Source organism: Phacochoerus africanus, chromosome 7 (genome assembly GCF_016906955.1).
Source record: "Phacochoerus africanus isolate WHEZ1 chromosome 7, ROS_Pafr_v1, whole genome shotgun sequence".
Classification (NCBI taxonomy): domain Eukaryota; kingdom Metazoa; phylum Chordata; class Mammalia; order Artiodactyla; family Suidae; genus Phacochoerus; species Phacochoerus africanus.
The window spans coordinates 601,620-670,445 of record NC_062550.1 but is presented as its reverse complement, the minus strand read 5'-3'; the positions used below and the strand labels follow the sequence as shown (position 1 = coordinate 670,445).

The 68,826-nt window shown below is 58.0% G+C and overlaps 3 protein-coding genes across 3 annotated transcripts in view; all 3 read right to left on the bottom strand.

Annotated features, from left to right (window-relative positions):
- Window positions 1–10,959, bottom strand: part of IL17REL (interleukin 17 receptor E like) — a 17,023-nt gene extending 6,064 nt beyond the window's left edge. The window contains exons 1-7 of the mRNA XM_047785936.1: window positions 10,374–10,959; window positions 7,603–7,630; window positions 1,259–1,408; window positions 977–1,086; window positions 659–773; window positions 362–406; window positions 1–102 (exon numbers count right to left, since the gene is read on the bottom strand). The exon at window positions 1–102 is cut by the window's left edge and continues 38 nt beyond it. Of these exons, the coding sequence (XP_047641892.1) occupies window positions 1–102; window positions 362–406; window positions 659–773; window positions 977–1,086; window positions 1,259–1,408; window positions 7,603–7,630; window positions 10,374–10,730 (907 nt within the window). The 5' untranslated portion in view covers window positions 10,731–10,959. The remainder of the gene's footprint in view (window positions 103–361; window positions 407–658; window positions 774–976; window positions 1,087–1,258; window positions 1,409–7,602; window positions 7,631–10,373) is intronic.
- Window positions 10,960–24,719: 13,760 nt separating this feature from the next.
- Window positions 24,720–63,027, bottom strand: TTLL8 (tubulin tyrosine ligase like 8). Its single transcript, XM_047785937.1, has 13 exons — window positions 62,681–63,027; window positions 54,718–54,809; window positions 51,088–51,208; window positions 50,310–50,383; window positions 48,759–48,887; window positions 47,611–47,725; window positions 46,098–46,223; window positions 43,742–43,928; window positions 32,071–32,219; window positions 30,183–30,426; window positions 28,722–29,157; window positions 27,796–28,279; window positions 24,720–24,964 (listed from the first exon to the last, which is right to left on the bottom strand). The coding sequence occupies exons 1-13, from the start codon at window positions 62,754–62,756 to the stop codon at window positions 24,723–24,725; spliced, it is 2,475 nt and encodes an 824-aa protein (XP_047641893.1). The 5' UTR covers window positions 62,757–63,027; the 3' UTR covers window positions 24,720–24,722.
- Window positions 63,028–65,705: 2,678 nt separating this feature from the next.
- MLC1 (modulator of VRAC current 1) overlaps window positions 65,706–68,826 on the bottom strand; it is a 17,734-nt gene continuing 14,613 nt past the window's right edge. The window contains exons 9-10 of the mRNA XM_047788418.1: window positions 67,232–67,384; window positions 65,706–65,944 (exon numbers count right to left, since the gene is read on the bottom strand). Coding sequence (XP_047644374.1) covers window positions 65,870–65,944; window positions 67,232–67,384 — 228 coding nt within the window. The 3' untranslated portion in view covers window positions 65,706–65,869. The remainder of the gene's footprint in view (window positions 65,945–67,231; window positions 67,385–68,826) is intronic.

Genomic DNA, 68,826 nt, shown 5'->3' with positions numbered 1-68,826 from the left:
TGAGGCAGAGCCGCACGTAGTAGTCGCGGCCCCCAGGAGCCTCTGGCACCTGCACCAGAACGACCTTGTGGCTGCGGGCCACCCAATAGGAGAGCTTCCCGGCTGTAGGAGGGCAGCAGGTGGGGTCGCCCTGGGGCCAGAGGTCACCGGGCACAGGGCTCCATCTTCACAGAGGAGAGGGAGGGAGTCTGACGGCCCGCCCAGGTGGTGACCCCTGCCAGACCCAGGCCTCTCGGGAGTCGCCCACCTGAGGACGCATCATTTCCCAAGGAGGGCGGGCAGACGACCCTAGTGGGAGGCCTGCGGGTGCCCGCCACAGCCCGAGTCTTCCCGGGCGATGGGGCGGAGGAGGGGGTCTCACCAAAGCAGTCTGGCACGGCCCTCCCCACGTCCTCGTCGCTGCAGTCTGCAAATGCAGGGCCATGGTTGGCTCGGCCCTCTGCCCCCAGAGGCCATGCCCCAAGCAGGGCTTCTGCCTGGAGGGTTTCTAGAAGTCCCTCCTCTCCAGGGAGACTATGACCCCAAATTAAGCCACATGCCCTTGCTGGGAGCTGTCCGGAGGGGGGCCCTGCTCCCTGCCCTCGGTCCGTCCCATCCCGAGTCATGCCCTGGGGGGCTGGGTGGCAGCTGTGTCCATGCCTGCCCCCAGGGCTCCCACCTTCCACCCGGTACTGCTGGTCCAGCTGGATCCCGCAGAAGTGGGGGACGGTCCTCAGGGTGACGTAGAGGCTCTGGGCCACGCCCACCTCAAAGCAGTCGAAGTGCACCTGGAGCTGGGCAGGGACAGGTGTGAGCCGCGGGACCTGGGGGCCCCCTCCTGCGTCCTTCCACCCCCCACCCCCCGGGCCAGCTCCACCTCGCACAGCCAGAACTCAGGGCCCAGGGTGGCCAGGAGCAAGCGCGGGGACAGCTGCTGCTGCTGCCCGGCAAAGGCTGGCAGCCGGACGGGCAGGTCCGGGGCAGACCCCGGCCTCACCTGCTGCCCCCCCTGCGGCCAGCGGGAGGCCCTGCGGATGCGCACGCTCTGGCACTGCGTCTCCTGGGTGTCCAGGCTCACGGAGCAGGCCTCCAGGCCCCGCAGGCTCTCTGGGTGGAGGGAGGGGCCGGCAGACTGTCAGACGCCCTTCCCTCTTCTCTCGGAAGGGAGTCCGCAGGCCCCCTGCCCTGCCCCGCCCCGGCTGTCATGGGATTAAAGGAGCCCTGAGCCCCTGCCCCATTCCTGGGTGTCACCATCCCCCCTTGCGAGGCTGCCTCTCACCGTGCGGCGTGAGGGAGGCTTGTACCCGCAAGAGCAGGGCGCAGCCGTCAGGGGGGCTGCACTTCATGGCGGTGGAGAGCGCCAGGGCCTCCAGCACCGACCTGGACATGGACGTGGGTGGCTGCTGGCAGAAGCTGTTGAAGATATTTCCTGGGGAGGGAGAGGGAGGGTGAGCACCTTGGTTCCACGGGGGGGGCGGGGGGGAGGCTCTGTGGGTGTTGGCTGTGCGTGGGGGCGGCTCTGGGGCTGCACAGTCTGGGGGTTCCCTGCCCCAGTGGGGTCAGGGAACCTGGCCCCTGGGGAGTGGTGGGCCCACCCTGAGCCCTGCTCGGACCTGTGTGTTGGGCACCAGGAGGGGGGCCCAGGTCAAGGCAGTGGCCTCACCTGGTGTGGCCCGTACTGCTGTCACCAGGCCAGCAGGGGGCCGAGGAACCCACCCTTGGCAAGCCGGCAAGCCCCACTGATTTCAGAGACGAGCAAGAGGAAAGGCCTGCGGGGGCCGGGACATGACCACGAGGTCACTGCAGCCTGGGGCTCTGTCTGTCCACAGGCAGGCGGGACTGGCCTGAGGGTCAGAGCATGGGTGACAGCGGTCAGGCCAGGTGTTGTGCAGGGAGCTGGCCAGAGCCGCTGCAGTGATAATGCTGGATCCTTAACCTGCTGAGCCACCAGGGAACTCCCTGCTCAGTTTTCAAGATGGCTTGGTTCACAGAGACGAGCAATTCTTTCTTAAAATATATGAACGCATGGGTCTCACCACGGGCTGCAGTTCACGGCAATGCTTCTTGTCTCTTGAGGCTCGAATGCCACCCTCTGTGTGGCGCATGCTCCTCTGCTGGCTCCCACCAGCTTCGGAGCTGCCCCTCTGCCCCTCGGTGCTTCCTCACCTCTTAAGACAAGACGGCCCAGGCTCTTCTTGGCCATTTTCTGTCCCAGACTAGAGGTTGGTCACTTCTTTCAGAAGCCCTGCCTGGTTTCCTTTTTTTTTTTTTTGGTCTTTTTGCTATTTCTTTGGGCCGCTCCCGCGGCATATGGAGGTTCCCAGGCTAGGGGTCGAATTGGAGCTGTAGCCACCGGCCTTCGCCACAGCGACGTGGGATCCGAGCCGCGTCTGCGACCTACACCACAGCTCACGGCAACGCCGGATTGTTAACCCCACTGAGCAAGGGCAGGGACCGAACCTGCAACCTCATGGTTCCTAGTCGGGTTCGTTAACCACTGCGCCACGACGGGAACTCCCGAGAAGCCCTGCCTGGTTTCCTTTGTGAAGAGCGGTGTTTGAGGGCCGCCGGGAGGCTGGCGGCGGCGGCGTGGTCACCGGTTTTCCGATTCACGCTAAGGTCACCGCGTCTGAGTGAGGGCTTCCGACCGCATCCCACCTACTTCCTTCATGCCGAGGTCCCGACTCTCGGGGTCCCAGGAGAGAGTCCAGTGAAAGTTGGTCCCGTCACCTGCTCTGTCGGCTCCTCGCACAGGTCTGGGCCGCGGCGCTCACGGGAACCGGCGGGAGCCTGTCCGGGCCCGGGCCCCCCAGTGTCCCCTTCTGTGGGTGCCCCCCACCTGCATCCTCGGGGCGCAGCCGTGACACGCCGCGCCGTCTCCCTTTCCATGGGGAGCCCCGGCTTGGCCAGCGGCCCTGGATGCAATTCAACGCCGGATCCTGGACCCACTGCCCTGGGCCGGGAGCCAGCTGGCACCTCCAGGGAGACAAGCTGGACCGTTAACCCGCTGCCCACAGCGGGAACTCCCCTCACCCTGCCTCTCACACGGACCCCGTTAGGAGTCTGGCCGCCTGGGGCTCGTTCCCAGGAGAGTCCTTGGGACGCTATCTCGAGAGTCCCCGCCCGCTCGCCATTCATACCTGAGGGTCAGTTCTCTTTTATCGAGATGTGTTTGCCACGTAAGGTGGTGTGAACGTGAGGGGCAGACACCCTGTGGGAGCACTGAGAGGCTGTGGTGACCCTCCCACAGGGACGCGCCTCTGTCAGGTCACCCCATTCTCCTTCCTTTTTTGTGGTTGGATTAATGAAGTTCTGGCCTCAGAACAAGCTTGAGGTTATCACACAACGAGGTGTCTTTACTTACTATATTCTGCATTAAGGATTTTTGCAAAATCTTTTTAGGGCCTCACCTGCGGCATATGGAGGTTCCCAGGCTAGGGGGCTCGTCGGAGCTCCAGCTGCCAGCCTACACCACAGCCACAGCAACGCCAGATCCGGGCCGTATCTGTGGCCCGCACCACAGCTCACGGCAACGCCAGATCCTTAACCCACTGAGTGAGGCCAGGGATTGAACCTGCATCCTCGTGGGCACTAGTCAGATTCGTTTCCGCCGAGCCACAATGGGAAGTCCGGGAGGCCTAGTTCTGACTGGGATCCTATCTCCAGAAAGATCCCTCTTCTGTCACCTTTGTGTAGTGTTTAAAAATAGGGTGGGTCTCGGAGTTCCTTGCCGTGCAGTGGGTTAGGATCCAGTGTTGTTCCTGCTGTGGTCCGGGTTCCATCCTGGGCCCAGGAACTTCACAGCCCGCGGGTGCGGCCAGAGGAAAAAGGCGTACTTGCTCTTTCCGCTTCCCAGCCCTCCCGTCTCCCGTCGGCACCTGCTCTCTTCTAGCCTCTGCCGCCCTTGCCCTGCTCAGCCTTTGCGGCCTCTCTGTGCGGAGCCGTCTCCCAAGGGGTGCGGTGCAGGGGTCCAGGCCCCGCGTCCACCTGTGCAGAGCAGGCAGCCCCTCGGGGGACTGCGTGCGCCCCGGAGGCTCTTGCCGTCTGTGGGGTTCGGAGCACTCAGTCTGTCGGACACCCTCCTGCTTCCGCGGCCCGGACGCCGCGGCCCCGCCCTTGGGGCTTTGGTGTCGTCTGTCTCGGGTCGTCGGAGCGCGCACCGCCTCTGTTTACCGCCTCGAGGGCTCATCGCGAGCCAGCCGGGCAAGCCACGCCCACGGCCACCATCTCCCGGGACAGTTTAGGAAAGAGGAGCAAGAGGGGACACGCTCCAGAAGAAATCGGTAACTGGTGGGGGTGACGGAGACGTGGGCCTGGCTCAGAAACACGGGTGGGTCAGGAACCAGCCCCCCGGCAGGAAACCCGCCGTGTCGGGGGCCGGGGCGGCGCCTGGGCAGAGGGGTGGCCACAGCTGGACGTGCAGGTGTCGAAAGCTGACAACTGGATTCCTACCTCGCACCACACGGAGACATAAATTCTGGACGAACGAAAGCCCTAAATCTGAAACAGGAAACTCTGGTACAGACGTGGGGGAAACACAGGGGCAAGTCTGCATGCTTGACACACGGAGCAGGACCCCGGGTTCCTCCCCCAGGCCCCCCGCCTGCCTCTCGTCTGCAGAAAAAGGTTTGTCGGGAATGAGTCTCATCCAGAGACGAGAAAACGTAGAAAGAAAGGAAAGCAGTCAACCAGGACCCAATAGTCTCGGTTCAGTCACCGAGCAAAGTCGAGGCCCCTTGGCGCCTCCTCTCGGGCTGCAGCTCCTGCTCTGAGCCCGTCCTGGGGGCGGCGCTGCAGACGCTGAAAGCCCCCCCCCCCCCCGACGGAAGATGCTGACCACGTGGTGACCAGACGGTGGCCAGGATATCCGCTGCCGCAACTCGGAGACCTGGCCATGGAAACGGGCCCAAACGGACCCTGGGGATGAAGACGCACCGCCCTTCAATCAGGATGCCGCTGGTCAGACCGCCTGTGACCTGTTTCAGGGTGACTGACAGCTGGCTGTGCTGTTTTGCAGGCAGCCCCTCGCCCCTATGCACCCCTGAAGCTTCGCCTGACTGTCAGGGGGGCGTCGGCCTTTGGACAGGAGTCCACCCTCCCCTCCAGGTGCCAGAATAAAGCCACCTTTCCCGTCCACCAACCTCGGCTCTCAACTATCAACTTTGAGCTGTGAGCAGCTAGACCCCACTTTCAGTAAGAACCTCAGGATTGGGGAGAATTTTTCTTATTTTTTTCTTCCTTCCTTTCTTCCTGTCTTTTCTTCTTATGACCACACCTGCAGCACATGGAAGTTCCCGGGCCAGGGACTGAATCTGGGTTACAAATGCTGGGTCCTTTAACCCAGTGTGCTGGGCTGGGGATGGAACCCCAGGCTCCACAGCAACCCGAGCCACTGCAGTCGGAGTCTTAGCTGCCCCACGGTGGGAGCTCTGGGGATTGGGAAGAATTTCTCAAAAGATCCCCTCAAACCCATAGAATCCACGAAAGAGGAGGCTTATACGTATAATTATGCCGAAGTCAAAAGTGCTGGGTGGCACCGCAAGGCTGAGGAGAGAGCCTGGGGAGGTCTCTGTGACGCAGGCGACAGCCCCCACACGACAGCCCCCACAGGGACAACAGAGGCGGCGGCCGACGAAACGGGAGGGCGCACCCTTGTCTCAGTAACGTCGGAGACACACAGCGGGAGCTGGGGACGCCGTGGCCTCACAAAATGTCCCCCCCCCCCGGTTCTTTATGACATCAAACCAACAGATGTCGTGAAGCCAGAGCCCCCGCCCCCCCAGAGGCCCTGCTGGTGGAACGATAAGCCCTGGAATTCTTGATGCTGACGGAAGGTGGCTGGGCGGCCTGTACTGTCACTGACGGGGGTGGGCACGGAGACGGGGAGGCCCCTCCCGGCCCCCCCACTGCCCCGGGACGCACCTGCCAGGTCCTCCCCCTCCTGGGCACCGCCGGCTCGCACGCAGCTCCTTGGGGTGGACACCGCGGGCCTGGGTCACAGAGAGGGGGAGGGAACACAAGGGACCGAGGGTCTGGAGGGAGCTGCCAAGCAGTGACCACGACGGGAAGAATGTCACAGACAGAGCGCAGGAAAAAGTCAAAGAAAGAGGGGAGCAGGAAAGAAACGGAAGAAGGGGGAGAGGAATCGACCGTGGTGTCCCCGTCGGGACAAGGACACTGCCTCAGTGAAGCCAGGGGTCAGTGGAGGAGGCGGGCCCACCGGAGGGCAGTCAAGGAACCACGCAACCCCCTTCAGGACAAGTGAGCGCAGGAAAAACTCAAACCACGGGCTGGAAACGGGTGAGACGATCGCACAAAAGCGGCGGCGAGACCGCAAGGGACGGAGCCGGCCGTGGGGGGGGGCGGCGCCAGGGCTCAGGGTGGAGCGAAAGCCTCTCCCGGACATTAGGGACGAGCCACATGGGAGAGCAAAGCACCCTAGGGCCTGGAAGAGGGACGGACAGGTGTCGCGGGGGTGGCGTGGACGCCTGACGGCCTGGGGACAGGAGGAGGGCTCCCGGCCTCCGGGGGAAATGCCAGGTTGGCCTCCGACCTCAGCGGATGTGGCCAGAAGGTGGAGCCGTGAGCGGCCCTGGAGAAGTCTGGAGGGAGGCCACGTCCAGCAACCAGACTGCCTCTGGGGTGACCGATGACACTCAATGCCCGATGACCACTGACCTCTGGTTACACAAACCGGGGACACGGCCTGGGGGTGGGGGGAGTCTCATTCCTTAACCTTGGAGGGGCTCTCGAGGAAACGACCCCTCTTGAGGTGAAGAAACTTTAAAGTCGTGCCATTTCTTTGGTTTCTTTTTTCCTATGAAATTCAAGTCAAATACGGGAGTTCTCGTTGTGGCTCAGTGGAAACGAATTGGACTTGCACCTAAGGAGGATGCAGGTTCGATCCCTGGCCCTGCTCAGTGGATGGGGGATCCGGCATGGCTGTGGCTGTGGTGCAGGCCGGCAGCTGCAGCTCCAATTTGACTCCTAGCCTGGGAACCTCCCTGTGCCATGAGTGTGGCCCTGAAAAAAAAAAAAACAAAAAAAAAGCAAGCCAAAATTTTAAATGGAACGAGGTAATTTCACTTTTATAAAATATTTGTTTTATCTAACAGTATATTTGCCTACAAACACATCTAGAACAATGTTTTCCTAATGTAAATACTATTTATCTGTATATGAGGCTCTGGAGCAAGATTTAATTTAACTTTTCTCCTTAGATATCCCTTTTAATAAACATAAACAGTGCTTGCAAAGACCATGAAGTTATTTTAAAATGGGATGTCATGTTACACTGGGCAAAAATGGGAAATTCTGATAAGAGAAAACGGGGGTTTCCACAGATTGCTGGTGGGGTGTAAACTGGCGTTGCCACTTGGAAAAGGAATAGATTTCAATAAAACAAGAAGGCATGACTTCTACACCCAGCAGGCCCACAGCTGGGCATGAGCCAGGGCCTTGCCCTTGTGCACCGGGCGGTGGGCAGGGGCGTCCAGGGCCTGGGCCGTGTGCGGTGGGCGGGGGAGGGAGACCCCGGCTGCAGGACAGACCTGGCTCCCGGGAGGACAAGAGGACCGAGGGCCAGAAGGACAGTGGGTCCCCCTCAGCCTGAGATGTACTCACGGTTCACGCGGCTCTTGCAGGTGAAGCCCTGGGGACAGAACAATGAGAAGGAGTGAGGGGTTGGCTCGGCCACCTCCAGTCCACCCCCAAACCTGCCCTGGGTGACCTGGACCCCAGGGGCTTCAGGCCCCACTGCCCCGGACCGCACGCCGACTTCCAGGGCTGGCCCCGGCAGCTCCCGCAGCGCTGCCCCCCCAACACTGACTGTCCTTCCCTGAGCCGGCGCTGTCGGGGTGCTGGGTTCGGGATGACAAGGGGGAGACACGACACAGTAGGTCATGTGCACGTCAGATGCGGAAAGGCACCTGGGAAGATAACAGGGCTTGGGGGCTGCAGCTGTGCTTAGGGTGGTCCAGCGGCTGCCTCGAGTGAGGGTTGGGAGCTCTGGGACGGGGGGCAGCCTGGGACCCCCTTTCCCGCTGGACTCTCAGCTTCCCAGGGAGAGGGGAGGGGACTAGGGACCCGGTTCAGACAGGGCCTGGGGGGTTGGTCCCCAGTAGGTGGGCTGTGCCCAGGGTCCCACAGTGCCGAGCAGCAGAGCCTCAAACACCTGCATGAGGGGGGGCCCGGGCCTGAGGGCTGCAAGGGGGCTCTGCTGGACAAAGGGCTGCACCCACCTGGTGTCCTGCCCAGAATATGACTGAGCAGGTGGGCAGAGGGCAGGGCAGCCCAGTTCCGCAGGCCAAGGGCACACCCAGGGACAGACCAAGCGAGGCTGAGTGGTGGTGGGTGAGATCCACGGCCCCGAGTGGACTAACAGGGGATACCTGCCTCCGTCCCACAGCGTCTGACGCTGGGAACCAGTGCCGGGCGGCTTCCCACCTACCAGGGCCTGCTCCCATCTCCCACCCCCAAGCTGGAGGGGCTCCCCGGAAGCAGAGCCTTTGGAGGGCACTCCTGCAACCTGGCCCTGGGGCACTGCCCACCCACTGGGGACCTCCTGCTCTGCCTGGGTCTGAAGACCGCACCTGGCTGGGCTGGGTTTTGCAGGCTCATGCGGCCTGGTGAAAACTCCCCCTCAGGGCCCAGCAGGCACAAATGTCAGCGAACCTGTGGCTGCCGCCCAGGGAACCTGGTGTCTCTGGGGCTGGGAGTGGGGGCAGCAGGACGGGGCTGGCGTGACGCCCTGGGGGGGTGTCGGGGCGGAGACAGAGCGGTGCCCCACCCGCCCCAGGGGAAGGGGGTTTCCGTCGGGCTTTTTGGGGCTTCCCGGGTTGGCAGGGTGGCGGGGACCTGCCCGTGGGGCAGGGCGGGTCCTGCGCACTTTCACCATGCCCGTGCCCGGGAGGGTGCCCCTAACCGCCCCACCGTGCCCCAGGCAGCGGCCCTGCCCCCAGACCCCACTGAAGACCTGCCCAGGCCCAGAACAAGGGGGTGCGGGGGAGCAGCAGCCGCCACCCGCCATCCAGGGCTTCCTGACCCCCGTCCTGTTGAGACCCACCCCGCCACCCCAGCAGCGACGCCCTTCCCTCATCGAGGCCTGGCAGGCTCTCGGGCTGCCCCCCTTCCCTAATCCCACCGCCCAGCTGGCGCCAAAGCGGCTGGAACTCCATGCCCCCCCCCACCAGGCCCCTGGCCCCGCCCTTCCAGGATCTCTCTCCTCCTCGCAGCCCTGGCCCGAGGATCTCGCCCTGGCCTCCACTCACCTCCCGGCTGCCCCCAACCTCAGTTCTCCGCATCTGACCCTTTCTTCCAAATTCGAGTTTCCTGCCCGAAAACTTGCCCCCCAGGCCCCCATCCCAGGAAGCACTTCCACCTCTTAAAGGTCCATCTTAGATTTCTGTTTCCTTGAGGTCCGGGACCCTCAGTCCGTCCAAGTCCATCTCCACAGGGGACCCCAAAGCAGCCCCATCCCGCGATCCATCTCCCCCGAAGCAGGCCCAGGCCCCATCCCCAGCTGGCTCCTCTGCAGCCACCGGTCCCCTCCAACAGCCAGAAGGATCACCGCCCCCCCCCCCCCCCGTGCCTCCCTGCACCTCTGATCTGAGCCCAGCCCCAGACTCTGAGCTCCTGCCTGGCCCCGGCCTCCTGGACCCACGCTGTCCATCAATGAGCCCCCCTGGCCCTCTGCTGGACCCACTCCCAGACCTCAGGGAGCTGCCTTTCCTCCTGACAGTGTTCCCAAGTGTCCCCCAGGGGGCCCAGCCACTGCCCCTGAAACGTGCCCGTGAGCCCTCGCTCCAAAAGTGCCCTCTTCCTGGCCTCACCACCGGGTGTCTTGTGTTTCCACAACTAGGACAGGAGCTCCGCGGTCAGGGGCTGCCTCACTCCTGCTGTCCCCACACAGGGAAGAGCACACAGCAGGTGTCATCAGGGCCACAGCCCGGCCCCCCACGCAGGGCGCCCCGGGGACACAGTCTTCTCAGGGCAGGTGCTGCCTGCGGGGAGTTTCCCATGAGCTGAGCCAGTGAATGTCTCGGGATGACCTGGCTGCAACTCCTTCCCGCCCAGGAAGAGCGGCTCCCGCAGCGTTCCCTCAGCACAGCATCCGCAGAGGCCCAGACGCTGCTGCCTGCAGCCCAGCGCCCTCGATGGGGACACCAGGCTCCGTGAATGCGGGTCCTCGGATGCCCAAGCAAGCACTTCCCAGAGCAGAGCTGCAGGGTCCAGCCCCACACCTCACAGGGATTCCCCAGGACCCCAGACCCCCCTCAGCCTCCTACCGCCCACTGCCCCAGGGCCTGGCACCGCTCCCCTGTCCCCAAGCCCGTGCCCACCTGCGGAGGAACCAGAGTCCACAAGAGGAGAGCCTAAGAGGGGGTCAAGCTCACCTGAGAACAGGAGAGGCCACATTCTGAGACCCTGGGGACCGCCAGGCTCTGGTAAGCGCCCCAGGTCAGGGAGAGTAAGGCCACTGCTTGCCCAGTCAGCATCTGGCCGAGGGACGTGACTGCTGTGTGGGAGCTTGCAGGATGCCCCGTGGCGGCAGCCCCTTGCCCTCCCAGCCTGCAGCTCCAGCCCAAAGACCAACAGGAGCGAGCAGGCGTGAGTTTGCTCCCTGGGGCAGACACTCCCCTCCACAGGGCTGGCCTCCTCACAGCCCCACAGCTTCCGCCCCAGCAGGCGTTTGCTACCGCCTGGACTCCAGCCAGAAGCCTGCGGAGTCCCTGGGCTGCCAAAGGGGACATCCCGGAACTCGGAGTTCTCGTGGCTCAGGTAACCGGGCTCTGCTGGGACTGGCGGCTGGCGCGGCGCTGGCTGGGGGCCTGTGGGCTCAGGGAGCCTCCCTGCATGCTGGCGTCTCCCTGGAATCCCTCACCCCAGAGGGCAGCACCCCGTGGCCTGTAACTCTGGGGCTCGGCTTCTGCTGGGGGTTCCCCCTGCTCCTTCTCCCATTTTCCCAGCAGAGAAGTTTCCCGGCAGCAGCTCCCAGCATCCTGCCCACCTCCAGCCCCAGCCGCATGCACAGAGCAGCAGGAGGAGAGAGCCAAGGCGTGGCTCCGGGGCCCCTGGGTCTCTGCCCCCTGTGTCCAGCCCCATCCTGCACCTGCTAGAGGACAGGACTGGGAGTGCACTGTCCCGTGGGGGGCATGCAAAGGGTGAACGGCTGGAGAGTCCAGGGAACCCCCAGTGTGCTGGGGATCTGCTTGGAACCCCTACAGGCACCCCAAGTGTCAAGGGGAGCTGACCCAGAGTGGCACCCTCCTGGGGCTGGCACCCTAGGCAGGCGGGTCCCGGGGGTGATCCCACTGCAGACACAGCGGCATCGGCTGCCTGCTGTCTCTTGGGCCCTCGTCGGAGCCTGAGTGTTCCGGGAAGTGGCACAGGCCCGAGACACGACTAACTTGGGAAACGCGTGAGGGGGCTTTGGTCTCAGAGGATGGGACCCAGCGTGGACATCACCCAAGACCAGGGGCCCCACCCTTTGCCACCCTGGCCCAGGTGCCAGAGTCCACTGTCCAGCCTCACCCTCGCTCCCAGCAGGCCTAGAGCACTGAGGCTGGGCTTCCGTGCTCACCTGGGCTGAGCTGGCGGGGCAGGCAAAAGGGGAGGAGCCCCGCCTAGCGGGTGTTCACCAGTGGCCTCCGTGCTGGTGGTGGGGCCGGCAACAGGCTGGCATGTCTGGGTGCCAGGAAGTCCAGGCACTAATCCTCCTGCTGCCCCTGGTTTGCCCTGCCCCTCAGCCCTGGGGTCAGCCAGATGGCATCAGGTGACTCCAAGGGCACTGCCCCTCCCCAGAGCAAAAGGCCGCACATGGCCTGGTGGGTACCCCAGTGGGCCCCCCTCCATGGCCGCCCCAGAACAGGCCCACCCGCCAGGCGGCACGGCGGGTGCCCTGAACCTACCATTCCAGGGCCAAGGGGCTACAGGAGATGAGAAATGGGCGGCAAACCACGTGACTTCGAGGGGGGAAAAGCACAGTGGGGCTCCTGTTGCACCTCTGAGGGCTGGGGCCATGGACCCTTCCAATGTCCACAAAGACCGGGCCTCTGCGATCTCTCGCAGACCCCTCCCCTCTAGGCTCAAGTGGTTGGGACACCCCAGCCTGGGCCCAAAGAGGCCACAGAGGGCTGAAAAGTCTACCTGCTGTGGAATCTGGGGTGGCGGCCCAGTGCGGACCCCCCCTGCACCCCCTCCTCAGCACCAGGTCGGAAGGAGATGCTTGGGTGCAAAGAATGTGGATCAGCAGAGCCAGACTTTTGTTGAATAAGTGAGTGAACAAGTCACTGGGGAGCAGGGCGGGATGCCCGCCACCCCACCGCAAGGAGGGGCCCCAGAGGAGGGGCAGCTGGGGAGGGAGGCGCTCCTACAGCAGGAGGCTCTCACGGCCCTTCTCTACCAGGGCAGGGGTGCAAGGCGAGGGGCATGGGATGCGGGCAAGGGGCGCAGGCACCGGGAGGAGGTGGGGGCGGGGCTCCATAAGAAATACCATGGTGAAGATGGCACAATCTCGCTAAAATAGCTCTCGAGACAAGGCCCCTCATCTATGTGTAGGTTTCCAAAGAAACAAGCCACGCTCTGGAGGCCGCGGGGGCCTGGGGACATCACTCGGCGTCCTGGTCCTCGGCGTCACGGGGTCCACAGGCTGCCGCCCCGCCCGCTGCCCATGGGCATGAAGAAGGCGCCCTGCAGGACGGCAGCGCAGAAGGAGCGGCAGCGCTTGCAGGGACCGGCGGGCAGGAGCGAGCCGCGGCACACTAGGCACGGCGCTGGGCGAGGCCTTGGCAGCCCTTGGGGGGAAAGAGAGAGAGAGAGAAACCCTGAGACGGCGCCCACCTGCCCAGAAACCGTGGCCATGGCCCCAGACCCCCAGACCGCGCCCAGCCATGCAGGCCCTCCCACCTCTGCAGACCCCGCCCACCCACCAGACCCTCCCACTCACGCAGACCACGCCCACCTACCCCAGACCACGTCCCCCTTCCCAGAAACCACATCCACTGCCCCAGACCGCACCCACCCTCCAGACCCTCCCACTTACGCAGACCACGCCCACCACCTGAGACCAGGTTCCCTGCCCAGAAACCACGTCCACGGCCCCAGACCCCCAGAGGGCGCCCATCTGCTCCAGACCTCCACCATTGGTCCCTAAAATCCTGTCCACCACCCCAGACCAGGCCCACTGGTCCCCAAAACCATGCCTACTGCCCCAAGACCCTGGCTCTGGCCGTGTTCACGGGCCCCTGAGATTGTGCTCCCTGGGTCGCCCACCTCAGAGCGGCCCTCACCGCTGTGAGGCCAGCGCCCAGCTGGAAGTTCAGCCCTGGCCAGGACCCAAGCCCGCCTGCTCCCACCCAGACCCCACCCGACTTTCCCAGCTCTCAGAAAAGCCCAGACCTCCATTCAAGGTCAAGGGGTGAGGTCCCGGGTTCTCCCGCCTTTGGGGTGAAAGCTGTGGGGATCGGGGAGGTCCCCTGGCCCTGCTCATCTTCCTCCACCCCCAAGGGAGGAGGAGGGGGAGGTGGGGTAGGGGAGTGGGGTGGTCTCAGTCAGGGAGAGCCAGCAAGCAAGCCAGAGCAGTGGCCCTGCCCCTCCTCCTGCCCGGGGAGGCGGGCACAGAGCTTGCTATGGGAAATGATGAGGCAATTCAAGGTCCCCGGGCCCCTCCCGCCAGAGCCAGCTGGGTGTCCAGCCTTAGGAGCAAGGCCCCTGGACTGCCCCTGAGGCCCTGCTCAGGAGACAGGGCAGAGGACACCTGCAGACCTACAGAGCGTGGAGACTCCAGCGCCATGTGACAAAGAGGGGACTGCAGGGTCCCTGGCTCTCACCTCCATCCTGCCTCCTCCCCTAGGCCCTCCTGCTGGTGTCTGAATAGAGGCCGCTGTCTCCAGCTCTTCTTCTAGCCCTTAATTCACCTGCCCTCCACAAGCTGGGCAGTGCCCAGAAGGACCCAGCTCCTCTGGCCCTGAGCTCAGACCCTGGGAGCTCCCGCTGTTCCTCCAACACCCAAGGAGGTGAGGCCAGCAGCAGGTGGGATCTGCCCCTCCAAAAGGCAGGGGCCCTGGCCAGGATCCCAGGGCCTCTGTCCTCATCCTCAGGGCCTCTTGCTCTGAGGTGACCCCCTGCCCAGGTCTGTGACCTTCCTCAGGGAGCAGTGTGGGTCTGTGCCAAGCCCCTTCCTCCTCTGCTGTGCTGGGGCCTATGAGTCAGCCAGCCCTCAGAAGGCCAGCTGCACGCATGCTGCAGCCTGTGTGGGTGGGTGGGTGGGGGCTCCGCAGGCTTTCCTGGCCTCAGGTGCACACAGGGCAGTGCCCAGCCAGCAATGGCCCAGCCCAGGAGTGCCAGGGGCTGAGATGCCACGCCCGCCAGAGCCACCCACTGCCAATGGCTCAGGCTGAGTCACTCTGCCTCGAGGTGGAGTGGGCGGGAGTGGCGCCACCCAGCACCTATGCAAAGTGCCCACAGCTCCCTGGAGCCCCAGCAGAGGCTGAGCCACAGCCCAGGAATGGGAGCTTCCTGAGGGCATAGGAGGTAGGGGGCCCAGGTGCCGTGTGGGAGCAGGTCTCTGGGGGTAAGCAGACTAAGGCGGCCAAGGGGCGGCTCTGCAAGCAATGCCCTGCCCACCAACGTACCCCGGGGCCAGTGGGCCAGCGCGGGGCTGGAAGGGTCACTGCCGAGGCCAGGTCCCGTGGCAGAGGGGCCACCTGACCAAGGAAGGAGAGGCTGAGCCGTCCCCTGAGGGGCTGGGGCTTCAGGTGCGTGGCGAGGGGGAGGCGTGCAGGCAGCAGGGTGTCCACTCAGGAACCCGTGCTCTGGGATCCGGACCAGCCTTCTGGGGGAAAACACCAAACCTGAGCATGAAACATGAAGAACATCTTAAAAGCAACAAAAAAGCTGGCAAAATAGCGAGGAATGATCAGGTCGAGACCAAGGGGACCTGTCCTGAGGTGCTGCCGACCAGGACCACCTGGGGCTCGGCTTCCAAGGCTTTGGGGTGTGGGGGACAGAAGGGCACCCCCAAGAGCGTGAGAAACATCCCCCAATAAAGCAGCAACCCCAGGGACTGAAGGCGTGATCCTAGCGCGGGGCAACGCGGTGGAGACCCAGGGAAGCCCCAAGCCCGCCGGGCTCATCTGCCTGACAAACTCTCACCCCCCCCCGGGGGGGGGCAGGGAGGGCACAAAGCATCCAGCTGTGAGTTCACAGTGCGGGGTGGGGGTGTGGCCAGAGAGGAGGAGGGCGGCAAAGGGCACTCTGAGGCCCCTCGCCCGCGCCTGCGATCTGGAAGAAACACGAAGAATCCCCACAAGTACTCTTTTTTTTTTTTTTTTGTCTTTTTAGTACTGCACCCGTGGCATAAGGAGGTTCCCAGGCTAGGGGTCTAATCGGAGCTGTAGCTGCTGCCATCCTACACCACAGCCACAGCAACGCGGGATCTGAGCTGCATCTGCCGCCTACACCACAGCTCACGGCCATGCCGGATCCTTAACTCACTGAGTGAGGCCAGGGATCGAACCCGCAACCTCATGGATGCTAGTCGGGTTCATCACTACTGAGCCACGATGGGAACTCCCTCCCCACCCCGTCTCTAATAACCCACATGGGAGCACTGGCCAAACAGCAGCACAAATGTGACCGAAGACTTGAGCTATTAGAATGCTCAGACACAGAATACAAACTATGTAACTGCAGAGAATTCAGAAATTTTAGGCAAAGGAAAGAAGCTATAAAGAATAACAAACTAATTTAAAAAGCAGAGTTTCTAAAAAATGAAGCTACGGTAACTAAAATGTCCATGGATGGGGCTGACCACATGCCAGACATTGATAAAGACAGAGCCACCGGGAGACGGATGCGACTCTGCAGACGGCCACTCGGGAAACCAACCCGGGCGGGCAATGAACCGGAGACCAGAGCTGGGCAGGGAGACCCTGTGAGCGACGAGGCTTCTGGGTTCCAAGGGCCAAGGCGGGCGGGCAGGGGGAAGAGGCAACGTGTAGAGAGAGAAAGGCTGACCGTCTCTCATAACCGACTGATGACACGAGGTCCAGAGACTCCCAGGTTAATAAACAAGTAACAGTAAATCATACACTCAGACCTGTCTTGGGAAAATAGCCGTACGTGAAGCAGGCTGTTGAGACAGCTCCCTTCTGGACTGGGCTGACTCTCCCTGAGAGCACTGGTGAAAACCAAAGTGGGAGAATAAGGCAGAGAGAAAAGGCTGGCGGCCCGCACGCCTGCTGCAGACAGCCCGTCTCTTTCAAGATAAGCCTGCGGAAGAGAGAATGAAAAAAGAGATTCCATAAAAGCCATGAGAAACAAATGGGACCTAATCAACTTATAAGTTTTTGCACAGGCAAGGAAACCATAAGCAAAGTTAAAAGATGACTTACAGAATGGGAGAAATATTTGCAAGTGACCTGACCAACGAGTTTAATTTTCAAAATATACGAACGGCTCACACAGCTCAGTATCAAAAAACCCCAACCAACACAATCAAAAAACGGGCAGAAGACCTAAGCAGACAGTTCTCCAAAGACATACAAACGGCCAACAGGCACATGAAAGGCTGCTCAACAGTGCTGATCTTTAGAGAGAGGCAATCAAAGCTACGGTGAGGTACCGCCTCACACCGGTCAAAATGGCCATCATTGTAAAGTCTACGGAGTTCCCGTCGTGGCTCAGTGGCTAATGAATCTGACTAAGAACCATGAGGTTGCGGGTTCAATCCCTGGCCTTGCCCAGTGGGTTAGGGAGCCGGCGTTGCTGTGAGCTGTAGTGTAGGTCGCAGATGCGGCTCGGATCCCGTGTGCCTGTGGCTCTGGTGTAGGCCAGTGGCTACAGCTCCGATTTGACCCCTAGCCTGGGAACCTCCATATGCCTCAGGAGCGGCCCTAGAAATGGCAAAAAGACCAAATAAATAAAATAAAAGTCTACAAATAATAAATGCTGTAGAGAGTGTGAGGAAAAGGGAACCCCTGTACACTGTTGGTGGGAATGCAAGTTGGTGCAGCTACTATGGAGAACAGTATGGAGGTTCCTCCGAAAACTAAAAATAGAGCTACCACACGATCCAGCAATCCCACTTCTGGGCATGTGTCCAGAGAAAACTCTAATTCAAAAAGGTACATCCACCCCTGTGTTCCTATCAGGAAATTTACAACAGCCAAGACGTGGAAACAACTTAATGTTCACTAACAGAGGAATGGATAAAGAAGATGTGGGACATATATACGATGGAATACTACTCAGCCATGAAAAAGAATGAAGTCATGCCATTTGTGACCACACGATGGACTTAGAGATGACCATACTAAGCTAAGTCAGTCAGATAAAGACAAATATCACATGATATCACCTATATATGGAATCTAAAAGATGACACAAATCCACGTATCTATGAAACAAAGCCAGACTCACAGACATAGAGAACAGACCCGTGGGTGCCAATGGGGAGAGGTGGAGGGATGGATGAGTAGGAGCGGGGGCTTAGCAGAGGCAAACTGGTAGATGCAGGCCTGGGAAACTACGAGGTCCTGCTGCAGGGCACAGGGAAGTAAATAAAGTCTAGCAATAACGTTACTTCGTCCTGTGATAAACCGTAATGGAAAGAATACGAAAAAGGGTATACCTGCAGGGAGTCCCACTGTGGTGCAGCAGCAACGAATCCCACTCTTATCCATGAGGATGTGGGTTCCATCCCTGGTTTCGCTCAGTGGGTTAAGGGTCCAGAGGTGCCATGAGCTGGGGGTGTAGGTCCCAGAAGTGGCCTGGATCCTGTGCTGCTGAGGCTGTGGTGTAGGCCGGCAGCTGCAGCTCCGATTCAACTCCTAGCCTGGGAACCTCCATATGCCTTGGGATCAGCCCTAAAGAAAAGCATATATATGCACCCCTGAGTCTGCCTGCAGTGCAGCAGAAATTCACACAGCATACTGTAAATCAGCTGTCCTTCAATAAAAGAAGAGAAAGCAGACTACGAACCTGACGCAGGAGAGTGGAGGGTGAGGAGGGGTGAGCGTGCTCATCTAAACACACGCTGGCTCCAGAAGCCACCACGACCCAACATCTAGTGGGTAAAAATCCGCCAAACGGGACTGCACGACACTCGGCAAGAAGGCAGAGGGCGGGGACTGGGAGGTCTGCAACGTGAAGGTCACTGTTCTGGCCAGGTGGCCCAGGTATGATGTCTCTTTTTCTTTTTCTTCTTTTTTTCTTGGTCTTTTTGTCTTTTTAGGTTCCTAGGTTAGGGGTCTAATCGGAGCTGTAGCTGCCGGCCTACACCACAGCCACAGCGATGCAGGATCCAAGCCTCATCTGTGACTTACACCACAGTTCATGGCAATACCGGATCCTTAACCCACTGAGCGAGGCCAGGGACCGAACCCGAGTCCTCGTGGATGCTAGTTGGGGTCTCTAACCACTGAGCCACAGTGGGAACTCCAAAGTATAATCTTTCTTAACTTTAGAGTTTGACAACCTCAGCCTGCAACCAGTAATTTCTAGGCAGCCACTAAAAGGCCGGCCACACGGGGTGGAACCTCCACGATGGAGAAGGAAAAACTGAAATGAGAAAAGAAATTAATGAAAATAAGGCAAGAAGAAAGAAGAAAAGGAACACGAGGTGAAGGAGAATAAGTCGAATGCAATCAGCTGAGACACTGCGGCCCTCAGGCACCAGCCGCCCCCCGCCTGGCAGGCCCTCCCGCATCAGGTCAGGTGGGCGAGTGGGAGCAGCAGGACGGGGCACAAGCCATGCAGTGTGACCTCTTCGTATGGGCCACTGAAGACGTGACTCGAATCGCAGCTCTGCGGGAAAGTGCTGTCACATGCTGAGGTCCCTCCAGCAGCTCTGCGGAGACGCCCACGTGGCCTCCAGCCCACAGCCCTGCGACTGAGAGAGGAAGCGGGTCCTGCCTCGGTCAAGCCTTCGGATGCCACAGCCTCCGCCCACATCTCCATGGAACCACCAGGTAGAGCCCTTCTGGGTCCCTGATCTCAGAAATGGGTGGGATAGTACTTGTTCGTTGTTCTGGAGTGTTTGCTGAGCAGCACCCGTGTACATGTGTATACAAACCATCACATAGAACGTTAATGGTAAGGGTGCCGCTTAAAAGAGTGTTGCTGAGGGAGCTCCCGTCGTGGCGCAGTGGTTAATGAATCCGACTAGGAGCCATGAGGTTGCGGGTTCGATCCCTGGCCTTGCTCAGTGGGTTAAGGATCCAGCTTTGCCGTGAGCTGTGGTGGAGGTCACAGACGCGGCTCGGATCTGGCACTGTGTGGCTGTGGTGTAGGCCGGCAGCTCCGATTCGACCCCTAGCCTGGGAACCTCCAGATGCTGCAGGTGCGGCCCTAGAAAAGGCAAAAAGACGAAAAAAAAAAAAAAACAACAGTGTTGCTGATCTGAATTTCTGCCTTCTGAGTCCAACCCCGTTCTGTCCATGAGTGTGAATCTCCCCAAATAAATCTTTCACTCTTAAAAAAAAAAAATCAAATGTGCTGCAGAGAAATATCTAAGACACAAGATTAGAGAAAAAGTCAAAGAAAAAGATACGCCAGGCAAAGTTATTCAAGATAAAGTTAACAGCAGAGTCTGAAGAAATGAAAGGCAAAACCGGCCGGTCGGTAAGAAGCTGCTACACCACAAAGAGGGCTACCAGACGTGGCTCAGCAACGACGTGATGCATGAGCAGACACGTCGGAAAGAGTATGAGGCGTGGACCACACGATGAGCAAGCTCGGCCCGCCCTGGAAACCCAGCGACTGCGGATGCACACTCTTTTCAGGCACCAGGAGCGCTGGGCACGCAGAGCAACCCACACGTGTCTGGGTGTGGAAGGGACACGGACAGTGGGTTCTACTCAAAACACAATTTTGCTAACAAGAAAATACAACTTCATTATAAAACCTGAGGCTAATGTATTTAACAGGAAACTAATTTCTAATTTTTTTTGTGTATGTCTCTTTTAAGGCTGCACCTGGAGAGCATACAGAGGTTCCCAGGCTAGGGGTCAGATCGGAGCTGCAGCTGCCGGCCTACACCACAACCACAGCCACGAGGGATCCGAGGCACTTCTGTGACCTACACCGCAGCCCACGGCAACACTGGGTCCTTAACCCGCTGAGCAGGGCCAGGGATCGAACCTGCGTCCTCATGGATACTAGTCAGGTTAGTTACCGCTGAGCCGCAATGGAAACGCCAGGAAACTCATTTCTAAATAACTTGGAGATGAAAGAAATAATTGCAATAAAAATCGGAAAATACTTATCTGAATAATATCAAAAATACTATGTTTCAAAACACTTCAGATGCAGTTGAAGTAGGAGATAACAGGAAATGGCCATCCTTAAATGTAGGTATTGGAAGAAATGCTGAAAATTAAGAGCCAACCATCTAGCTCAAGAAGTTAGAAAAAGAACAAATCCAAAGAATACACGTAAGAGCAAAAGCGATCAAACAGAAATTCAGCAAAGCCTCAGGCTGTTTCTCTGAGAAGCTGGCTGAAGTGATGGACCCTGGTGGGAGAGACGGGGGGCGAAGTTAGAAATAAAATGAGACATCACCCCGGCCCCGCAGACATTAAAAGCGTGACGCAGGATGACCCAGCCCGTCTCCCGCTCCTACCCGGGCCGATGCACTTGTCAGCAGGGTCATGCCACCTGTCAACAGGTTCGGGGAAACACCAGCTAAATTCTGTCATTCACAATAAAAAGAAAACTCTCGGCAAACAGCGAGAACGAGAACGGCGTGTGTGTGAGAAAACCCTCCAGCCGATGTGGTTAACGGGCTCCTGCCCACGCGCCGGCTGGAGGCAGGAACGAGGCGGAGGCCAGAAAGGAAGAGAACAGTGGACTGGGTCTGAGGAGATGGGATGCGTGGGAAACCCAAGGCATCCACGAACTGCAGGACGGGGGGGCGAATGTCCCAGCGCCGGGGGCCCAGTCAGCGTGGGAAAGTGAGGGGGTGTCCACACAGCCGCACGAGTGCCTGGCAAATACACTGCACACCACCATTCATATCACTCGTCTGTGAGGCCTCGAAAAAATACATCCAACTCGTAGAAGTGGGAAGGAGAAGAGTGGCTGCCAGGGCCTGGCAGGTGGGCAGGGGTGCAGACACTCGCGAGAGGGCGAGTGAGCTCTAGGACCCGCTGCGGGACGTGGGGACCACCGCTGATACCCACCCACTTTTTCACTGAAATACACTTTCAAAAATTTAAAAAAAAAAAAAACCCACCATTTATTAAAGAATCGAGGAGTTCCTGTTGTGGCTCAGCAGGTTAAGGACCTGACTTCGTCTCTGTGAGGAGGCGGGTTCCAGCTCTGGCCTCGATCCATGGGTTAAGGATCCCGTGTTGCTGTAAGCTTCTGTGTAGGGCACAGACGCGGCTCGGATCCCGTGTTGCTGTGGCTGTGGTGTAGTTCAGCAGCTGCAGCTCCAATTGGACCCCTAGCCTGGGAACCTCCACATGCTACAGGTGCGGCCATAAAAAAGAAAAAAAAAATCAATCAAGATTTATTGATAAAAATAATTTATAAACGTATCAAAATACATCACATGCATAGGGATAAATTTGGTGAAATGAATTCATGCTAAAAATATTGCTTAGAGGAGTTCCCATCGTGGCGCAGTGGTGAATGAATCCAACTAGGAACCACGAGGTTGCAGGTTCAATCCCTGGCCTTGCTCAGTGGGTTAAGGATCCAGTGTGGCCATGAGCTGTGGTGTAGGTCGCAGACGTGGCTCAGATCCCGTGTTGCTGTGGCTCTGGCGCAGGCCGGTGGCTACAGCTCCGATTCAATCCCTAGCCTGGGAACCTCCATGTGCCGTGAGAGTGGCCCAAGAAAGACAAAAATATATATACATTGCTTAGAAAAATGGACGAATACATACACAGATGCTGAAACATGTAAACAGCATGTGCACAGCCGGGGAGGATGTGGATGCTCCCCAAGAGGAAGCCAGGCTGGACCTGATTCCAACGCCAATCCCAGCAGGCTGTCTCCGCAGAAATCTACAAACGGATACGGAAGTGGAAACGGAAATTCAAAAGACCCACCAGCTCGGGAGACCCCGGGCAGGAAAGTCACTGCTTTTCAGAATGTCTCACAACTGCACTCATCAAGACCTAAGGGTGTGTATTAGCCCAAAGAGAAGCAACCAACCGATGGAACAGAGCAGAGAACCAGAATTCACTCTGGAGAACCTACTTTTGACAAAGATGCCAAAGCAAGTCAGCGGGGGAGGCGGGGGTGCTGGGCTGAGCCCGGCGACCCGCTGAAAGCAAAGGGCCGGGACCCCGGGCTCAGAAACCACCTTGGGGCGGGTAAGCGGCCACACGCCGATGGTAAAACCATCGATGGTAAAGCTTCTGGAAGGAAACCCACAGGAACATCTTGGGGACCATGGGGGTGCCACGTTCTTTCAGGCAGGATGCAAGAGCACTAGCCACAAAGGGCAAACAGATACACTGAGCTTTCTAAAATATTTCCACTCTGCAAAAGGCATCGCTCAGAGAGTGAGAAGGCAAACCGGACCGGGAGAAAATATTACCACCGCGCACATCCCAGACACAAATCTGCAGAGTACATCAGACCACTCCAACTAAATAGCGAAAGAACAAACGACCCAATCTTAAACTGGGTAAGAGATTTCAACAGGCACTTGGCAGGGAAGGTCTCTGCCCGCGCGCTGGGCACGACTCGTCGCCAGGGAAACGCAAAGCGAAAGCCCCGGGAGAAAGGGCCGCACTCCCGCCACCACGGCGGGGAGAGCCGCGTTTAGGGCACGAGGGTTGGCGCGGACGCGGGGGGCCGGGGTCCCCACCCGCTGCGGAAGGCTGTGGGCGGTTGACTCCAAGCCAAACCTAAGTGTCCTCTGCGACCCAGGCGCACGCCCGGGGCCACGCGGAGGCTTCTCGGAGGGAGAGCGCGGCCCCTTGCTTCCGTCGGACCATCGCAAGGGAAGCACCCGCCCTCGCGTCAGCGCCTGGTCCTCGGAGAGGGGCGCGCGCTCGGCAGGTTGCAGGGTCCACGTGGGCACCAGAGCCCGCGCTGATTCAAGCCCACGCTGGAGGGCAGGGGGCAAGGGGCGCGGGAGCTTTCCCCAGAGAGAAACGTGCCTTGCCCCCATGTGGGTGCGGTTGTGCGGGTGAACACGGCACGCTGTCTACTGGAGGCCCATCCTGACTGTAGGTTGTGCCTTAAAAACACTGTGTAAGAGACACATTATTTACAATGGCATTAAAACCCACCAGTTAACCAGAAAAAAATAAATAAGTAACGCTGTAGTGAAAGATGTGCCAGAGCCTCCAGCCTGCACGACTGCATGACGGAGAGACCATCCGGCGCCCTAATGAGATGGAGCCGATGCGAGGGCATTTGAAAGACTCAACTTCAGATGGCAGTTCTCCCCTCTGCAGAGCGGAGACGAAACCAACGAAAAACCGGGCAGGTTTTTCCCTTCCCCCTTCTCTCCGTCTACCTCTGTTTCCTTGGTCCTTTCTCTGGAGGTCAACAGGCTGACGCTGAAATACTATGGAAAAGCACTGGACCCAGCGTAACTGCTGGTGCAGAGGGCACTTTCCGAGCTGCTGGCCAGGCCCGGCTGGGTATCTTGCTGTCACCCGAGGACGGTGTGGCTGTAAGCAGGCCGAGATAAGATCACCCCGGGTAGCTGCTGGCCTGAGGATGAGGGCGCATGGTTCTGGCTGGAACCCAACCTGCAGCCTGGAAGCAGGTGCAGCTACTCCTGCCAGCCCGTCAGAGCCAAACTGCAGCTCTGTGTCCTGCACTCTCACTGCCCGTGCAGCACACACACGGATGCAGACACACAGAGGTTCCCTCGGACGGCAAGAGCCACAGCTAAGCTCACAGCCAAGAGCTCGAAAGGAGAGAAAGACCGGCTCCGTCCTGGCAGTTTGGTGGCGACGATGCCTGGGGATTTACAGCGCTGGTCCAGGGCCCTGGAGGTGGCGCTGCAAGTCCAACCTGATGACAGTCGTCTTAAAGGCGTAGGAGACGAACGGCATGGATTTGGTGCCGTCTTCCGCGGCCCAGATCAGAGTGGCAGGGGAAGACCCGCCAGAGGCCGAGGCCACCCAGGACACGTGGTGCACCACTGGGAGGGACGGTCCCTCTTGGGGTCCCCTGAGCACCCTCCGCACTTTGTGGTGTGTGCCGGGAGTGCAAGGCCCTGACCACCGTTCACCTGGGCCTTTGCTCAGCGTCCTGCTTGCTGGGAGCCGTCCCGGGGGAAGACGAGCTGCTCCCCTCCAGGCAAGAGCAGGCTCGCTTCCCGCTCGCTACAAAAGTGGCGGGCGCCTCAGGCTCAGTGCTCCTCAGCCGGGATGCCAACTCACCGTGTGCAGCAGGCATCAGGGCCACGGGACCATCCCTGAGGGGCAGACGCTGCTGTGCGGAGCCTCGCGCTGCCTCCTAAGGCAAGTGACGATTGTTTCTGACCCGAGTCCTGGGCCGGCATCGCCGTAGTGGCCGCGGCGAAGCCGGCAGCTTGCAAGGAAGGCAGAGCAAATCCTGGAGCGGGTCACCTGTCTGTCTGGGTCACAGCTATCCGGGTGAGCAGAGCAATGGCCAGTCCTGAGAGTTTGGCCACGGAGCCTGCTCCTGTGACTGCGGAGACCACTGGAGTGGGGGTGGCGAGTGTGTTTTGTTTGCAGAGGGAAGGGGATGCTGGTGACCAGGAGACGGGACTGTTCTATATTTGATTATCGTTCAGAAAATACTCACTCCACCCCTCCTCCCCCACTGACTTGAGTATGGCCGGGTATGATGTCAGCAGAAGCTTGCATGTGCCCGCATGGTCTGGCTTGCCCTCTCATGCTTATGCCATCTGCCTTGTGAAGACATCGCCCTGGGGAGCCACTGGTCCCAGAAGCAGGAGACACGTGCAGCAGCTCTGAACCCAGCCTGCAGCCTGAAGCCTGGTCCGGCCTTCCCTGTGGAACCCAATGTCTCAGCAGCCAACCTGAAGACACGTGAGAAACAGATGCTTGCTGAGTAAATACCTCTGAGTCGGGGAAGGGGGCATCTTGGTTATGGAGCATTACTGCTTCAGAAACCTGAATTAATAAAGACGGGAAAACAGACAGTGGGGACAGAGTCCAAAAGCAGGACAGGAGTTCTTGTCGTGGCACAGTGGAAACGAATCTGACGAGGAACCATGAGGGTTCAGGTTTGATCCCTGGCCTCGCTCAGTGGGTTAAGGATCCAACGTCGCTGTGAGCTGTGGTGTAGGTTGCAGATACAGCTTGGATCCCGCATTGCTGTGGCTGTGGTGTGGGCCGGCAGCTACAGCTCTGATTAGATCCCTAGCCTGGGAACCTCCGTATGCCGCGGGTGCGGGCCTAAAAAAGAAAAAATGAAAGAAAAATAATTTGGTGGCTCTTGACACCCTAATTCTGTGACTTGTATGGAAGTGGGGGCTTGGGAACAGCCGAGTCCCTCTTAAGAAAAACAAGACTGTGGGCCTTGCCCAACCAGCATGGAGACATTCTGCAAAGTGACAGCAAAGAAGACTTTGTGGCATTGGCGCAGGGCAGACAAACAGGCCGGTGGAACTGACCAGAAAGTCCCCAGGTGCCAGCCTGCAGATGAGTGGGGGAGGGGCCGCGCCAGCTCCAGGAGCACGCGGGACTGGAAGGCACCGAGCCATGGCAATGCCTCTAGAAGGACATGGGCCACAAAACTTAGCAGCTGTGGAGGAGAAGCTGGACCGACTTGAGTTGATTAAAACTAAGGCAGCTTGACATCAAAAGACACCACAACGGAGTGAGAAGATAAAACTGCAAAGTGGGAGAGAGTGTTTGCCACACAAATCAGCTGAAAAAGGAGCAGAACCCGGAGAAGACGGATGTCACTCGTAAACACCAGCGAGAAAGAGCCTCACATCTGAGGACAAGCAGACCGAGGACGTGCTTTTCAGGAGAGGAGACCTCAGGGCCAGCGCAGGTCTGCGAACAGGCCATCTGATTCGGAAGCAGGAAAAGGCCAGCGAGAGCCATTGATCCAGCCACAGGCAACAAGACCTCCGTCTGGCAATGCCAGTTCCTCTGGCCGTGCAGGCAGCGCCCTGTGCGCCAGGCTTCATAGTACCCCCACCCCCGTTCGTGTCCACTTGGCATCCAGAAATGCGACCTGGTTGAGATACAGGGTCTTGGCGGATGCGATCAAGGTGAGAAGGGGGCACAGCAGAGAAGGGCAGGACCCGGTCCCCACGGGGTCCCCCGAGGGGCATCGGGACGCAGCTCCCAACAGGAAGAACACGGCGTGAAGCAGGGCCAGGCCCGGAGTGCCACGTGGGAGCAGGGGGGACAACAAGGACGGCCAGCGGCCACAGAAGCTGGAAGAAACAGGGCGCCTTCCTCCTCACAGGCTCCCAGAGCCCGGCCTGCCAGCCCTGGGTTTCGGACTTCCGGCCTCCAGAAGGCATGTCTGTGGTTTAAGCCACCAAGTGTGTGGGACTTCGCACAGCAGCTAACACGCCCACTTAGGGTGAAGCTGTGCGCGCCCCGACACTGCTGGGAGGACGCCTGTAGGTGCCAGCACAGTGCATTGCAGAAAAAGCCTGGAAACGCCCGTCCTAGCACCTGGAGAGGCGAGTTGCTAAGAGGTAGCCTGGGGGTTGACAGGCCTCGGTGCCAGGTTGGACAGGGGTGAGGATGCGGGCAAGACTGGAGATGCCTCCCCGGGGCCCTTCCTGCTCTGAAAGTACCTGCTCCTCGTACCTGGAGCCGGGGCGGGTCCCACGCATGTGCCAATCCAACAAACCTGCATTGAGCCATATGCCAGGCAGGATCCCAGGTGTGGGGTTCAGTAAGAACCTTGCCCCTGGGAGCTTACAACCCAGGAGGAGACAGACGGACAGACAGGCAAAGGAGAGGGAGGGAGGGAGAAAGACAGGTGGCGGACAGACGCACGGAGAACCCAGGCAGGTGGAGGGAACAGCAGGTGCAGGCATTCTGGAGAGTTTGGGGAGGTGGGTGCACCTGGGGCAAGGCAAGGTGGGGCTGCGGCCCTGGCCGGTGCCACTCTCTCAGCCCCTGCTGGGTTGCCAGAACCATGGAAACTGCACTGGCATGCAGACACAGCCTGGCCGCCCCAGAGACTTGACTACCTGTGCTCGGTGCCCAAGCCCGGGCCAGGCTCCCAGGCCCACAATCAGCTCCATCAGAAGCTTCAGAAAACAGGAGTTCCCGTCGTGGCTTAGTGGTTAACGACTCCGACTAGGAACCATGAGGTTACGGGTTCAATCCCTGGCCTTGGTCAGTGGGTTAAGGATCTGGCGTTGCTATGAGCTGTGGTGTAGGTCACAGACGCGGCTCGGATCCCACGTTGCTGTGGCTCTGGCGTAGGCTGGTGGCTACGGCTCCGATTCAACCCCTAGCCTGGGAACCCCCACATGCTGCGGGAGCGGCCCAAGAAATGGCAAAAAGACAAAAAAAAAAAAAAAAGCTTCAGAAAACAGCACAAGGGCCCAGAGATTGTGGGCACCACCTGTTCTCAGCACTCGGCAGTATTCAACCTCAAATATAAGCCCCTATGGCACCACGCCCCAAGAGACAGAGACCAAGGCTGTCACCCACCTGGTCCTGTGGAGGAGACCCTGGGGCTCGCTGGCCCCAGAACTGCTGCTGGAGGACCCCCACTATTCCGACAACCTGGCCGGGCCAGATGGGGCCTGGGTGCCTGACCTCTGCTCTGAGCTCAGGTTGCTGCCTGGACGGAGGCCCCACCCTGCCCTCCAGGACGCAGAGCAGGCGGCCCCGGGACTGGTCGGGCGCAGGCACCACGCGTTACCTGGCGGCCTGGGTGGCTGAAACGGAGCACCCTCCACGGTCTTCGCTCTCGGAAGCACTGCTGGCAGGGGGCACACGTTTGATAAGTTTGGCGCCAAGTGTTTGTCAGATTCGGCCTTGGTGAGCGCAGTGCTTGGCGCCTTCTCGTCTGGGTGCTGGATGCGCCACGTGGGGAGCTCGATCTTCCTGCCGGGCTCGCTGTAGACGCGCTGCGCCCTAGTGCTTCCCTCTGCCCGCCTCTTCAAGGGCACAGGGAAGGCGCAAGGAAACACCTTCTCGTCTTTCAGTCTCGAGTCCCTTCGTGGGGGTCCCCGAGCCAGGTCTGGCATGGCTGAGGGGCTCCTCTCTTTCAGGGGCTGAACGTTCGTGAGCGGAGAGGCAAAACCACAGTTGGCCTTGGGCGGGATCTGCTTCTGGGCTTTCCTCAGGGCCAGGCCTTCCACCAGGAGGTCGGAGCCCTGGACTGGGGGCAGCTCCACCGCAGGCTGGGGAGGGGCAGGGCGTTAGGGGTGCGGGCCGGCCCTTTCCTCCGGCCAAGTATAAGGCCTCAAGGAGAAGCACCAGCCACACTTCCCGACGGCTGGGCCAGTGGGGCCCCCTCAGGCAGGCCCCGTCAAGGGTCTTGCTGCCCAGCCTGTGGGCCGAGGGGGGCAGCTGGAGAGACCACTGAAGGGGAGCTGGGGCTTCCCGAGAAGAGAGAACACTGCAGGGCAGAAAAGGAGCAGCCTAGAAGGGCTTGGAGGCTGTGGACACCCTATTTGCCCAGGCCAGAGGGCCCCCTTCCTGGGGGCCACAGAGTTGGGGTGGCTAGGGACAAGAGACTGGAAGGCTGGATGGCAAAGGCCGGCGTGGCTGGGGGACACCCCCGGGGGTTGGGGCTGAGACGGCCCAGAGGTGGCGCGAGGGAGAGCTGCGCCCCGCCCCCACCTGTCTCCACAGGAGCTCGAAGTTGCCGATGTCGCAGTTGCGGTCGAGCCTGCGGTCCACCACCACCTTGAGGGTGTCCTCCTGCACCTGTGCGCAGAGCTGGGCCGTGACCGGCGTGGACGCGTGCATGGTGGGGCTGGAGTTGATCTCGATCAGCCAGGGCTTGAAGTCGCGCCCCAGGACGAAGTCGGCGCCGTACAGCTCGAAGCTGTTCTTCCTCGGCTCCACGTGGTCCTGGGCCACCTTCATGGTGTTGGCGATGGCTCTCTTCATGGACGGGTAGACGACGCTGCCCCACACGGCCCCGCGGCCCCTCTTCTGCAGGTACTCCTGGAACCGGGTGCTGGTCCACATGTTGTGACACGGCAGCAGGGGGCTGCGGTCCTTGTCGTTCTTGAGGTGCTTCTGGATGGAGTTGTTGCACAGATGGATGGCGCTGCGAGGCAAGGCCAAGGTCAGGGTCAGGTGCGACGGGCTGCTGGCCTCCCAGGCCCCGCCCCAGACCCCGCCCCAGACCCCGCCCCCGAGACTGCCCTCGAAGCCCCGCCCCAGCCGCTGGCCCTGAGACCCCGCCCCGAGGCCCCGCCCCCGCGCAGGCCCTGCTCCGACGGGTTCCCTCTGCTCCGTCAGGCCTGGGGGGCACCATGGATCCTGCCTAAGTCACTTTCATTTAAACGTGGCCCTGGGCCTGGGTTCTGGGTGGTGAAACGCTCCTGTGACTGGGGTTGGGCGCGAGCTGTGCTCTGCGGCAGATAAGAGATGCCGGCGGCCGACCAAGAGCTTTGGAGGCTGAAAACGGCCTGGTGATAGGGCCTGACACTGGGGGCTGAGGTCGCAGGCTGGGCCACGCCCGGCCAGAAACAATTTCGGACGATCTCCGCGGCCAGGAGTGGGGGCTGTGGTCTCAGATGGAGAAACGGCTCGGAGACAGGAAGAGACCTGCACCGGCGCAGGCTTGGCAGGGCCGGGGGGGCCGGAAGGGTCCCTGAGGGCGGGCGTCCCTGACCCCGAGGCTCCTTCCCGCAAGGTCAGCTCCAGGACGCTTCCTGCAGCCCCTCCTGGCCTGGCGGGGACAGATGTGCTCCTTGAGCTGCGGGACAGCCGCCCAGTGCACCAAGACAGCCGGGCAGCGCTGCGGGCAGAGCGTGCACCCCGAGCCCCCGCCACTCGGCTCTGGGCGGGGGGTTGGGACGTGTGCACTTGGGCCGTGCCTGGTGCGTCGTCAGCACATGGTCAACGGTGCTTTCAGGATTTTCTGGAGAAGATGCACACCCCATGGAGTGCAGGGTGCTGGCTTGGTGGGCAGAGCACCTGGGGCGGCCCCTTGAAGAGGGAGGGCACATAACTTCCCTGAGCCCCAGCTTCCCCACCCGGCATAGAGACCGGCCTTGAGCCCCAGGCACCGGTGGGCGCCCGCCCTGCTCCCTTGAGCCCGGAGGCGCTGAGCTGCCCTGCACTGACCTGTCCAGGTTGTCCAGGGAGAAGCGCTGCGTTGAAAAGCGCAGGTAGCTCTCCTTGTAGAACCAGATGGTCAGGGGGTTCCAGTCGGTGACCAGGAACCACTGCCTGATGTCGAACTTGGTGTCGTAGATGAGCAGCGGCGTCTCAATGTACTTCTGCACCACCCACTTGTGGTCCCTGGCCTCGAGGCGGTCTGCGGCCACCAGCTCCAGGATCTCCTCCACGCGGTTCATGCACACTATGTCTGCAGGAGGCCACCGCTCAGCCCTGGACTCTGGGCAGGAAAGAGCAGCCCCCCGACCCCAGGCCCTCCCACTGCGAGGCCGGCGCGGGGGCTTCGGAGAGGACAGGAGGACGGGGAGGGTCGGGATGGGAACAGAGTCCTGTTGAAAGGCGGCTGCGGACCAGCCCTGGTGAGGGGGGAGGGCAGGGAAACGAGGCACGCCCTGGGTTTCCACAGGCTCCCAGCACCGCGTGAGCCGCAGCTCCGGGCAGCTGGACAAAGCGGGGGGAGCAGGGGCGGGCGGGCCGAGGGGCACTGCCCCTTGCCGCCTCTGCACCCGCCACTCTGCGGAGGGCTTGCACCCACCCCCACCCCCGCCCAGTTAGGCCGCGTGACCGGACCGGTGGTGACCAGCAACCTCTGGAGCCAGAGCGACGTGCATTTCCCTGGGCTGCAGACAGAGCCCCTAGCCCTCCTTCTCTTCCCCTGACGCCTGAAGGGAGTGGTGTCACCAGACCGTGAGGGGACTTTGATGGCAGAGCCCCAGCCACCATCCTCCTCGCCAACTCCAGCAAACGAGCCTGAGGAGAGGCGCTGAGATGAGGGGCGGCTGGCTCTCCCGAGGGACCCAGGGTGGAGGGAAGCCCCTGGGCAGGACTGCGTGCATTTGGTCTTGACCGTGGACCGTGGGAGGGAGGTCTGGGCAGAGCCAGGGAGGGACCCTGGCCTGGCGTGGGGGGCACGTGCTGAAAGCAGGCAGGAGCCGGGAAAGAGGACAGGAGATGTTTAGGATTGAGTGCGGAATGTCACAAATTAATAACGACTGTAAACATCACGTGAAAAGGGACTGCCTGAATTTATAACGGCAGCAGCAAAACTCCTCAGAGAACTCAAGGGGCAAACAGAATATCCACACGGAAGGTAAAGCTCTACTCAGGGCAAAGAGAGCCTCATCCAACATAAACGAGAGGCTCAGGAAAGGCCACCTTCTGGGGACACTTCCGTAGCCCGAAAGCGTCTACTGCTGCCCTAGAATGTTTGGGAATAAAGAAGCTTAGCGTTCAAGTCAGAGCCAAGGAGAAAAGCCCTCACAAGGAAACTGAGAAAATGCAACCGCAAGTTGGTTCTTTGAAGCCCTCAGATTAGGAAGTCACCTTGAAACCCTGGTTTTATACAAAGAACACACCGAGTCCACCATCAGGAATACAGAGGAGGACGGGGTCACAGCTGCGACGCCAGGAGAGGTAGAAAACCGGAGCACACGGGTCACCAGGGGCTGAGCCCGCGAGAGGCGCGCGCTTCCAGGGACCCGGCCCGCCGGAGACTCGCGCTGGCCCCACTCCCGCGGTAGCCGCCGCAGCCGGCGGCCAGGAGAGGTCGGAGAGAAACCCCGGGCAGGCGGACCGGCAGCCGAGCGTCCGAGTTCATCGGCGGAACTCCCAACATGAGCCGTGAAGAGCGGTGTCGCTGGGACGCCCGCCCCGGGCACCGGGAGTCCTGACCCGCCGCTCCCGCCCCTGTCCCCCGCCCCGCAGGTCGCTGACTCCGCCCGGGGACTCGCCCCGCCCCGCCCCCGGACTCACCTAGGCCCCGCCCCCAGACTCGCCCCGCCCCCGGGACTCACCTCGGCTCCGCCCCCGGACTCGCCCCGCCCCCGGGACTCACCTCGGCCCCGGGACTTGGCCGCCGGCTTTAGGATCCAGATGTTGCGAAACCCGTCAATCTCCGTCTGAGGGTTCACGGAGGTGATCTTATTGAGCAGAGCCTGGCACTGCGAAAAGTGACTTCTTGAATTGGAGATGAACGCCTCGCCGCTGCACAGCAAGATCCAGACAGCCCATGATTCCCAGGGCAGTGCCCAGGCTCCACCACCCAGGGGCCAGGTGAGTGGCCGCCCAGGAAAGGGCGACCGGCGGGCTTAGACCGTCCTCCTGGCCACCCCACGCGCCACCCCGGGAGGGGGCTTCTGGCCGCGCGCATGGGAACGCGGGGACCCCTGATTTGAGGATGAGACTGCAGGTGTACCCTCGCTGGGCCCAGAAGGGCAGGCACATAAGGGTCCTTGGGCTGGGCCCCCCATCGGGGTGGCCCTTCCTTGCAGGCCCCTGTGGGAAAGTCCACCTGCCATGCCAGCGGCACCTAGTGTCCTGTGGGCTTGACTGTCAGGCTGGCTGGTGGCCACACAGTCAGGGCAGCAATGGGCTCAGGAAGCCACCATAATCAGGGGAATTAGGCAGGTGGATAGCACAACTGCTTGGGGGGATTTAGAGTTCGGTGGTGCCTGTGACAGAGAGGAGGCCACACAAGGCAGATGGCAGCAGAGGGGACTGTGCTGGGCCCCAAGACCACCTGCCACCACCCACAGTGATGGCCTGGGAGCAAGGCTCTCTGGAACATGGACATCTGTGCATAATGTGGTCCCCAGGCCTGCTAGAGGGGTGGGGAGGGCCCCTGGGAGGGAGAAGCCACACGGGGTGTCCCTGATGATGTGGGACTGAGCTGGGAGCACAAGAAAGCAGGAGTCCCCTCTGGTGCAGGGAACATGGGTGACAGGTCCGGCAGGGCCTCGCCCCCTGCTTCTAACTGGACACAGGGAGCCAGGGCTCCCAGAGCCGCAGCCCAGCCTGTCTGACCAGGGTGAGAACAGGACAAGGTGGAAGCCAGTGTGAGTCCTGTGCTGTCTGCAACCCTCCCACCTGGCAGCAGAGATGGGCCCCAGATGCCGTGGGAAATAAATAAGGCAGGTCACCGAGGGCATCCCCATGCCGGCCACAGTCAAGCTGCCCAGGAGACCAGCATGGTGACATGGCTCAGAGGTGGGGGCAAGGGGTCGGTCTCTCCCCAGGGCGTCCGAGCCCCCTGGGCCTGGACCAAGGCCTCCGCCTCACATGGTGGCTTTGGGCAGGATCTCATCAACTGAGAGTCTGTGCATCACGGCAGTAAAACCGTCATGTCCCTGCAGGGAGAGGACGCGGGGCCGGCCTACGCTGGGGACCCCGTGTGCCTCAGCAAGAACAGGACAGGGACAGCCTGAGCCGGACTTCCCCTAGTCGCCCCCACGCACTTCTGAGCTTGGTGGTGCTGCCACCACCTGGTCACTCCCGGGACTTCTGGTCAAGAGCATGTGGCCTTAGGCAGGTGCCACCCCCCCCCCGCCCCCAGGTCTGGACACAAACGCTTCCAGCCCCCGAAAAGGTTGCCCTGGAGACCATGTCAGCCAGAGCCTCTGCCTTTGACGTGGTCCCACCCCTGCGGACACCACCTGACCGTGAACCTCACACCAGGGACCGTTCGCTCAGCAGAATACCGCACAGTCACAAGAGCAATATACAGAAAAGCGACTGTATCTATATATGTTACCAACCAAAGCCTTACAATTAAAATTAAAAGGTCAATTCTATCGGAAGGAGTGGGAGTTTGGGGTCAGTAGACGCAAACTACTGCGTTTGCAGTGGACAAGCCGTGAGATCCTGCTGTACCGCACGGGGAACTGTACCCAGTCACTTGCGATGGAACATGACGGAGGATAAGGAGAGAAAAGGGATATGTGTCTGTGTATAAACATATGTACACGTGCAGCTGGGTCACTTTGCTGTATGGCAGAGATAGACAGAACACTGTCGAAAATTTTTAATTAAAATTAATTCTAGTTATGATAGTATAAAAATAATAAAATATATAGAAATACATGTAACAAGAAAGGGTGCAATTTGAACTCTGAAAACCATGAAACATTTTTGATACACATTTAAAAAGGCCTACGCAAGTGCAAAAACATCCTGCATTGATGGGCTGGAAGACTCGGTATTATTAAAAACCAGAAAACAGAGCCTAAGCAGACAGGAAAGGCCTCCTGGCTGGGCGGGACTGGGAGGGATGGAGGGCGGGAACAAGGGAGCTTTCGAGGGTGACGGAATGTCCTAGCACCAGACTGTGGTGACAGTTACACAACGCGGCGCATCTGCTGGAGTCCCTGAACGACACATGCATAGTTCATGGAGTCCGCGGCACTTACATGAAAACTCAACAAGTGCACTTGAAAGTGTGAGCTAGAAGAAGTGGGGAAAAACCGGATGCCTCTGATGCAATCAAAAGGTTACGGCGGCAGAGACCGCCCAGCCGTGACGTGACGGGGCCAGACGGTTTACTGGTCAGGGTGCCAGGTGCGGCTTACGTTAGGGCAACTCGGATTGATGACAATGCCACACGGTAGGCAAAAGAAATAACTTTTCGATAAATTTGAAGTCATTTTCAATATTCAATTTCAATACAGAAAAAATATATACATATATTTTTTGCTTTTGCTGTTTAGGGCCGCACTTGCTCCAGGCTAGGGGTTGAATGGGAGCTGCCGCCACCTGCCTGCAGCACAGCCACAATGTGGGATCTGAGCCACATCTGCGACCTACACCACAGCTCGTGGCAGTGCCAGATCCTTCACCCGCTGAGCGGGGCCAGGGATCCGAACCTGCACCCTCATGGACACTAGTCAGGTTCTTCACCCACTGAGCCACAGTAGGAACGCTGAAAAAAATACATCTTGATACCTACCTAACACCATTCACAAATACCAGTTTCAAATGGGTGTATGTAAACATATATGAATGGTAAAATAATGAATGTTTTAGAAGGAAACATAAGAGCATAAATTCATGACTTGGAAAAAGCAAGGACTTTTTAAATAGTATTATAAAATATCGATCCTAAAAGCAAACTTAGATGATTGTTCTCTTATGATTAAAGATATTCACTGTGTCTGGAGTTCCCGTCATGGCTCAGCAGTTAACGAATCCGACTAGGAACCATGAGGTTGCGGGTTCAATCCCTGGCCTTGCTCAGTGGGTTAAGGATCCCGCGTTGCTGTGGCTCTGGCGTAGGCCGGCGACTCCAGCTCTGATTCGACCCCTAGCCTGGGAACCTCCATATGCCGTGGGAGCGGCCTTACAAATGGCAAAAAGACAAAAAAAAAAAAAGATATTCGCTGTATCAAAAAATCTGCAGAATGGAAGACATCTGCAGGGCACACAGGACAAGAGGCTCTTATTCTGGACACATTAAAAACTCCTGCCAATCAATACGAAATAGACGAGACAACGGAGGAAGGGGCAACACACTTTAGCAGCTTCACAGAAGAGCACGTCCACACAGCTAATAAGCCTGAAAAGATGATAAAACTGCACTAGTCACCAGAGCAACGAATCCAGAAGATTCAGACGTGAAAATAAACAGAGAGTTTCCAGAAAAGCGAGGAAAGGGATTGGACTATTCCCACGATGAGTTAAATCATAAATGTACCATAATGAAAACGAGCAGTACTCTCACTAGGGCCAAAAACAGTAAGGTCGTGGAAGAGAACACGCAGCCTAGAATTCGGCTCAAGGATATTCGAAACACCGTCATGATAACGAGACGCGACCAGCGTCAGAGACACGAGAGACCCAGCCTGACGTATGTGTAATTGGAACCGGAGACAGAGATTAGAGGATGGAGCAGGGGCAATGTTGGAAAAATAACGGCCAAGCAGTTTTCAGATTTGATGGGAAGCTCCAACTAACAGATGAAATAAGCCCCGCAAACCCCAAGCAGGATGAATATAAAGAAAATGGCTCCTAAAAGCATTATGATCAAACTGCTGAAAACCAAAGACAAAGAGAAAAAACAAAATGTCACGGCCACACCCTCAGCACATGGAGGTTCCCAGGCCAAGGACTGCATCTGAGTCTGCGCTGCAGCGACACTGATCAGGTAACCTTCTGAGCCGGCTGGGGACTGAACCCACATCTCCTCAGCAACCCAGGCTGCTGCAGTTGGGTTCTTTCTCTTTTTCTTTCTTTCTTTTTTTTTTTTTTTTTTTTTTGGCTTTTTTAGGGCTGCACCTGCGACCTATGGAAGTTCCCCAGCTAGGGGTCCAATCGGAGCTGCAGCTGCCGGCCTACCCCACAGCTACGACAATGTGGGATCCAAGCCACATCTGTGACCTACACCACAGCTTATGGCAATGCCAGATCCTTACCCACTGAGCCAGGCCAGGGACTGAACCCACATCCTCACGGATACCAGTCAGGTTTATTACCGCTGAGCCACAACAGGAACTCCTATGATCGATTCTTATCCCACTGTACCACAGTGGGGACCCCCGAGAAAAATCTTAAAGCACCCGGAGAAAAAGATATTACCTTTAAAGAAAAAAAACAATATTACAGATGATTTTTAAGCAAAAATTACGGACGCTAGAAGATGACAGAATAACATCTCAAGATGCAAAAGCAACAACATTCTCTGCAGAGCTAGAATTTTATCCCAGTGAAAATACCTTTTAAAAATGAATGGAAAATTTAAACACCTTCAGACAAAAATATCTGAGAGGTTCTTCATCAGCAGATTATCCGTAGAAAAAAATACTGAAAGAAGTGTTTTAGGATGAAAGAAAAGAATAATGGAGCTGCAAGAATGAATGCGGATCCTTCAAAAAGTTACTATGTAAGAAGACATAACATTGCTGACCATTTAAAGGAATAATTCAGACATCGCATGCAGTTAGAACACACGCAGAGGGAGGAGCTGGGCAGAATGGGAAAAGCAGGGCTCTGTCTGCCCGCCTAGACAACCGCTGCAGCGGCAGACACACTGACCAAACTCCCTTGCACTCTGGCGTCTCCTGAAGTGGGACGGCAGACAGTAAACTGAAGCTAATTTTGGTCACCATCAGCGCTTGGCACAGCAGCAGCTCCACAGCCCCCACCCACAGCCCCGTGACAGGTGGCTGTGCAGATGTCCCCGGGGCCCTTGCACCCAGTTTGCAGGAGCCGGGGTGGGAAAAAAACAACCCTGCCCTCCAAATAGGGGGGATCTGATCACCCGATCGTTGCTCCTGATGAGAGAGGTGCAACCAGAAAGACAGGCAGCCCTTACTGAACCTTCCCTGCATTTGTTATAAGCCCTGCCTTCTCCAGAGGAAGTGCCCTCCAGGAGATTTACACCCTTCCCGCCCCTTCACTTTACTCTTTGTCCACTGTGCAGAGTCAGACGTTAAAGACGAGGCCATTTAAAAACAACTGCATATACAAGGAAAATTAGAAAGTGACTGTGCCTGCCCAGGGAAAGGCACAGAAAGGACCTAAGATGACCTTAAATTACACCGCAGGCACAGACAAACCATGGAAATAAAAACAGCAAACCCTAAAGAAGGAGATATATTAGACAAAGACTTTAAAACCTCCGTGTCAACATTCTCAGAGAACCAAACAAAAACAAGGAGAAAATTTTAAAAGGGATGCATGAACATTAAATGGAAACATCAATAAAGAGAGAACCTAGAAAGAAACCCAAAGAAATACTGGAGCTGGAAAAGTACGCTACGCAGACGTCGCCAGAGGGCTGTCCAGTGTCCTTTTGGTCACCCTGCAGGACTTCCCGGAGTATTTCCTTCTCTTCAATTTTTTGGAAACGTTCGAGAAGGACGGGTGTTAGTCCTTCAAATGTTTGGTCGATTTCATCGGTGAAGCCACCCTGTCCAGGGTATTTCTTTGTCGGGAGTTGATAATAATGATTGAATCTCCTTAGGCGGTGTGGGTCTGTTCACGCTTCTCCGTCTTCACGATTTGGTCTCGGTAGGTTTTGTGGTTCTGGGAGTTGGTGCATTTCATCTGGGTCAGCCAGTTCGTTGGTGTACCCCTGTCCATGGCACTCTTAGAATCGTTTTCATTTTTGTAAAATCAGTAGTCATGTCCCCAACATCATTTTTAATTTTAGTAATTTGAGTTCCCTTTGTTTTTTACTTAGTCCATCTAACTACAAGTTTGTCTATTTTGTTGATCTTTTCAGAGACGCAACCTTCTGTTGTTTTCTATTTTGATTAGTTCTGGTCTAATCGTTATTATTTCCGTCCTTGTTTGGGTTTAGTTTGTTCTTCTTTTTCCAGTTTCTTAAACCGTAAATTTAGATTATTTATTTGAGATTTTCCTCATTTTTTAATGTCAGCTTTTTCCCTTTGCACCGTTTTCACGGCATCCCGTACGTTTCGCATGTTATGCTTTCACTTTTGTTTATCTCTAAGTATTTTCTGCTTTCCCTTGTGATGTCTCCTCTTATCCATTTGTTGTTTCAGAATGTGTTACTGAATTTCCCGGTTGTGAATCTTCCAATTCTGTCATTGGTTTCCAGCTTCATCCCATTATGCTCAGATAGGATACTTTGTATAACAGCTGTCTTTTAGAATATATGGAGTGAATCTGTGGCCTAACATGTGGTCTATCTTGGAAAATGTCTCATGTGCACATAAGAAAAATATAGATGGTATTGCGTGGAATGTTCTGCATTTTCTGTTCGGTCTAGTTCATTTGCTGTGTTAAGTCCTCTATTTCCTTATCTTCTGTCTGGTTGTTCTATTTATTATTGAGAGTGTGGGGTAGTGAAGTCTCCAGTTATTGTAGAACTGCCTGTTTGGGGAGGAAAAAAAAAAAAAAGAACTGCCTATTTCTCCCTTCAATTCTGTCAGTTTTTACATAATGTATTTCAATGGTCTGTCATGAGATGCATAAATTTCTATAATTCTTATGTCTTCTTGCTGAAGAAGATACAACCTTTTCTTAATATATTATGTCCTTCTTTATCTCTTGTAGCTTTTTTATTTTTATTTTTTTAAATTTCTTTAGGACCACACCTGCAGCATATGGAGGTTCCCAGGCTAGAGGATGAATCAGAGCTGCAGCTACCAGCCTACACCACAGCAACAGCAGTGCCACATCCGAGCCACATCTGCAACCTACACCACAGCTCGTGGCAACGCCGGATCCTTAACCCACTGAGCGAGGCTGGGGATGGAACCTGCGTCCTCATGGTTACTAGTCTGCTCATTAACCACTGAACCACGACGGGAACTCCCCAGTCCATCACTATGCAAAAATCTCCCAACAAAGAAATACCCTAGACCTGACGGCCTCACTGATGAAATCTACCAAACATATAAGGAACTAACACCAGTCCTTCTCAAACGTTTCAAAAAAAATTGAAGAGAAGGAAATTCATTTTGTGAGTCCAGCATCATCTTGATATGAAAGCCACACACTACAAGAAAAGAATATGACAGGACAATATTCCTTATGAGCTTTCAGGCAAAAATCACCAACAAAATACCAGCAAGCCTAATTCAGTAGCATATTAAAAGGACTATACACCAGGACCAAGTGGGATTTATAGACTGGAAGGATGGCTCAATATATGCCAAGTGATCGATGTACAAGGTACATCAACAGCAGGACGGAAACACTGATTCATCGCAACTGAGTCAGAAAATTCAATTGACAAAATTCAACACCCTTCTCTGATTAAAAAAAAAACAAAACAAAACACTTGACATACTAGTAATAGAAGGAAACTAGCTTGACATAATAAAAATCCACAGCAAACATACTCAACGATGAAAGACTGAAGGCTTTTCCTCTAAGATCAGGAATAAGACAAGGATACCTACCTTTTTTTTTTGTCTTTTTTTCCTATTTCTTTGGGCCAATCCCGTGGCATATGGAGGTTCCCAGGCTAGGGGTCAAATCGGAGCTGTAGCCACTGGCCTGCGCCAGAGCCACAGCAACGCGGGATCCGAGCCGCGTCTGCAACCTACACCACAGCTCGTAGCAACTCCAGATCCTTAACCCACTGAGCAAGGGCAGGGACCGAACCCGCAACCTCATGGTTCCTAGTTGGATTCGTTAACCACTGAGCCACAACGGAAACTCCGGATACCTACTTTCAACATTCAACATCATAAGATGGAAATGCTAGCCAGAGCAATTAGGCAAGAAAAAAATAAATGGGAGTTCCTGTCATGGCTCTGCAGTTAAAAAACCAAATAGTATCCAAGAGGATGGGGGTTGGATCCCTGGCCCCAGTCAGTGGGTTAAGGATCCAGTGTTGCTGTGAGCTGCCATGTAGGTTGCAGGGGTGGCTCGGATCCCATGTTGCTGTGGCTGTGGCGGAGGCCAGCAGCTGCAGCTCCGATTCAACCCCTAGCCTGGGCATTTCCGTATGCCTCAACTGTGGCCCTAAAAAGACAAAAATAAGTAAATGGCATTTAAATTGGAAAAGCAGAAGTAAAAGCATTAGTATTTGAAGATAATATAATTTTATATGTAGAAAATCGTAAAGATTCCACCAAAAAAAAAAAAAACCCCAAAACAAAACAAAATTGCTACGGCTGGATGTACATATATATGTGTGACTGGGTCACCTTGCTGTTCAGTAGAAAACTGACAGAACACTGTAGACCAGCTATGAGAGGGAAAAAAACAAAAATCGTTAAAATAAAAAAATTGCTTCAGCTAATAAACGAATATAGCAAAGAAGCAGGCTACAAAGTCAAATGCCAAAGCCACTGCATTTCTACTTCTCTTTTCAATTCTGTGATTCTTTGCTTTATATGTTTTGATCAGTAATCACTACATCCAAGACTGTTTCGTCTTCATTTTATTCAGTCCTTTTATTCTGACATATTCTCTTGATGTCTATTAACACCGCAAACACAATCGGAGATTTTTTTCTTTCTCTTTCTTTTTTTTTTTTTTTTTAAGGGCCGCGACCACAGCACATGGAGGTTCCCAGGCTAGGGGTCAAATCGGAGTTGTGGACACTGGCCTACACCACAGCCACAGCAATGGCAGGATCCAAGCTGCATCTGCGACCTACACCACAGCTCATGGCAACACCAGATCCTCAACCTACTGAGAGAGGCCAGGGATTGAACCTGCTAGTCAGGTTTATTAGCCACTGTGCTATGATGGGAACTCCAAAATAATGAACCTTTTTTTTTCTTTTTTTTTGGCCAATTAGAGCTTTTTGTTTGTTTGTTTGTTTGTTTGTTTGTCTTTCGCCTTTTTAGGGCCGTACCCGCAGCATATGGAGGTTCCCAGGCTAGGGGTCCAATCAGAGCTGAAGTCACCAGCCCATGCCAGAGCCACAGCAATGCCAGATGCAATCCCCGTCTGTGACCTACACCACAGATCCTTAACCCACTGAGCAAGGCCCGGGATCAAACCTGCAACCTCATGGTTCCTAGTTGGACTCACTTCCACTGCCTCACGACGGGAACTCCCAATTGGAGATTTTTAACTCTGCTCACTCGGTATCTCAGAGACCAAGTAGCAAAATAATCAGTAAGGATATGATTTGAATAAGTAATTTGATTTAATTGACGTTTTAAATAACACACCACCTAGCAAAGCAGATACACACTGTATTCAAGTTTCCAAGGAACATTTACCAAAACAGATCAGTGCTGGGCCCAAAGCAAGTTCCAGCAAAAGTCATGTTAACGCTTTATCCACCGTGGATACCTATGAACAAAAGCGCCTATCCCTCGCCTTTCACAGAACGAAGGTTAATCAACTATGAAAAGCTAAAAGTGAAAGGAAAAACAGAAAGGCGAGCAGAAGAAATCATAGACCACCTGAGTGATCTTGAATAGTCACAGGTTCTCAACCAAGACTCTAAAGGTCCCACCACAGTGGAAGAGACCAAGGCACTGGGCTTCTTCTAAAACTCTCCTTGACCGGTAAAGAGACGAGTCATGCCCGGGAGAAGGGCTGCCTGATGCTTATCTCCAACAGCGGGTGTGGTGACAAGTGTGCAGAAAACGCCGAGGAATCAATTCTTTGTTCTTTTCGGGGCTGCACCTGAGGCATACGAGGTTCCAGGCTAGGGGTCGAATCCGAGCTGAAGCTGCTGACCTACACCACAGTCACGGCAACACCAGGTCCTTAACCCACTGAGCGAGGGCAGGGATCAAACCTGCGTCCTCATGGATACTCGTCAGATTCATTTCCACTGAGCCATGGCGGGAACTCCTAGAGATCAATTTTAAAAACAGAACCAACCTCCTTCTCTTTAATGATCAAAAGGTTTGGATACTCACTTGACCAGAGAAGCTATCCAGATGCCCAACAAGCATATGAAACTACACTCAACACCAGTAATCATCACAGAAACCCCAACTCGGACCACAAAGAGAAAACTGAAACGCGTGCCAATGCGGATTGAGCACTGCCTGCGGTATGGACAAAGCACACAGGTATCCCTGCTGGCTCGTGAAGCTGTAGAAGCACCTTGGAGACTGCTTAAAACTGGCAGTGGCCCGACGGCCCACCCACATCAGAAGGCGTGGCGAGGGCTCCGTGCTCTGCGGAAAGGATGGGACTCTCCACAGCGGAAAAGAGGGAGCTTCGGCCACCTGCAGGAGATCACGCAACAAGCCGCCCAGGTTCCGTGTGGAGCAGGAGTCACAAAGGAGAGGGCACAGCTGTGTGATTCCACGACTGTGAAATTCCACACCGACATGGGGAGGGGGATGGGAGGAGGTGTGGCCTCCGGGAGTTCTGCCCAGGAAGGTCCTTTGTCTTCCCTGGGCGGTGGCTCCGCAGAGAGCACACACGCAAACTCGCATCCACCTGGACAGACACCAGCTCACGACCAGTCCCGGGCTGTATTTATACCCAGCAAAAAAGAAAAAAAAGAGGAGCTCCCTGGTGGCACAGGGGTCAAGGACCTGGCGACGTCACTGCTCTGGCGAGGGTCACTGCGGGATCCCTCCTCGGCCCAGGAACCTCAGGGTGCCCCACACACAGCCAGAAAAGGCAGGGGGCGGGGGGGGGCAGATACTCGATCCAAAAGAAGGAAAGAGGAGCAGAAAAACGGAAACAGCCCCGGGCTGGTGTATGGGCTGCAGGCAGACCCTCTGAACCGAGGGACACGGCTCTCCTGCCTGTTCCCTTGGCTGACGGCGGCCCCGGATCCTCTCTGTCGGCCACTGTGAGAGGTCAGGACCCGCGGCGGGAGCGGGGAAAGCCAGGCTCAGCCTTGGGGCCCTGGTCGCGGGGGCCAGGGCGGGCCACGGAGAGTCAGGGGCCCGGGCCCAGCAGCCCCGCTCGTCCCGACCGCCAGCGCCGGCCAGGCGGCCCGGCCGCGAAGGGCACTCCCACGGCTGCCCTGGGCTCCAAGAACATGAAGGGGCGTAGAACACGCGTGGGGCCGTGTTGCCCAAAGACACCCCCAGGAGCGTCTTCCTCTCATCAGCCACCAGGGACCTGGGCACCCCAACCCCCAGAAGGCACCCCAGCCTGCACACAGGTGATCCACCCCCCAGATAGACACTCAATACTGTGCACCCCACCTCCCGTGCAGGCACCCCACCTCCCAGACAGGTGCCCCAGTACTCAGGCAGGACACACCCAGGAAGGCACCCAACACCCACACAGGCGCCCCGACGCCCGGAGGCCAGGCTCCGCAGACAGCGCCTGCGGTCCACCCGTGCTCCTTTGGTCACGCGCGCACGCGGCAGGCGTCTTACTGAACCAGCGCGTAGTACTGCCGGGTCAGCTCCTTCCACTCGTCCTCCGTGAGGTCCTTGGCGGCGTCCTCGGGGAGGTCGATGTCCTCGTGCTCCAGCCGCCCCAGGTAGGCCTCACACACCTTGCAGGCAGCGTCCACGAGCTGCTCCGAGAGGCCCCTGAGCTGTGGTCCCGCAGCCTCAGGAGCTGAAACCCGAGCACAGGCATGTGGGGCAGCTCCCGCTGGGGCGCCGGCCGACGCCACCCCCTGGCTGTGCCTCCAGGCCTCCCGGCGACGGGGACGGCTCTCTGGGCAGCCACCCTGGATGCCACACCTGTGTCTGGGCAGGCCACCGCCCCCCATTCTGCTCCATGCCCGCCCCCTCCCTCCAGCCAGGCCCCCCCCAACCCCCGGGTGGGAATGAAATGGTACTTCTGATGCACTCGCCACAAAACCTGCACTTCTGAGCACACGCCTGTCCTCAGTGAGCAATGAACAGGTATGTGTGAACAACCCATGAGCCCGTGGGAGGCTGGCAGGCGTGTCTGGCACGTCTCGGAGCCCCGCACGCGTGGGCTCCGAGCCTGGGACCTCACACGGCAGCTCCCGCCCCTTCGGGGCCCGGGAGCCCAGGTCGCTGCTGGTCTGGGGAGCACTGAGGGCAGGGAGGCCCCATCCAGGTGAAGGTCCACCTCACACACCTGACCCCCAACCCCCGGCGGCAGCCTGCCCCCCACAGAGCCGGCCGGGGTCGGGGGCGCAGGCTGGATGTGGAGGACGGGCCGGGCACAGGCGCGGCCACCCGGTTATGGGGTAGGAGCTTGGAGAACAAGGCGGCCTGGACGGTGCACGGCTGCGGCATCGCCCGGAGCCAGCCCCGGTGGACCAGCGCCCCCAGGACCACGGACCAGGAGGAAGCCCTCGAGCTCTGCGCTTGCCGCAGAGAGTACAATGTGCAGTTTTGGACGTGCTGAGGTAACATCCACAAAATACAAGAGTAACCACGTTAGAACGAGAGCTGCCCTTGAGGTTCTGGGGCAGCACGTGAGGAGCATGAAGGTCGCCGCTCCATCCCGACTTGTAAAACCAAACGGACGGGAAAACCACCAGCAGTTCTTGGACCCATCAGGGAACCGGGTCGGGGGCAAACACGGAGAGGGGCCGGCCAGGTGCAGAGCCCCAGTCCGCCCGAGCAGAGGCCCGCCGCCTGGTGGGTTAAGCAGCTGCGTGGCTGTGGCTGTGGTGGTGGCTCTGGCTGGACCCCTAGCCTGGGAGCCTCTGTATTCGGCAGGCGCAGCCCTCAAAAGAAAACTCCTAGAAGACAGCAGAGGCAAAAACCAAGTGGACCTGGGCAAGGAGGTGACTTAGATACAGCACCAAACTGATGGAAAAACTGTGGTCTGTCCAGACAGTGGAAGGCTCCTCCGTGCTAAGAAGACATGAGCTACCAAGCCGTGAAAAAGCGTGATGGAGAAAGCTTAAATGCGTGCTTGCAAGTGAAAGGAACCTGTCTGGAAAGTCTGCCCGCTCTATGATTCCAGCTCCAGGACGTTTTGGGAAAGGCACAGCTACGGGGACAGTGACATGATGGCGGGGCTCAGGGAGGACGGAGGAATGGGCCGAGCAGAGGGTTTTCAGCAGCGAAACTGCTGCGTGTGACACCACAGTGGCGGACACGTCATCACACGTGTGTCCAGACCTCACGTGAACCCGAGGTAAACCGTGGGCTCTGGGTAATGGTGACGTGTCATGTGGGTTCATCAGCCGTAACGAGACACCCCTGGGGGTGCAGACCCGGGGGTGGGGGCCGCTGTGAGGTGGGGGCAGGGCTCCATGGGAACCCCGGGCGCCTTCTCCGCAACTTTGCTGTGAACCTAAAACCGCTCTGTTCAAGGGAACAACACCACACTTCTCTGGGGAGTTCCCTTCGTGGCACAGCAGAACCAAATCCGACTAGGATCCATGAGGACTCGGGTTCGACCCCTGGCCTCGCTCCATGGGTTAAGGATCCAGTGTTGCCGTGAGCTGTGGTGTAGGTCGCAGACACGGCTTGGATCCTGCGTTGCTGGGGCTGTGGCATAGGCCGGCAGCTGCAGCTCCGATTTGACCCCTGGACTGGGAACCTCCATATGTCGCAGGTGCAGCCCTAAAAATAAAAAAAAAAAAATTGTAAAAAAAAAAACTTCTTTGGGTTTGCAGGCCTAAACCCACGGAGGCCCGCGTCTCCCCGCAGCACACAGGCCGCATTCCCCGCCGTCCTCCTCCAAGGGGTTCTTCTGGAAGGGCTGGTGGTGGGGCAGAGCCACAGCCCATCCTGGACGCCCAGCCCCTGCCCGGCACGGTCCCTGGTGCGGTGCAGCCTCGGCCCCACGCACCTTGCTCTCTGCTGGGCTCCGTGTCACCGGCCTCCTCCCTCCTGCTCCTGGACTTGCTCCTGCTGTGGTTCTGGTCGCTAACCACCCACTTTAGGATGCTGGAGGCCACCGTGCGCCGGAAGTCATCTGAAAGGACACCCAGGCCTCGCCCCTCTGCCTGTGCTGGGGACGGAGACCGCGGCCGGCACCAGCCATTCTCAGCCCAGGGGACCTGTGCGGGGCCTCACTTCCGGCCTGACAGCCCTGGGGCCCAGCTGCTCCCCCACTGCCCTGCTCTGCCCACGACCTTCCCCTGCCCTGCGTCCTCCCCCCTCCAAGGATCAGGGTCTCATACACCCCGGGGCCCCCACCCCAGCTGTGAACCCGTCCTGCCTACAGACCCAGAGGCAGACCCAGGCACCCCCTTTCCTGCCCTCTCCCGCGCCCCCAGGGCCACCGGCCGTGGGTACCCTCCCTGCTCTGTGTCCTCAGCCTTGCACAGAAGGATCCTTCCAGAAGCCCCCTGCGACAGCACCAGGACCCTCCCCATGCAGGAGCCCCTCTGGACCTCCCTGGATGTGCTGGCTTCCACAGCTCCCTAAGTTTGGGTGGCTGGGGGTCAGGAGGCAGCTCGGGGCCCAGACAGGCCCAGAGGCACGCCACTCCCCACCCCAACTCCAGGCCCTCACCCACACCACCTGGGAGGTCTGTAAGACATTCCAGCACCTTCCACCCCAAACCTGCTCCTTCCTCATCTCAGTTGAGGCCACCCACCTGGCGTCCACCGGCCCAGGAGTTACTGCCGCTCTGGAAACTTCCAGAACCCAAGCTTCCCTCGCACCTCCCCCACCCCCTGGGCCTCTCACCTCGCTACTCCCTCCATGAGAGCAAATGCTCCAGAGACCCCCGGCCCCTCTGCCCCAGCCTGCTGCCCGGGCCCCCGCATCTGAGGCCCCTGCCCCCCGCCCTGCCCTCCTTCCTACCTGCAGGCCTCACGACCCCTGCCTTTTGCTCCTTTTTGCTCCTGGGAGCCCAGCGTGGGGTGAGGCCACAGGGCAGGGGTGGCGGCAGGGACTCAGTGTTCAGGAAACATGTCACCCCAAACCCCCGGCCCCACCCGCTCTTCTCTGTCCTGTGCTTCCGGGCAGGTCCAACCAGGAAGCCTCCTCTGTCCCCGGCCCAGAGCCCGGCGTCCAGAGCGGGCCCCACGTGCCCGGACACAGGTCTCAGCGCCAACCCCACGCTGGCCTCTCCCAGAAACCCCAGGTGCTGACTCTTGGTCCCAGGGCCAAGTCAGCCTGGGATGCGCCCCCACCCCTGCCCTGCACATGCAACTCATGGAAGTTTCTAGACGGGCTCTCACCACAGGAAACAGAGCTAAGGCCCCAGGTCTTGGGATGGGCCCAGACCGTCCCCCTCACCCCCACCCCCATCCCCCCATCCCGTCCCCATCCTGTGGGGAGCTGGGCCTGGGAGGTCCTGCCAGGCGACCTGGGCCAAGGCCCGCGGCTCCGCCCTGCCTCCAGCCACTTACCCAGGAACTCCTGCTTCTCGCTCTCGGTGCAGAGGCTGTAGCAGCGCGGGAAGAAGGAGTCGGGGTTGGCCTGGACGTACCACGGCAGACTCCGCATGTTCACGCACAGCCCGATCTCCGGGGACAGAGGCACGTTAGGCCCCCCAGGCCGTGTCCGGCGGGCTCCTGGGAGGGGTGCCTCCCGGAGGGGCCCCTCCCCGGCCTCCCGGCCCCTGCCCCGGTCAGCTGGTCCCAGCAGCTGCCGACGACGTGCGGGCCAGGGCCCGGGGCTCCCCCTGTGGGCAGTGGTGGGCACAGCAGCCCCAAGGAGGGGCGGTCCGAGGGCACGCAGGGTGCAGGCGCCCTGTTCGCCTCCTGGGCCCCGGAATGCTTGGGGTTCGGGCCCAGGAGGGTGAGTGAGAGCTCACGGATCTACAGCATCGGCCCTTCAGGAGACCCGGGTCCAGCTCATCAGCCCGTTTGGAGCAAAGTGCCATGTGCCCAGTAAATACAGAGCCTCTCGGCTGCTGGGCACACTGGCGACTGCTCCACGGGGAGGGACTTTGCGGGGAGCCCAGCCTGACTGGGCCACCGCAGGTACGCCCACCCCCAGGACCGCAGAGGGTTGAAGCCTGGCGAGGACACACAGGGCCAGACCCCCCCAGGGAGCCCCGGGGCAGCCGAGAGCCTTGTCCCAACCTCCAGCCATCCTTGGCTGAGGAGGGGAGGGTCTCTCGTTGCCAGGAAAGCCCCTTTACCCAACTTCTCCCGACCTGGGCTGGCCCCACTGAACCTCCGCCTTCAGGGCAGAGGGGGGCCGAAGGGGGCGCGGGCAGTGCCCCCTCAGCCGCAAGTGTCGTGGCAGGTGAGCCTGGCCCGGCCCCTGGGGTCTGGAGCCCCTCCAGGGCCCAGAGCTGGGGCTGGCTGTGGTGGCAGCCCTCACCTTCCCTGTCCCGAGTGCCCAGATACACCCAGAGACACAGAGCAATGACACGGGGCTTGGGGGCGGTTTGCGGGGCGCACGCGCTCAGTGGCTCTGGACCCTGGTGCCGCATGGTGGCCCCCTGCCAGGCCAGCAGGAGGCTCCGGTTCCGGAGCCCGCGATGCCCAGTCCACGGGCTCTCCGGCCCCGCCGGCCCCCTGCCCGCCTGGCGAGCCCCGCCGCTCACCTTGGTGGTGAAGGATGCCGTCTTGCCGTAGTGATTGAGCGTCTGCTCGCAGCGCAGGCTGTGGTGGTCAACGGCGTCCCTTCGGATGGTCCAGAGGAAGTAGGGCACTTCATTCCTCACCAACCTGGACTGGCACGAAGAAGGCTTTGCCCACACCGGCCCCCAGGCTCCCATCCTTGGACAGGGGGACACACGGGGAGCGAGGGCACGGGTGCTGAGGAGAGAAGCGCTGCGGTTCCTTGCCTGCCACGCTGCAGCCGCACGGGAGCCACGGCCACGGAGCGGGGGGACCCCTCGGGTTCCCGCTCAGCAAGCAGGCGCGGGGCTGGGGGCTGCAGGGGCACCCAGTGGGGTGTCCCCGCTGGGCTCAGGGACACGCCGCGCATGGACGTGGGCGGACATGAGGCTTTGGGACCTGGACCAGCCCCTTCCCTGGCCCCCAGGCGTGCCCCCCCCCGCCCCCCCTAAGAGCGCGGCCGCAGCGGGACTGGGGGTCCGTGGTGCCTGTGCCTCTGTATTTACACAAATGCATGCGTTTGGTCAAAAATTCTAACCACGCAAAGAGATACCAGGAAAGGAGACGCTCCCGCCCCACCCCCACCCCTGGAGCCCGGGCAGGACCCCGAGGGGTCCCCTCTGCAGACCACCCACTGGCCCCTCCTGGCCCTGCCCTGACCGTGCCCATGGCTGGCCCCAGGGCTCCGTTCCGGGCCCCACGAGCTTCTGCCATCGCCCTCCCAGGTAAGTCTCACTGGTGGAGGTGTGCGAGGAAGCAGCTCAGACAAAAGCGTCAGAGCCGCACGGGGCCGCTCAGGCGGATGGTGACAAACGGCTCAAGCCGCCTCCTCCCTGTTGCCACCGCGTCCTCGTCCGCCGACCCCAGCAGCCGGGGGGACCTCGAGGCTGTGCGCGTGGGCCTATCAGGGCCTGCTGCCCTCTCTGATGGCCGTCCTGTCACTGACTGGCAGCCGGTCACCAGTCCTCCAAACCAGCTCTATCAGGTCCCACGCGCTGCAGACACCCCCGCCCGCATCGGGCCGCCCTCCTGCTCACGCTGGGTCCTGGGGAGCAGCTCTTCGCCTCCGCGGGTCAGATGCGCGCGCTCCTCAGGCCGCCCCCCCACTCCACTCGCTCCCCTCCCGCTGAGTCGCACCGGGACCCTCTGCCACCTGCCGGGGGCCTCAGGCCTGCCTCCCCCGCGCAGCCTCCCTGTCCCCGCGCCAGCTCTGCAAAGGCGCCCTGGACGGCAGACCTGCCACCCTGGCTGGCAGCCAGGCTGCGTGAGCTTGGCCCCGTCCCTCTGCCCCCGCGGTGTGTCCACGGTCACCCCCAGGGCTGTTCTGATCCTTGCCCACAGGATTTCTGTGGATGTACAGATGCAGCTCGTCAGCTCACACAGGCCACACGTGGACACACACACGTGCCTGCCCACGCACGCGCTGCCATAGCCTCAAGGCCGGGCATGACTGTGGCTTTGCCGCCCCGGGACGTGGCAGGGGGTCCCGAGGCAGGCAAACTTCAGCAGAGGCCCCAGGGACCCACGGGACCTACCATCACAGCATGGATGTCATCTGTTTTCTCCAAAGCCGCTTCTTGGCTTTCTTTGCCTTCAGCTCGTTTGTTTTCTGCAAATACAACACATGGGAGAGGTCAGCGCGTCGCAGCCCAAAGGCCTGACCACAGCCAGGCCCGCGACAGGGCCAGTGGCCCTGCCGCCAGACAGCACGTGTGGCCCTGGGCGAGCTCATCTCCAGGCAAGGTCCCCCCACAGAGCAGGCGCCCTTCTGGTCCCGAAAGAAGAAGGGAAAGCCACGTTCGGGGCCACGGTACCCGCCTGAGTGTCCATGGTGTGGGCCCCTAGCCGGGGCCGAGCCAGAGTCAGGGACCTGGCCGTGGGCAGGGAGGGACCTGGGTCTCGACGACCGTGTGGAAGGGGGGCCCGTGCAGACCCTGGAGCCCAGAGGGTGCAGACTCTGGGCTGGGGTGGGGCACGGGGGGGGGCGGTCAGGGAGGAGCAGGTGACCCGGGGCCGGGTGCAATGGGCGCGGGAGGGCCGAGCAGTGACCATCAGGGAGCCGGGGCCAGAGGAGCCTTGCAGACACAGGACGAGGCCTGGGCATGGACGAGACGTGGCCAGTCCCAGGGTCTGAAAGGGCGTGCCAGTGCGTGGATGCCTGCGTGAGGCCGAGAGGGGACCTGCCCCAGGGCTGAGGCCCCATCACAGGACCCGCAGGACCGCGCGGCACCGACTCTGGGTCTGCGTGACAGGGCACGCACGTCCTAGAGAAAACACAACGTGTCTCGGACCCGCCGCCCGTCGCCCCCTCACCTTCGTCGTCGACGTTCGGGCTGACCCTGGGCAGCAGGTGCAGCTTCTCCACCCAGCCCTTCCTCCGCAGGGCGGCGCGGACCACCGGGTAGTGCCCGTAGATGGAGAAAATCTTCTTCTCCTCAAACGGCAAGAGCGTGTTTCCAATGAAAGAACCGAAAGCCAGTTAACACCTCCTCCTCTACAAGAATCAGGGCGGGACAGGCTGCACGGCGGCGACACCTGCGTCCTCCCCAGGGCTCCCCGAGGCCCCAGCCCCCGCTTGCGGCAGGTCCCCGTCTGGGAGGCGGGACGAGGGCGCGTGTGCGCCGCAGCTGTCCTCTCTCTGCAGAGACGACTGTCCCTCTCGCTTGGGGCGGGAGGGGACCCAGGGGGGCGGGGGAGACGGAGCCGGGGCAGCGCCAAGAGCACGGGGCCTGTGGCAGGGGAAGCAGGGACTCTGCCCATCGCTGTGGGAACGAGCTCTTCCCCCCGGGGGCAGGTGGGACGAGGGCAGCTGGTGTCCCCTCCCTTCCCAGTGAGGGGCCAGGGCAGGAGCGCAGAGTCATGCTGGAGCCCGGGGGCCCATGCTGCTGAGGACGCAGCCTGGACACATTTGCTGGGTGGGTGGCCGCTGCCATGCAGGGTCAGGGAACAGGTGCATGGTCAGCGGTGAGCCTAGAGCCTCGTGAGTTGGTGCAAGCAGGAGCGGAGGTCAGGGCAGGGGGGAGAGGTGGCTCAGTCTCACTGGGTCCCTAATTAGACACTGAATTTAAGGGACAGAGTATCCTGAGTGGGCCTGACCCAATCAGGGGCGCCCCTTAAAAGAGGGCAGGATTCTCTAAAGAGAGACTGAAAACACAGAAATGGTCTCCACTGCTGGCTTTGAAGAAGCTGCCACAAGAAAATTAACTGCCCAAGTGGAGAGAGCTTGGAGGTGGGTCCTTCCCCCGTCGAGCCTCCAGATGGGACCCCTCTGGGACCTCAACCCCGTGATGCTGAGCAGAGGACCTAGCCTGGACCCCTGACCCACGGGAACAGTGAGATAATAAACGGTGTGTTAGCAGCTAACAAATCACTGTTAGTTAGCTACCAGTGATTTGTTACGCAGCATCGGCAGTGAACGCGGCTCCCAGCGGAGGACCAGGTACACACACCAAGAACGTGTGAGCTTGGAGGTCCTGTGGTGGTGCAGTGGAAGCAAATCTGACCAGAATCCATGAGGATGAGGGTTCAATCCCTGACCTTGCTCAATGGGTTAAGGATCTGGTGCTGCCGTGAGCTGCGGCTGCGGTGGCAACTGTAGCTCCGATTGGACCCCTAGCCTGGGAACTTCCACATGCCGAGGCTGTGGCCCTAAAAAGCAACAACAACAACAACAAGAACGTGTGAGCATGTGGCTAGTCACCAAGGGTGCAAGTCCAGCACTCACACAAAAGACCTCTGAGCCTCCAACTCAGAACATGGGTCCTGAGCCCGCCCTGACTCCCCGCTGGGCCGTGCACCTCAACAGAGGCATGTGGACGGGCTTGTCCAGGGCAGGGGCCCCTGCGAGGAGGGGCAGGTGGGGCATGTGCCAACTGCAAGGAGTCAGCTCCTGAAGCTCCAGCAAGACCTCCCAGCCACCCCGAGCCTCTGCCTAACTGGACTCGAACGGAACAACCTCAGGAGACTTCATTAACTTCAATACATCAGCAGAGTACAATCCATAAGGGAACCACAAAAGGACAAAAAAGAGCACAAGACATCTCACCTGAGGGAGAGAATGGAGTTTAAAAAGGAACCGGGAGTTCCCGTCGTGGCGCAGTGGTTAACGAATCCGACTAGGAACCATGAGGTTGCGGGTTCGGTCCCTGCCCTTGCTCAGTGGGTTAACGATCCGGCGTTGCCGTGAGCTGTGGTGGAGGTTGCAGACGCGGCTCGGATCCCGTGTTGCTGTGGCTCTGGCGTAGGCCGGTGGCTACAGCTCCGATTCAACCCCTAGCCTGGGAACCTCCATATGCCGAGGGAGCGGCCCAAGAAAATAGCAACAACAACAACAACAATAACAACAACAACAACAAAACAAAACAAAACAAAACAAAAAAAAAGGAACCGGCCCACAAGGAATCTTGGAAGGAGAGGAAAACTGAGCACACAGGACAAACCAAGTGAAGGAAACGGGATGGGACGGTGTCAGGAGTTTAGTCACAGACACACACACTAAATGCTCCAGTTAACAGATAAAGGGTGCCAGGCTCTGGCTTTTTTATCTAAAGCTATGTTGTTTACAGGAGAAACTCAAAACCTCGAGCCTCCAGATAGGGCAGAAATAAAAGGCTCTAAATATGAGACAGAATGGCCTTTGAGACAAATAAACCTCGCTGAAGCCAAGAATATCATAAGTTACAGAAAACATTCAATTCACCAGACAGACACATTTGCACGCGCCCTTTAAGAGCTCTGCGAATTACATAAAGCAAAAATTAGCAGAAACACTAAGTAGACAAATCCACAATAACGACAGGATACTTATCATGCTTCTCTCGGTAAACTGAAAAACACAGAGACAAAAACTTCAGTAAGGCTAGAAGATCTGTACAACTCCAATGGCAACCTCGGCCCTGGTGGCCAGGAATACAGCACTCAACATCGACTTTTCTACACGCTACAAAATGCCAGACATAGAGCAGGTCGGAACACCTCTCAGCGGAATAGCCCGGCGCCACTTCCACTCTCAACCACAGGCAGTAAGACTGGAAATCAGCAACAAAATAACCAGGAACGAACCCGCCACCCAGAAAGGAAGAGCTATCCTTTTATGTCATCCGTGATCAATGAAAAGTACTAATAGGAATTTTAAAATACCCGGCACCGAATCTCACCAAAAATACGGCGAAATGAAATCTTGCGAAATGCAGGTAAAGCAGTACTTAGAGGGACGCTGATCGCCCTAATGTTATGTATTTTAAGGTCTCAGAGAAAACCTGAAAATTAGGTTCGATTTCTAGGAAATCCTAGGAAGGACAGTGATGGGAAGCACAGAAAGCTCATCAGAGGTTGCCAGGACCTGGGAATAACTAGGGCAGGAGGCAGCTTCCGAGGGGGGCGCCGTGCCCTCTCGTGGCCACGGGGGTTGATGCTGACGCCACGGCACCTGTGCTGAGCTTCTCTCTGCAGATGCCTCCAGCCCGGCACAGCCTGAGCTCTGCGTTTACGACTGGGCACGCGCATGTGTGTGTGTGTGCTCGCGTGTGTGTGCGTGTGCTGTGCTTCGGAAGAAACACAAGAGGATGAGCGTGTTTCCACGTGTTGGCGCGTTGGGCTTCTCGGTGTCCCACCGCCCTGGCCTGACAATGTGACCGCATGACGAGGACAGAGAATCATGTTCTCAGGGTAGTGGCTGTGGAGCCGCTGCCCCCCAAGGAAGGTCTGCAACCCCCCTTGCCCCCCCGGATGCTCCCCTTTGGTGAAAGCAAGGCCTCGCCCAGGGAAGAGGGAGGTGTGCCCACTGCCCCGCATGAGCCCCAGGGGCGTGCCTGCCGGGCGCCTCTCCTGCCCACAACCCCCTGGCTCCACATGGGGCAGGGGCGGCGGGTGTGGGGGGAGCTCAGAGGCGCCCGCCCGCTCTCCAAACGCCACGATGAACGGCTGTTTTTAGGGAGCACTCACTTTGACTGCCTTGTCCGTCAACTGTCTTGCTAGTTTGTATCTGTCTAATTTGGGAGAAGAAATCAAGTCTTGGGCGAGCCCTCGCTTTAATTCTGCAAAAGAGAAACAGACCTCGAGGCACGGCAAGAACCACCGAGGGACGAGCGACCTCGAGGCCCCCCCAGTGCCCAGCCTCCCATCACCGCCAGCCGCCCGCTCGGCCTCCGCCTGGGCCAGCCCTCCCGCCCCCGGCCCCTCTCGGCTCCCCTCTCGGACCCCGGCCACCACGCTCCACCAGCACACAGAGAGCCTCCCAGCAGCCACGTTAAAAGCGGAAATCAAAACACTCCTTGCTGCAGCCCGCACCTCCCGCCTCCATTTCTCGGTCCCCCCCCCCCGCCCCCCGGCTCCGGCGCAGACACCGCTCTGGTCAAGGTCACACATGCACAGGCCCATCCCACGTCCCCCCCCAGGCTAGCCTGTGGTGCTACCGGACACGGCGCTGGCCAGCCCTCCTCCCTGAGTGCCGCCCCCCCCACTGCCGCTGCCTCGGGCTCCCCTCGCCCCAAGGTGTGCAGGGGCCCAGGCCCGGACCGCAGGCCTCTGTGCTTCACCCGCACGGCCAGCCCTGCCCTCTGATCCTGCTGGTGCACAGCCCGCCCAGACCATCCTCCTTGCCAGCGCTCCCGCACCCACGGCCCCTGGATGTCCAAGGAGCACCCCGGGTGGGATGGGCAGGCAGTGGACCCCGTCTTCCCACAGCTGCCTCCATGCCTGGACCCCAGAGGCCCAGGGCCATCAGTAGGGATGGAGCCGCGGCAGCAGCATGTCCACACAGAGAGCGAGCCCGAGCCCCAGCTGGGGACGCACAGGTAGCCAGTGTGACAGTGCTTCCAGCAGAACGGGGCTCTCGCAGCACCCGAGAGCCCCCCAAAAGCACTCATCATCAAAGCTAAAATGGGCAAAGCGGACCTTACCCAACTTGAGATGCTCCGCCCTGCTAAGAAAACGCAAGGGCAAAGCTCAGACTGCGGATAAAGTACACGCAGCACAAGCACCTGACAAAGCAGAGACACCAAGGAGGGAGGCTGCTGGCGGGGAGTCCTGGACGAGGTGAGAGTGCCAAGCGGAGCAGAGGGAGGGGCGCAGGGCTGGCAGGACAAGCAGGAGGACAAAGGGACGCCACGGCCACCCAGCGACGGGCACTGCCCCCAGGAACGGACGGAACAGCCGACCAAGGTCAGGGGCGGGGGGACAGGGATTTGAACGCAAGTGTCCCCTCCCTCAGAGCCCAGAGAGCAGCTCGCACAGCCTCCCCGGAGCGCGCTCCAGGACCCGGGGAAGGGGTTACCAACACGGACCCCAGAGGAGTTCCTAACCAGCTCCACAGGCCAGGTCCCTGATGACCGAGCCTGAGGTCAGCGAGTTTAACTCAGGGAGCAAAGCGACGAGCACACTGAAAGCTGTGCTCCAGACATCCCGCCTCAGAGGAGAGAGCAGCGTAAAAAGTACTGCGAAGTTCTCAGCTACACCACACTTAACATACCGAGTATTGAATCTCGTCGCCAGGTTCCGTTCATAGAGAGGTTTGTACCTATAGATGCAAATATTAGAAAATTATAGGGAGTTCCCTGTGACTCAGTGGGTTAAGAGCCCAGCTAGTATCCATGAGGATGCGGATTGGATCCCTGGCCCTGCTCGGTGGGTTCCAGATCTGGCGTTGCCACGAGCTGTGGTGTAGGTCAAAGGTGTGACTCGGATCCTGTGTGGCTGTGGCTGCGGTGGAGGCCGGCGGCTGCAGCTCTGATTGCACCCCTAACCTGGGAACCTCCATATGCCCTAAAAAAAAAGAAAAAAGACAAAAAAGACAAAGAAAAAGCTAAATAAATAAATAACCCTTCCCACAAGGAAAAGCCCAGGGCTGCTGGTCTCAGGGCTGAAAGTCGGCAAACATTCCATCCAGGACTGCTCAGGCCAAGAGAACAGAAGGCCCGCCCAGTCCAGCACCTTGCAAACAGCTCACACCGACTCACACGCACAGATGATAACACCAGGCACGCAAAAGAGTCCACGGCTGGATCCGAAAGCCGAGGTTTGTAAAGTCCACCACTTTAAGAGAATAGAGAAAAATCATAAACCCCAGCTCAACAGTTGCAGAAATAGAGAAATAAACATTAACTTCCATTCTTGCTGAAACAAGGCAACACACAGACAGCCTGGCAAGGACCCTCGCTAACACCCAGCTTGTGGTTTCTAAACCCCGCGGTGACCCCACTGCAGAGGACAGAGCTCCCGGGACAACGGGGGCTCCTGGCCCAGGAGATCTCCGGGCGTCGGGGGCTCGGACAGGCTGGGAGGAGGGGCAGCACGACGATGCAGAAGCGGCTCAAAGGGGCCCAGGGGGCCAAGTGCAGGCCCCTGGATCGTCACGAAGGAGGTGACATCTGACCTAAACAGCCCAGAGGTCCAGACAGATTCTCAAAAGTGAAGAGGTGCCCCCATCCCCCCACTGAGGCCACCGGGAGCCTGGCATGCCAGCCCCTTTCCTGGAAACCCATAACTAAGGGGCAGAAAGCAGCACCCAAGCAGACCTCCTAGAAGGATCTGAACCTCCCAGAGGCCAAGGGGGCCTACGGGGTGGGGAAGAGCTTCTCACGAGTACAGCTGATTGGCTGCTCATGTGCAAAGCGGCCCGTCCAAGCAGTGCCACGCAGGCAGCTGAACTGCCAGCAGGGAGGCTGGGCGCGGTGGAAGCCGGGGTGGCCACGCCAGGGCCCCCTGAGGGGTCGGCTGCTGCCACTTCAATGACCACATGGAAGCTCCCCTCCGCTGCTGCCCGGACTTGTTTTTCACGGCCCCATGGCACTGATCAGAAGCTCTCTCCCCTCCTGCACCCTGACCCCCATCTCAGAGGGATTCTCCAAGGGAGCCCGCCCGCACCCAGGGGCGCAGACAGTCACCAGGTGCAAAGTGCCACCCTCGGGAGTGGTCACAGGAAGCACGACTCCACAGGAGGGACACTGACGATGGGACAGCCAGACACCAAGGGCAAATTCAGGGGCAAGGCACCCCTTCTGATGAGTCAGCAAAACACCGAGCCCCAGCCCCACGAAGCCTCTGGATCTCGCCTCCACATCACGAGGTATCTACAGGGCCCAGAGGAGCAGGTTAAACACCTGCACGAGCCAGACAACCCCAAAGGCAGGACCGTCTACAGAACAAGGGGCTGCCTCATCAACAGGCCCACATCTTGAAAACACAAGGCAAGAGGCTTGGTCACTCCAGATAAAAAGACAGATGAGGTCCCTGGTGGCTCGGTGGTTAAAGATCCAGTGTTGTCACTGCAGTGTCTTGGGCCGCTGCTGTGGTACAGGTTCAATCCCCGGCCTGAGAACTTCCACATGGGTGCAGCAAAAAAAAAAGATAAGAAAAAAAAACAGCCTAATGGAACATATGGCCCTTGACCGGCTTCTGACTTGAACAAATTTTAAGGTTATTTGAGGAGTTACTGGGGAAATATGAATATATGTGGGGATTTACTACAGAATTATTAATTTTATTGAGTGTGAAAAAAAGGTTTGGTTATACAAAAATGTCATTTTTAAAGATATATAGTAAATATTTAGATGCAATTAATGTTTATTTAGAAACCATAAATGAAATGAATTTCTATTTATTATTAATGAATTTTTAATAAGGAGTTCCCGTCACGGCTCCCAACTATGGGAACCCAACTTGTATCCATGAGGACGAGGGTTCGATCCCTGGCCTCACTCAGCAGGTGAAGAATCCAGCATTGCCATGAGCTGTTGCGTAGGTCACAGACAAGGCTTGGCTCTGGCGTTGGTGTGGCTGGCGGCTACAGCTCTGATTTAACCCCTAGCCCAGGAACTTCCATATGCTGTAGGTGTGGCCTAAAAAAAAAAAAGACAAAAAAATTTAATAAAATCATTATTAAAGACATGTGAGATATTTCATAAAATTCCAAATGTGTATGTACTTAATGATACAGCTCCGAATATACAAAAACACAAGTTGACAGAACTAAAGAAAAAACACAGGAAAGTCAAATCCATACTGAAATACTCAAATAAACCATGTGTATCGGTAAATAAAAAGCATTAACAAAGAATCCCGGGCCAGGGAGCAAACCCATGCCACGGCAGTGACAACATCCAATCCTTAACCCACTGAGCCACCATGGACCTCCTAGAACAATTTTTAAATTGATAAACCTCCAAATAGACTGACCATGATGCTATGACACTGGAAACCAATTACAAGAAAAAACCGCAAAAGACAGAAACCCACGGAGGCTAAACAGCATGCGCCCAAACAACCAAGGGAATCTCGGAAGAAATCAAAAAGGAAGTTTAAAAATACGCAGAGACGAATGAAAACAAAAACACAACAATCCAAAAACTAGGAGATACAGCAAAAGCAGTTCTAAGAGAGAAGTTTATAGCAATACAAATTTACCTCAGGAAACAAGAAAAATCTCAAATAAACAACCTAGCCTTACACCAAAGCAACCAGAGAAAGAGGAAGAAACAACCCAAAGTTAGTGGAAGGAAAGAAATTATAAAGGTCAGAGCAGCAATAAATGACATAGAGACAAGGAAAAAACACAGAAAAGATCAAGGAAACGAAGAGTTGGTTCTTTAACAAGATAAATAGCCAGACTCATTGAGAAAGAAAGGGAGAGAGCTCAAATCCATAAAATTAGAAATAATACAGAAGTTACAATGGACATCACAGACACACAGAGGCTCCGAAGAGACTACTGTAAGCAACTACATACTAGTAAGTTGGACGACCTAGAAGAAATGGACAGATTCTTAGAAAGGTACACTCTTCCAAGACGGAACCAGGAAGAAATAGAAAAGATGAAGAGACCCATCACAAGGACTGAAATTGCAGACGTTATGGAAAAACTCCCAACAAACCAAAGTCCAGGACCAGATGGCTTCACAGGCGCATTCTCTCCAACATTCAGAGAGAGCTAACACCTGTCCTGAAGCTATTCTAAAATAGTACAGAGGAAGGAACACTCCCCAAGTCATTCTATGATGCCGCCATCACCCTGATACCAAAACCAAGGATGTCACAAAAAAAAGAAAATCACAGGCCAATATCTCTGATGAACGTAGGTGCAAAAATCCTCAACAAAATACTAACGAACCAACTTCGACAATACATTAAAAGCATCAGACACCATGATCAACTGGGATTTATCCCAGAGAAGCAAGGATTTTTCAATATCTGCAGCTCAATCAATGTGATGCACCACATTAACAAACTGAATAATAAAAAGCATAATCATCACACTCACGCAGAAAAGGTTTGCAAAACGCAACACCCATTTATGATAAAAACGCTCTAGAAAGCGGTCATAGCGGGAACCTGCCTCCACGTAATTAAGGCCACACATGACAAACCCACAGCTGCCATCATTCTCAGTGGTGAAAAGCTGCAAACATCACCTCTAAGATCAAAAGCAAGACAAGGATGCCCGTTCTCATCAGCTTCATTCAACAGCTGGAAGGCTTAGCCACAACTGGCCTTTCTTCGTTTCAAGGACGAAAACGAAGTAGAAGGAAGCCAAATTGGAAAAGAAGAAGTAAAACTACTTGCAGATGACATGATATTATACAGAGACAATCCTAAAGATGCCACCAGGAAACTACTAGAGCTCATCAATGAATTTGGTAAAGTTGTATGATATGAAATTAATACACAGAGATCTGTTGCATTTCTATACATTAACAATGAAACATCAGAAAGAGAAATTAAGGAAACAATCCTCTTTATGATCACATCAAAAAGAATAAAATACCTAGGAATAAACCTACTGAAAGAGACAAAAGACCTGTACTCTGAAAACTATAAGATAACCAATGAAAGAAATCGGAACAAATAGATGAAAAGACATACTGTGTTCATGGACTGGAGAAATCAATATTGTTAAAATGACCAAGGCAATCTATAGATTTAATGCAACCCCTATCAAAACACCAATGGTATTTTTCACATAACTAGAACAAATAATTTTTAAAATTTTATAGAAACACAAAAGACCCTGAAGAGCCAAAACAATCTTGCGAAAGAATTGTGTTGGAGGAATCGCGTTCCCTGACTTCAAACTATAGTGCAAAGCTACTGTAATCAAAACAGTATGGCATTGGCACAAAAACAAACACGTAACTCAATGGCACAGGATAGAAAGCCCAGAAATAAACTCACACACTTATGGTCAATTAATCTACAAGGCAAGGATATGTCAGTGGAGAAAAAACAGTCTCTTCAATAAGTGGTGCTGAGAAAATTGGACAACTACATGTAAAAAAATGAAATCGGGAGCCTAATGGTTAAGAATCTGGCATTATCACTGCTGTAGCTTGGCTTCCATCCCTGACCTGGGGAAAAAAGAATGAAATTAAAACATTCTACAGTATCATATACAAAAATTAAGTTAAAATAGATTAAAGATCTACACGTAACACTGGATACACTAAAACTCCTAAGGAAAAACTTGGGCAGAACACTCTTTGACATAAATTGCAGCGATATTTTTTTTGGATCCATCTCCTAGAGTAATGGAAATAAAAGCAAAAACAAACAGATGGGCCTAATTAAACTTAAAAGCTTTTGCAGGGAAGAGAACCATAAGCAAAATTAAAAGACAGCTTATGGAATGGAAGGAAATATTTGCAAGTGATGTGACCGACAGGAGTTTAATTTCCAAAACATACAAACAGCTCACACAGCCCAATAGCAAGAAAAGCCAACCAACCAACCCAATCAAAAAATGAGCAGAAGACCTAAACAGACATTTCTCCAAAGAAGACATACAGACAGCCAACAGGCACATGAAAACATGCTCAACATCGTCAGTTACTAGAGAAACAAAAATCAAAATTACAACGAGGTATCACCTCACACCAGTCAGAATAACCGTCATCAAAAAGTCTACACATAGGCGTTCCCATTGTGGCACGTGGGAAACGAATCTGACTAGGAACCATGAGGTTGCGGGTTCGATCCCGGGCTTCCTCCCCCAGTGGGTTAAGGATCTGGCGTTGCTGTGGCTGTGGCATAGGGTGGCAGCTGCAGCTCCGACTGGACCCCTAGCCTGGGAACCTCCATGTGCCGCAAGTGCAGCCCTAAGAAGACCAAAAATGGTAGTAACTAGTCATTTAAAAACTCTTAGTATATCAGGAATAAAAGGGACCTTCCTTTGAGAGTTAGAGTAACTTCCTACTTCATGGTGAACACTCAGCACTTTTCTCCTGAGGTTGGAAACAAAAAAAAGATGTCCATATCTACTCAACACTGTACTCAAGACGCTAGCCCATATAATAACGCAAGAAAAGGAAACGAGAGGTATAAAGCTTGAAAAGATCTATGGGTGATTACGGTGCATGCAACAGCGCTCTTAGAATCAGTATGTGTGTTTAGCAAGGTCACCAACCACCAAGCCAGGAAATTGAACTCAAACGGTTTTCTATACACTAGAGTCAATTAGAAAATGAAACTCAAAAAATGGCGTCTACAGCATCCTTAAGCATAGACTCTCTTGGAGTGACTCTAAGAAAAGGAGTCTTGCACACCCCTGACCGCAAGTGGGAAACCTTGCTGACAAGAATGAAGAAGCTAACGTTCTTGGTCAGGAGACTGGACATGAAGATGTTAATTCTCACCCAAGTTGATCGATACATTCAATGGAACTACAATTAAAATCCTAGCAGGTGTGTGTGAGTGTGTGTGTGTTGGGAGGGGGCGTTAAATTAACACTTTGATTCTAAAAATACAAAAGTCCAAGAAAAGCCGAACACATCTTGAACAGACTCAGAGACGTACCCCTGCATAGGAAGACCTATTACACGGCCACCGGAATTAAGCCACGCATTTCCGAACACGCCGGGCAGACAGACGCACAGGTGGGGGAACCCAGGGCGGCGGCGGCGGTGCAGACGGTACTGACGGGATTGTCCTCTCTGCTCTCCTTCCGACGACGACGACGGCGCGGACGGGAGCCGCTTCCTCTCGCCGGGCTCCATCCCGGCGTCGGCGTCGGGCACCGGGCCTTTGCTTCCTCCGGCTGCGCGGGCCCCTGCGAGGCGGGTGGCAGTGCCGGGTGGAGGCGGGGAGCTCAGAGGGCCGGAGGCAGGGCCCGGGGTCCGGGGCGGAGGCGGGGCGGGCCTGCGGGGAGGCCGGGGGTTCGGGAGCCAGGCTGGCTCTGGCTCCGCGGGGGCGTCCAGAGTCCCGGGGCGGGGGCCGGGCGCAGGGTTCTGAGCGGAGGGGGCCCCGGGCTCACCCGCGCCCGGCCGCGTGTCCCCGCCCCGGGTCTCGCCGTCGCGCGTCCTGCGGTTGCCCGGGGCGACGGGCCCGGGCCGCTCGGCAGCGCATTGCGCAGCCCGGGGGCGCGGGCGGCGGGGCCCGGGGGGCGCGGCGCGGCGCCCGGCGCGGGGCGTGGGGCTGCGCGGGCGCGCGGGCGGTGGGCGGCAGCGGCGGCGGCGGCGGCGCGTGGGGGGCGTGGGAGGCGCGGGGTCGCACGGGCCGCGGTTGGGGGCGCTCAGGCCGGGCCCCGGGCAGGGGCTGCGGTCCGAGGCGCGGGGGCCCGGGAGCGGGGCGCGGGGCATGGTGTCCGCGAGGAGGAGGCCCCGCGAGTGGCACGTGCCGGGGTCACGCGGTCCTGCCCCACGCCGGCTGTCCGGGTCACAGAGACCCGCCCTGGCGGTCAGAGCCTCCCCAAGTCATAAAGGCCCGAGGGTCACAGCCAGGCCCCCGCCCCTGCAGGACCAGGCGGGCTGCGCAGGGCCGGCTCCGCTCTGCGACCCCGGGGCGGCTTTGCGGCCCCCATCCGGGCCTCTCTCCGCACCCAAGACCGCAGGTTGGGGGACAGAGGCTGAGCTCACAGCCTCGCCCCCCTGGGCTTTCGCTCTCATGTCCCCAGGGATTCCGAACACCGGCCAGTGTCGCAGGCCCCCCCGGCGTCCCGCGTCTCCAGTCCAGCATCTCTGTGGGGGACGGAGGGTAGGAGGGTCCCCTCACATCTCCGCCGCCCCCCCACGCCGGTGCCTTCCTCGTGGCAACTTTCCAAAATCGAGATGTCGTGCGTATTTGGTTTAAAAATCTTTACTTTGCATATAATGTCCCCCAACAACCCAAAAGTGAGGTCTGCACCCACTGTGGAAGCGGCTGAGGAGCACTGGGTGCGCGGTGCCCGGCGCCCCTTCCGGTCTCCACCTGCTCCCACCCGCAGACGGGCTTCGGCAGCAGAAACCCGGCGGAAGTTAAAAAGGAGCCCTCCCCTCGCCCCCTCCTTTGCTTTACCTCCCCGGTTTTCCCGGAACCGGGGCCCAGAAATACCAGGAGACCCAAAATTAGACCCGGTGAATTAATCATACACAGCATTTATTTAGACGTGGCCACACGGATGTGTTAGCATTTATTGCTCAAGCCGTGGTTAAACTACATCACGAAAATGTAAATCGACAGAGGCAGGATTATACCTCATTTGTCTGGATTTTTCAAGCTCTCTCTAAAATAAGAAAGTGCAAGCCTGTGTTAAGCCCCCAGGCACCTAATTCCAGCTCTAAGACTCCGAGGCGGCAGCATTACCTGCTCCACCCTTGCAGCCCCGACCCCCCTGGGAGCGACCTGCCTGGCCTGGAGCAGCGGGAAGGGGCGGCCCTGCTGGCGGCAGCTGCGTGGGGTCTGCTCGTGTGCAGCTGACAGCCACCTGGCTGCTGTGCTTGTTTGGGGACCTGAGTATGGCATTTGCCCCCTCATGCTTGGCTTGCCTTTGGAGCCGCCAGGGCTGGGGACAGTGCCGCCTTCGCTGGAGGGAGGGGCCAGGCAGTCCCTGCAGCCCATAGGGGGCGGATTAATGCACCCCAATAAGATGAATGCTAGCATCCTCCCGCACAGCTGCTCGTCTCCTCACCGTGGAAGAGCCCCCAAACCCCTGGACTCGTGGCCTGGGGAACCAAAGTACCGGCCTGAAAGTGGTTTCTGACACAATCAGTGTTCCCCTTGTAGTCGGTGCTCCCAGCTCACCAGGGATTCTTTGGTGCCCATGTCAACAGAGAGAAGTTTAGCGTTCGAGAAGATTCCAGATGTTCTCATGGGACAAAGAGAGGGCCCACACACCAACTCTTGGCTGTGACTTTGATCAAAGCATGTGTTATTCTCACACTCAAACTGTCCCTGCAGTCTGGCAGGTGACAGATGGAGGAGGCCTCTGGCCTGGCTAGACCTCAGATGAGTGAGCGTAGGTCAAGACAAGACGCGTGTTAGGCTGCAAAAAGGCTGCAGGATGCTTGGCGATTCCAGGGCCGGGGCACAGGGCAGGGGTCTGTCTTGCATTCCAAGCAAGCAAAGGGGAGAGGGAGCAGAGCTGTCACGGCTGGAGGGAGGGGGGCTCAGCCCCACCGCGACACAGAGGCCATCGAGGTGCAAAGGTGTGGCCGGTTGGTTTTCAGCTCCAGAGAACACGGAGCTGTCACAGTGGACGGGTCTACCCAAGTGTCAGTGACAGAGGGCTCAGGACAGGCACCCAGCGCTGAGCTGGGTCTCCAGTCGCATGCCTGATTCTGGGACATGGACCAGGGCCGCGGAACCGGCGCCCTTCTGGAGAGACTGGGCTTAAGTACAAAGAGTGGGCAGACCTGCGGGCACGTGGGGGTGGCCCTGCGCCTTCGGCTCTGGGGGGAGTGGCTCCACAGACTCTGCCCCCATCAGGGAGATGATGCTTAGCCGACTGGGCCCCAGAGAAGAGAAACACCCAAGCAGGTGGGACCCACACCGGCTGAGCCCAGGGAGGAGTGGGCACAGGCAGCTGGTGGGGGCACCAGAAACCCACCACCTGTGGCTGCCAAGATATTGGAGTCCAGCTCCAGCATGGGCCCCTCCCTCGCCCAGGCCCCTCCCTCGCCCGGGCCCAAGCTGCTGCTCCTGCAGTCAGGCCACCTTGGGAGCACGAACTGACCTCTGATAAGCACAAAATAGTCAACATTTGCCTATTCCAAAATTAAACTACCTAAGAAATGAAAACTCCCCCTTGCGGCTACAGGAGGGAGAGGGCAGGCGGGAGGGAGCGGCTTGGGGACAACTAGCGTCTGTGTGGCTGACAAGCTGGCCAGCAGGCTGGGCCTCATCTCTGTCCACGTCACTGGGCCATTTGCACCACGACAGCTCTCCAGGCTTTCTCCTTGTCAAACTCCTTCAGGGGGCTCCTGGCCACCTGTGACGAGACAGGCAAAGCGTTACTTCTCTGGATCCTTAACCTGCTGGGCCACCAGGGAGCTCCCAGCTCTGTTACTTTGAGAGTCCTTCTCAGCCTGTGGGAAGCCCCTCTGGGAGGCCTGGCCACTGCCCTAGACTCTGGGGCTTCTGCCTACGTCCCATACCATGTGTCTCTGGCAGGGACAGAGCCAGGGCTGGGGCGGGCTCTGGACAGGGGTGGGAGGCTGCCGTGGCTGGGCATCCTTCTGACAGCCAGGGAACCAGGGGCTCAGGTGGGATGTGCCCCTGCCTTGTGAGGCCTCCTCCCGTGGGCCTGCATCCCAGCCTGGCAGAGCAGCGTCTGCATTCGGCAGGCGATCCGTCAATACCCACGGGCTGGGGGAGTGACACACACCATGGTGCAGGAATAAAGGGGGCGGGGGGCCTGGGAGGCTGTGAAGGCACCATCGGGGCATGGCTCACAGGAGCGGGGGCACCTGAGGCCAGGTCACCAGGCTGAGGACAGCTGCTGGGCTTGGCCCCCTGAGCCCCCAGACCCGCCGTTCTGGAACCTGGGGGGAGTGCTCTTGGGTGATGCTGCCTCTGGGCGTCCTGACACAGAACCAGGTGGCCCTCGTGTGGGGCTCAGGACGAAGCCGCCTGCGGGAGACTGACCACAAGGGGATCAAAGCAACGACCAAAGGAGTGAGACTTAAGATGGGAGGGGCGAGTGGTGGCCCGCGGGGGCGGCCCTGGAAGGCCCGCAGCAGGCGCCCAGGTGCACAAGGAGGACAGCGGCCGGTGTGCTCGGTCAAAGCGCCGCACAGGCAGCTCCAAGGCGGAGCCCTTCAGACGAGAGCCAGGGCCTGAGCAGAGAGCAGGTGACCTTGGGACTGGCCGAGGGGCGGGCGTGACCCCTCCAGAGCCTGCCGGCCAGAGGTCATTCATGCCGTGTCTGTAGCAGAGTGGGTGGCACCCCCTTGCTGCAGAGCCCGGTCCCGAGTGAGTGGGGCCGGGGCAGGATGCCTCCGTGACCCCCAGGAATCTTTACAAAGTTCTTTTCAATGTTTGTAAGAGTAAAGATGGAAGCATTCAGTCCGTAATATTTTTTCAGAAATGGGTTTGTGTTTACCTACTTGGCTTAAAAGTATATAACATATTTTGCCTTTTCAAGATTGTCTGGGGTGTTTAAAAAAATACCAAGTGACCCAAACAGCCTTGAAAGAAGTGAGCGGGGGTGGGTGTCGCTTCCTGCGGGGCCCGGGGGCAGCCCTGTGAGGCTGGGGAGTCGTCGGAGGCTGCTCACCGCGCCCGCGGGGCGCTCCGGCTGGCCGGTCTGCGCCGCGTCCCAGGCGGCGCCCACCTTGAAGTTCACGCACTGGATGACGGTGGCCGTGTTGAGACCCGCCTGCAGCAGCAGCTCCAGCATCAGAAGCAGCAGGAGCACGTCGTGGGATTGCTGTGTGGACACCAGGGAGTGAGCCGTGCAGGGCCCCCTCCTGGCCCTCGGCCACCCCCAGCCCCAGCGTCACGGCCCCTTGGCCCAGGCAAGGGGCCAACCTGCTTCCTGGGCTGTGCCCGAGGGCGGTTCAGCTCCCAGAGCACAGGACGTGAGCACTTGAGTAAATTTGGCTCCAGCAGTTCCAGGCCCTCCCTCGGCTGCTCTGCTGTGTCACTGTCCTGAGCAGCAGCCGTTCTGTCTCAGCGAATGAATTGAGGTCAACTCGCTCTAAGTTCTGTCGTCCTGGGTTTAACTGAGAGTCACGAAGGTGACCAGCAAGCAGCCAAACCCTGCGATGGTGCCACTGCTTGGGTCACGTCTCCCGCGGTCCCCGGCGACCACACGGGTCCACAGGGGAGCCACCAAAACCACCTGTGGCTTCGCCAAGAGTCCGGGATGTGGCGGAGGGGCCCAGCCACGTGTCAGCAGTCGGCTTGGTGGGCCCTGAGCCGGAGGGAAGAGCGGGACTGGGTCCTGGGGTGGCGGGACTGGGTCCTGGGGCGGCGGGACACGGGCACCGTCCGCAGAGCGGCCTGGGGCTCAGGCTGGAGGCTGGAGGGTCCTGCTGTGGCCGGGAGGAGGGTCTGAGGAGTGCCCTGGACCAGAGCCAGTGCCTTGGGGACCAGCTGGGCCACCCTGAGCGTCAGAGAACGGAGGTTGCTCTGCAGATGATGACAAGGCCACGTCTCCGTGGGGCTCTCAGGTGGCCCGGGAGGGGCAGCCTGACAGGAGTGAGAGCGGCCACCAGCCAGCTGCGCTGCCCGCAGGCGACAGGGGCTGGGACAGGTGTCTGCTGGGTGCCGGGGCTGACACCCTGGGGCACTTCCTTCCCGCGAGGATGGCTTGCCTCCCGGGGAGCACCCTGGCAGCTACTGCAAACCGGGCAGGACAGTGACACCCTGCACCCTGGACTCCCTTGCACTGATGCCACAGGTGACAGATCCATACGTGCCCTCTCCCAGACGACCAGCTGGAACTCCCAAACTCAGTGTCACGGGGAGAGGCTGGGGACACTCCCGGATCCAAAGAGGCCAGAGTGCAGCGTGACCCTCAGGGCTGTGAGAACCTCAGCCTGAGTGCCTTCTCGGCATGGTCTCTGGACACAGATGCTGTCACCTGGAACTTCAGCCCAGGGCGGCCGTGGGATCTGGGCACGCACAACACTGTCCTCAGTTTGGAAATATGCCAGAGTAAGGGCCAAGGTCACCTCCAGCGCCTGCCTCGGCCTTCAGATGCTTTGGGGAAATGACGCCCGCGTGTGTGTGTGTGCACGCACGTGTGCACCTGGGTGCTCCCCTGGCAGCATAAGCACATGTGGACACACACAGACACACGTGAAAACCGCGGGGAATCTGTGTTTACTGCACTAACCGTTCGACTTTTCTCTATGTTTGAAGTTT

Coding starts and splice junctions, on each gene's coding strand:
- TTLL8 (XM_047785937.1), bottom strand. CDS start 62,756: ATGGAGCCCGGCGAGAGGAAGCGGCTCCCGTCCGCGCCGTCGTCGTCG. Junction 54,810..62,680: donor AGAGCAGAGAGGACAATCCC/GTCAGTACCGTC, acceptor TCTCTTTTGCAG/AATTAAAGCGAGGGCTCGCC. Junction 24,965..27,795: donor TCAGCCACCCAGGCCGCCAG/GTAACGCGTGGT, acceptor ACGTGTCTTCAG/GTTGGCTGCTGAGACATTGG.